Source organism: Glycine max, chromosome 2 (assembly GCF_000004515.6).
Source record: "Glycine max cultivar Williams 82 chromosome 2, Glycine_max_v4.0, whole genome shotgun sequence".
Taxonomy (NCBI): Eukaryota; Viridiplantae; Streptophyta; class Magnoliopsida; order Fabales; family Fabaceae; genus Glycine; species Glycine max.
Window position 1 is genome coordinate 31,096,025 of NC_016089.4, and position 72,089 is coordinate 31,168,113.

The 72,089-nt window shown below is 32.0% G+C and overlaps 4 protein-coding genes and 1 long non-coding RNA gene across 5 annotated transcripts; 2 read left to right on the forward strand and 3 right to left on the reverse strand.

Moving 5' to 3' along the window:
* The first annotated feature begins 17,934 nt into the window (after positions 1 to 17,934).
* Positions 17,935 to 23,403, forward strand: LOC100776843 (CDK5RAP3-like protein). The gene is made up of 10 exons (XM_003519006.5): positions 17,935 to 18,135; positions 18,232 to 18,366; positions 18,536 to 18,630; positions 19,135 to 19,229; positions 19,335 to 19,470; positions 19,693 to 19,842; positions 19,999 to 20,517; positions 20,765 to 20,973; positions 21,639 to 21,771; positions 23,079 to 23,403. Exons 1-10 carry the CDS (start codon positions 18,075 to 18,077, stop codon positions 23,208 to 23,210), a joined length of 1,665 nt encoding a protein of 554 aa, XP_003519054.1. The 5' UTR covers positions 17,935 to 18,074; the 3' UTR covers positions 23,211 to 23,403.
* Positions 23,404 to 26,299: 2,896 nt separating this feature from the next.
* LOC100816202 (protein STRUBBELIG-RECEPTOR FAMILY 2) lies at positions 26,300 to 35,617 on the reverse strand. The gene is made up of 15 exons (XM_014773124.2): positions 35,521 to 35,617; positions 34,789 to 34,915; positions 34,625 to 34,696; positions 34,470 to 34,535; positions 34,039 to 34,110; positions 33,447 to 33,518; positions 33,251 to 33,316; positions 33,105 to 33,170; positions 32,718 to 33,010; positions 32,150 to 32,466; positions 31,790 to 32,055; positions 31,548 to 31,695; positions 27,531 to 27,670; positions 27,286 to 27,442; positions 26,300 to 26,756 (listed from the first exon to the last, which is right to left on the reverse strand). The coding sequence occupies exons 1-15, from the start codon at positions 35,615 to 35,617 to the stop codon at positions 26,574 to 26,576; spliced, it is 2,142 nt and encodes a 713-aa protein (XP_014628610.1). The 3' UTR covers positions 26,300 to 26,573.
* A 2,934-nt stretch (positions 35,618 to 38,551) lies between these two features.
* Positions 38,552 to 41,449, forward strand: LOC100777380 (G patch domain-containing protein 11). The gene is made up of 4 exons (XM_003519007.5): positions 38,552 to 38,757; positions 39,846 to 40,376; positions 40,767 to 40,832; positions 40,961 to 41,449. The coding sequence occupies exons 1-4, from the start codon at positions 38,605 to 38,607 to the stop codon at positions 41,018 to 41,020; spliced, it is 810 nt and encodes a 269-aa protein (XP_003519055.1). The 5' UTR covers positions 38,552 to 38,604; the 3' UTR covers positions 41,021 to 41,449.
* A 7,803-nt stretch (positions 41,450 to 49,252) lies between these two features.
* On the reverse strand, positions 49,253 to 50,481 carry LOC102665185 (uncharacterized). The gene is made up of 4 exons (XR_001387170.3): positions 50,464 to 50,481; positions 49,860 to 49,936; positions 49,700 to 49,739; positions 49,253 to 49,389 (listed from the first exon to the last, which is right to left on the reverse strand). It is a non-coding gene; the product is annotated as an uncharacterized lncRNA (long non-coding RNA).
* Positions 50,482 to 51,891: 1,410 nt separating this feature from the next.
* Positions 51,892 to 52,599, reverse strand: LOC113000479 (WAT1-related protein At1g21890). Its single transcript, XM_026127216.2, has 3 exons — positions 52,424 to 52,599; positions 52,247 to 52,309; positions 51,892 to 52,121 (listed from the first exon to the last, which is right to left on the reverse strand). Exons 1-3 carry the CDS (start codon positions 52,597 to 52,599, stop codon positions 52,001 to 52,003), a joined length of 360 nt encoding a protein of 119 aa, XP_025983001.1. The 3' UTR covers positions 51,892 to 52,000.
* Positions 52,600 to 72,089: the final 19,490 nt, after the last annotated feature.

Consider the following 72,089-nt stretch of genomic DNA (forward strand, 5'->3'; position numbering starts at 1 on the left):
CACAAAAATGATTGCTTACATGGCTGTTGAATAGATTGGACCAAAATGTCAGTAAGTTACCATTAGATCAAAATGTCAGTAATTTTTTATTGAATCAAAATGTCAAGTACATTTTCCATTAAACTAATCTGTCAAACCCCAAATTCTGTTTCATTTAAGGACAAAATATAATTTAATTTTTATCTTCCCTTTTTTTTATCATTACAGTAAATACTTAAAAAATAGGGAAGCAAACATAAGTTGAAACAAACATAATAATAAGCACAATATTGATTAATAAACATAATTTGACTTTTGCTATGAAATTTTTAATGTGATAGTACTTTACCCAAAATATGAGACTTAAACAAAAATACACAACCATTAAGTTAATCCTTACAAAAAATAAAATCCAACTTGATTTTGTCACTACCTAATGCTGTCACAATAGAAAATTTCCAAAATAAACATTCTACCAATGTACAAAAATAAACATTGTAAAATTGTATCAATCATTACAAATTTATCCAAATTATAATAATTAGTCATAATCTACTATAAACAAAAGATAAACATATCTCATATTTCACTTCTTCGAATCTTGGCAGCAGGACAACCCTGGTGTGGATATGAAGCTCATGTAATTCAGTTAGTTCATCCTATGAGATGGTACATCTGGGAATATAATTTGAATTGGTGCTTAAGGCCTAACTAGAGTAAACACAGTTGACAGTAATAGAGATATGAAGCTTATTTCCTATAACGTTAGGAGTTGGAGCACCTCACTACATATTGACTAGTTATGAATAACATAATTTAACCATAACTAATTAGTTATAAGTAAAAGTCACTCATAGTACTAGGAGTTGGAGTACTTTGAGTGGTAGTTGGAGTTGGAGATGAAGTATTTCCAACATTAGGAGTTGAATTACTTTCAAAATTAGTTGGATGAGCAGATTAAGAGCAATTAATCTCATCCTACATATATGTAAGATGAAGGTGTCAGTGGCGACAGTGGCGACAACAGTCATGGTTGTGGAGATAAAGGTGGTCATCACAACAATTATAGTAGTGGTAGCAGCTGTGATGGTGGTGATTATGATAACGATCTTTACGTAAATTAAACCTTTAAGATATTTGATTTTATATTTGGTAAATCTTATAGAAATTTTATGGTTAAATGTGATATTAATTTGAATTTAAAATGTTTTAATCTTGACCTTTCATTTTAATCTAATGGTTGAGATTAATCGCTCATTCTAACATAAAGATCGTCATTTTCATATGATACGTCATATATAGGTGCATGCGTACGCACACACACGTGTGTGTGTATATATATATATATATATATATATATATATATATATATATATATATATATATATATATATATTAACTAGTTAAATATTTTGTACCTTGCGTGTGTATGAATTTTATAATTTATAACTTATAACTTTTTAACGTATTTAACTATTATATTTTGATTAATAAAAATGTATGTTAGTAGATATATATTTTAGTATGTGACACATGATAGTTATCGATAGTAACTAATATACAATACAATTATATATTTGTAAATGTATGTCTTGAAAAGTAATTACCTTTTAAATATATTTTCTATATACGTGTAAATTAACTATATACATAATTTGTATTAAAAAAATAGTAACAAAAAAATATTTTAAATTAATTTTGTTATTTTTAATTTCTTTAATATGCTATGAATTTGAAACAAATATCAATTTGAATGTTAAAATTATAAAAATCAAATAGTTACTCTAATTAATGAAACGGTGCATTTTAATGAATTCAAAATGGACAAAATCATTTGCATTTTGGGCTAGGTTTTTTTAATAAAAAAATATTGTTAAGTGAAATTGGTTTTAGTTTGATCACTTGTATCCTTCATTGATAATCATTTTGTTTGAGTTTTATAGGATTACTATACTCTTCCTCTTCCTCCATGTATTTAATAAATTAGTTCTAATCTAATATTATTTTTTGTATTGTTTATGTCAATTAAAATTTAAATTTGATTAAAATTAGCAAATATTGATTTTATTATTTTTCACAATTTTATTGTTATTTTTATTTTATTGATATGAACTTTATATTCAGTTAAATAAATATTTGAACTTTTTAATTTGAATATAATGTATTGACCTTTGAGTATTTTTTTGGATATTATGTTATTGGTATGAAGCACCAACCTTGCCAATAATTAATCTTTGTTAGGGAACCTAAATGACAACTTTTAGTAGAATTCTTTTTCTAACCACATTTTTTACATCCACAATGTTCAAACCCAAAAAATCTTACGTAAGGAGACTAAATCTCGTATAACTCAGATCAAGACTTGTTAGTGACTTTTGAATATAAATTAATTAGTATGCTTATTAATTAATTTGTATGATATGTTTTTATTACTATATTTGTGTTATTCATTAATTTGAATTTGAAAATATATATTTATCAGTTATTATATTCTAATCATGATTAATACTATAATTAGAATAAAAAATATATATTAGTGTTATTAATTAATTTTAATTATAAGATATAATTACATTATTCATTATAATCTTCTAATCATTAATGATTATGCAATTATAGTATAATGTGAATAAACATGGTAATGTCAAGTGGGTATATGTCAGTAACAAAACATTCTTTTATATAATATAGTAGATAGATAATAGATAATAGATTTTTCTTAGAAGGTGTTTGATAGGGATGAAATTTTTTGTTTACAAAGAATCATAGGTTAGTAAACTTAGGGAGCATTTGATAGGGAAGAAATTTTTTTATTCCCAAGAATCATGATTTCTGAGAATCATGAATCCTAAAAATCATGTTTCCTTGGAATGAACAAAATCTGTTTGTTTAGCCATTGGAAATATATAGACAAATTTCCTGGAAAGCAAAGAGTTAATTAATTATGTGATATTTTTACCAGTTACTTTAATTATCTATTACATTAAATGATTTAATAAAATAACATGATATTTTTACTATAGTTAACAAAATTAAACTCAAAAAATTATAAGATTCTCACATCCTTTATAGGAATGTTTTTGTGGAAAATATAACTTAAAAACATTCTTGGGAAATCTTCTTTTCCATGAATGTTATTCTTTAAGATGTATATCAGACATGGAAAACTAAGGGTGAGTTTGGTTTGTATTTTTGTTTTTTGTTTTCATTTCCTGTTTTCATTTTCTGAAAACCGTTTTCATTTTCAAAAGATTAGAATTCTGAAAACATGTTTGGTTTGACTTCTTGTTTTATGCTTTCAAATAAAAACACTGAAAATGTGTTTTCAAAAGGAAACGTATTTTTAAATTTGCTTAAAATTACATTCCTTGCCACCGCGTTTTCATTTTATCCAAAATGATATTTCTGGTTTCAACTGAAAACAATGAAAACGAGATTTTATTGTTTTCAGTTTTTGGTTCGTTTGAGAAAATATTTTCACTGAAAATGTTTTCAAAAATCCAACCAAACGCATTTCCATCACCATTTTCTATTTCTAGTGAAAATGAAAACAGAAAACAATCAAATCAAACACTCCCTAAGTTTCCCAACCTATGATTCCCCGTCAACAAAAAAAATTCTCTCCTATCAAAGTCCCCTTAGTTTCTCATAATATATACATGGAAAAAGAAGGTTTTAGATGAATGTTTTTTGGTTATGTTTCCCATGAAAACTTTCTCATGAGGGGAGGAGAGAATCTTACTTTTTCGAGTTTAATTTTTCTTTTACTATAATAAAAATATCATGTCACTCTTATTAAATTATTTAATATGGTAAAATATCAAGTAATTCTTTGATTCCCAAGAAATTTGTCTAAATATTTTGAATGACCAACCAAATAAATTTTATTCATTCCCAGAAAATATGATTATCAGGATTCATGCTTCACAAAAATCATGATTCTTGAATATGAAAAAGTTTATTCCTTATTACATTCTTATTGTAATAAATTTTATATTGTCAACTTAAATATGAATTTAGTTCATGTATCGTTGCATTTTTTTATTTTTATCTCCAGAAATTCATTTTTAGTCTCAATAAGTTTACATTTTTCAAATTTTAATCCCTAAAATACGACTTGCAAGAACTAAAATGAGAAAAAAAAATTGAAATCTTAAAATGACTTAAATTAAAAAGGCACAAATTTACTGAGGCTAAAAATGCAAAAATATAAATATAGGGACCAAAATTGAGAAAGAGTAAATTTATATGAATTTGGTTTTTCTTTTATCTAAATTCTTTTAAACTTTTTCCACTAGCTAAGCCAATTTAGTTGCACCCCTTCTCTCAAAGTTAAGTTGCAGAGTGTCCTTAAATTGAGATTACCAAGTAAATTTGAATTAAATTAATTTTGACAATAATGAAATAAAAATATATTAAACACATTTTTAAAAACAATTATAAATAATGAAAAATCTTTTTAATCAAAGTTGTAAATTTGATTACCTTGAATAAATCAAACAACATTTTTTTTTATGTAAAGACAATTTCCTTGCCTCCTCCAAATTACTACGCATGATTGAAATAATTGTCTCAATTACAAACTTGTGTTGGTCAAACCTATGTAAAACAACATATATTGATGAGTTAAACCATAATGAAAATAAAAAATTCATATCATATACTAAAAAAATTACTCTCTCTTCCATTTTTAGAAGTATATAGTTTTTTCATCCATCATTATATCCACTAACATGACTGGATGTAGAATATGGAGCTTCAATACATTGGATAATCATGCATATTAACGACTTGAATATGGATAGATTGAGATTGGATGGACTAAGGTAGAGGTAGAGTTTGAGATTGAGTGGACTGAATTTGAAGTTGACATTGAGTGACTTGATTAACATAAGCTTTAAGGATAGGTAATGATATTATAAATGGTATATAAGCTTGTGCACTTCTTGTTCCTCTCCATTTATTTGTTAGTTGCATTGAAGTTTTAGAATCTGACATTTATTTATCAAGTATCATAATATTATCATAAAAAATAAGAAAAAAAAATATCATTATTATAATTCAAGTCATTTAAACACATGCATAATAATTAATCTAGACACACACAAAGTTAGACAAAGTACATAAATTCTCTGTAAACATACAATATTTGACAATTTAAAATGTAATATTAGAATAACATTATCCAAAGTAAGCAATTTTTAAAAAAATTATCATGTCTTTTTAATCTCCACTAACTTTAATAGTAACTTTAATAGATGAAATGTAGCTTTATTAGCAAATGGATAATCATGCATATTAATGACTTGAATAGGGATAGGCTAAGATTAGGTGGACAGAGGTGGAGGTGAAGGCTGAGTTTAAGATTGAATAGGTTAAAGTTAAGTGGATTTGGATTGGGGTTGAGTGACTTAATTAACATATATGAGCTTGTGTACATTTTTTTCCTCTTCCTTTTTTAGTTGCATTGCTTTTTTAGAATATGATATTTATTTATCAAGTATCACAATATTATCACAAGAAATAAGAACAAAAATATCTCTACTATAATTCAAATAATCTAGACATATACACATCAAATAGTAATATAAATATTTTCTCTACATCAAATAGTAATTTAGACACATGCATAACAATTAATCTGGACACACAAAGTTAAGGTAATGTACCAAAACCTTTTACAAATATACAGATAATTATTGACAATTCAAAATATAATATTAAAATAACATTATCATGTGTTCTTAATCTTCATCTCCCTCTTCTTTTTCCTTTTTCTTCCTATGCATGAAATGTTCTCATCCTCATTGTCAATGAAATCATTTGCTTGTATTATACCCAAGTCAACTTCTTCATCATCAATCTCATCATCTTATAGGAGATTGATAGGAATCATCCTCAATTGTTGCATTAATTTATTACTTGGGAACTTGATAAGCAACTTTCAAAGTATGTCTATCATTAACTTCCCTTGGATTTGTCTTGATAACTACTAACCAATCAACATTGACATTTTTTGGCCAATTTAAGGTTAATAGTAAACTTGACCTACAATTTTTAGAAAAATAAAATAATAAAAATCTCATATTCACTCATTTTTTTCTACAATCTTCCATATTCTCTTTTTTGTCCTACAATCTTACATTATTTGTGTTTTTGTCCCATGGTTTGAAGGATTAAACCAATCACAATAATTTTTTTTTTTGTATTTGACTTGTTCATTCCTATTCTAGAATATCTCTTAGAATACCATGGTAAACATTTGAGATTTTATCTCGTCCAATTTCATTAACATATATCTCACTGTTATATGGTGTCTTGCTTTTCACCCCATGGTTATTTTTGCAAAATTTCTATCCATTTACAAAATAACTTGGTATCAACTTTGTTAATCTCAAAGTTTTTCTTACCAAACCATAAAAGTTTGGATTTTCTAACCTAAGTTGATGATTTATTTTACATACTCATATAATAAAAATAGTAAATGAATAATAACACAATGAAAAAGATAATGTTCAATTTATTTGTGTAAAAATAATAATGCTTACATATTCTAAAACCCATCATGGAAAATCAACTTCTAATTGTTTATTAATGACAATGCCATTGAAATTTTAATACATATTTTACAAACTTTAAACATATATACTATAAAAAAATATTATTTAAATTAGATATGACTATCAATGGATGAATTAAAAATGTCATATACATAGTGTTTGATATTTATTCAATAAATTATTTAACCTTATTACAATTCAAGAAAAAATGCAATTGAGCAACCAACTATTTTTCATCATTAAGCCACCTTTTATTGTATTCACTAGCTATTTGGCCAAAAGGTTTAAAGATTGACAAAATTGTCTGTATATGATCTTGATATGCTTTCTCATACAAGACAAAATAATAATAACTAAAGTAAGATGTCTCTTCCAATTAGTGTTATCAAAATCAATCTGGTCAAAATATTAGGTCACTGATCCAACCAATGGATCACTAGTTAAATCGCATGAATTAGAAGATGGAAGTTAATATAGTCTCTTTGAACAATGTTTATGCCACTACAGTAATGCTTTCAGCCTCCACAACCTCCTTGTCTGTCTCTTTGACAGCTCTAATCAAACCCCTTGTGATGCTCTTGAGACGCAAACCACTCTCTTTCATTTCCTCCTGTAGTTTTTCTGCCATTTCCCAATCCAAAGCCTCCAACCACAGAGACTGTATTAACTTGTCATACTCATCAACGCTTGGACAGACACCATAATCTTCCATCTCCCCACCATTTGAATAAGCGCTAGCAAGAACAGTGTAAGTGTATGTGGAAGCAAAGCTACCATGATGATTCACCAAGATGTTTTGATGATGCCAAAGTTGAGTTGTTTCAAGATTAAAGAATCAAGCATTCAAGATTCCACTCAAAGATTCAAGAATCAAATGAAGAAATCAAGAAGCATCAAGCCAAGTCAAAGTAGGTAGTAAAAAGTATTTTTCAAAAAAAACATCAAATAGCACACTTTTTGTTTTAAAAAAGGATTTTCTGAAATCTTCTAAGTTACTAGAGTTTTTACTCTCTGATAATCGATTACCTTTTGGTAGTAATCGATTACCAGTGACCAAAATGGTTTTCAAACTGGTTTCAGTGCTTTGCAACGTTTCAAAATGATTTTCAAATAGTGTAATCGATTACACTATATTAGTAATTGATTACAAGTGAATCTGAACATTGGAATTCAAATCCAATTGTGAAGAGTCACAACTTTTCATAAAATACATTGTGTAATCGATTACACCATTATGGTAATCGATTACCAGTGAATGCTTTTGAAGAAAATGTTAAGAGTTATAACTCTTAACATGGTTTTCTCAAAAGACATCAAGGTTCTATAAATATAAGACCTTGGCACGCATTTTAAATATACAATAACACAGTAAAACATATTTTATTACACTGAACTTTCCACTGCTTTTCTCTTGCAAAACCTTTGTCAAATTCATTCTAAGTTTTTGTTCAATCTTTCCTTGAAGAAAGGAAAATTCTGCAAAAATAAAAATTGTGCTATCCTTCTATTTTTCTCTTTTTCTTCATTCCTTCTCCCTCGTGTCAAAAGAATTCAAAGAACTAACCGTCTGATAATTCTTTTGATTCCCCAAACAAAGAATTCAAAGAACTAACCGTCTGAGAATTCTTTGCCCAAACACTAAATTCAAAGAACTAACCGTCTGAGAATTCTGTGTAAGAAGCGAGTAGCTTCTTGGTTGTAATAGTGAACACAAGGGAGGGTACATCCTTTGTGGTTCGCTTCAAATAGAGTGTACATCTACTTGGTTGTTCAAAGAGAACAAGGGAGGGTACATCCTTTGTGGCTCTTTGCTTGTAAGTGATTTTTACAAGGAAAGGAAATCTCAAGAGGTTGCTTGAGGACTGGATGTAGGCACGGGTCGTTGACGAACCAGTATAATACTTTTGTTTGTTTTCTTCTTTCCCACGCTCTTTACTTTTCTGCTGTGTACTTTTTATTTCCACTTTACTTTTGTTTAAGTTATTGATTGTGTTCTTTAATTTCTAACAACTTAGTAGTAAAGCCTAATTGAATCTAGTAACATTAAGAATGATAAATTTTTAATTAGTCAAGACACGTTCATAATTAATTCAACCCCCGCTTCTTAATTATTCCGAGGCCACTTGTTCCAACAGTGTACACATATGGTCTCATGGCATACATTGCTTATACCTTACCAACATAAGCAAATGAAGGGCATCGATGTTGTATAACTTGTTTTTGAAGATTAGATGGCACTAACTGCATGATTGAGTCATTGTTTTGCCTTTACCTGAAACTCCATAAATTTTACATGATCGAAGTACTTATAATTACCACCATCATAGTATTATAGTTTTTGGTGGTGGTTATATTGTATTTTGAATTAACTTTTTTTTTATACTCTAATCAGGAGTTTGAAGACACACTTGGTTACATAGCTAAGATTTTCTCCCAAGCTGAACCTTATGGCATATGTAGGATTTTCCCTCCACCTTGTTGGGTACCACCTCGCCCTCTTCAGGAGAAAGATTTATGGGAAAATGCAAAATTTCCCACTCGTATTCAGCAAATTTACATGCTTCAGAACAGGAAACCCACGAGAAAGAAAATTAGGGGAAGGAAACAAAAACGTAGAAAGCAGTCAAAGATGGGCATGGGTACGAGAACTCCCAAATCAGGTTCTTAAGCTAATGTTGCTTCTGAGCCTGAAGAGAAGTTTGGATTCCAATTAGGGTCAGACTTCACACTTAAAGACTTTTGGCAATATGCTAATGTTTTTAAAGATTGCTACTTTGGATTGAATGATGCCAATGAATATGAAAAGTTAGTGATAGTAGTCACCAACAGAGATGGAAACCCTATGTGGAGGAAATTGAAGGTGAATATTGGTGAATAATAGAGCAACCAATTGATGAGGTTGAGGTACTAATTGCAGTTCATTGATAATATCGTTAGTCTTACTGTCACATAATTATGCAAAAAAAATTATATATTATTCTTTTATTTTTGAAGGTGTATTATGGAGCTGACTTGGAAACTGGATCACTTGGAAGTGGTTTTCCTAAGACATCATCCTTAACTAAGAATGAGTCAGATAGATATGCCCTGTCTAGTTGGAATTTGAATAACTTCTCGCGACTGCCAGGTTCTACCTTATGTTTTGAAGGAAGTCATATCTCAGGAGTTGTAGCAAGAAAAAAAGTTTAAGGCATAACAGACGATATTACTAATTTTCTTTTTAATATCTTTCTATATCTGTCTGTGGAGTTATAAACTTTAAGTTATTTTTCATGAAAGCTGAGTTGAAAATTTTAAAATCTATCTGTTTTATAAAAAAATGTAATTTAATTAAAGGTTCAGTGGAGAAAATAAAGGACTAGAACTAGTGTTAGACATACACTAGAATTTAGATAGGGGTCGCTACAAACTGCAAAATTATTGCATCCTAAACATATACAATATCAAACATTATACAATACAAACCAAAAAGCCTCAAAACTAATATCAACTTCAATTCAAACCAAAAAGCCTCAAAACCAAACCAAAAAGCCTCAACATGTTCAAACATTATACAATACAAACCAAAAGGCCTCAAAACCAAATTTCAAACCAATATCAACTTCATCAAAGAATTAACGTATAATTTGAAACTTATTTCATTACTCAATCGTACTCTACTTCAGCCTAAAAGCCTCAAAACTAACCCCCAAACCCTAATAAAAATCATTTTTCATAAATTATAACCTATTTGGCCTTTTTTTAAATTAAAATAGACATTTACGGATCAAGTTGATCCATATGAAGCACTATAGATCAACTTGATCCGTAAGAAGCACTATGGATCAAGTTTTTCTCACGGATCAACTTCATCCATAGGATGCTTATGGATCAACTTGATCCATATGCGTCCTATGAATCAACTTGATCCGTGAGAAGCATACAGATCAACTTGATCCATATGTTTCTCACGGATCAAGTTGATTCGCATGCTTGTTACGAATCAAAACACATTATGGATCATCTAAATCCTAACCTATGTCTATTGCGGATGGCCTAAATCCCAATGGGGATCAACTAAATCCCTACAAACTACACTACACCAGCAAAAATGGAAGTAGAAACGCAAACAACACAACAAAAGGGAGAAGAGGCTTACCTCGACGTCAATGGAGCAGTGCAATGCACATCCTCAATGTCGGAAGAGAAGAACCTCCAAAGCACCACAAACACGCTGGTAATAATGTTGAAGAAGAACGCGCAGAAGAAGAACAGGCTCAAGAAGAAGACTCGCAGTCGCGGAAGGAAGAAGAAGAGGCTGGGTGTACAAATGTTTTTTAAAAAAAGGACAGGGGTATTTTAGACTTTTACCATTAAGTGACGGGTGCACTAGCAATAATTCTGGGTGCACCTAGCATTACCCATAATATGGTGGGTGACTCACTAATGGATCTAGGATACGTTTTGATATCATCTTAGGATGTGAGTTTGAGCTTAACTCAACCTCAAAAGCTAACTCATAAAATGAAAGTTACCCTTCATTTATATACTCTATTTTTACTATCTCTAGCTAACTGATGCAGGACTTGGACTTTTTTTTTTCCAATATTAGTATATTTTTATTTGAGTTTATATTTTAGAGAGTATTTTTTAGATAATTTTGGTTGGAGCTCACAAAATTTATTTATTTAGAACTATTCATGCACATTTACACTTGTGGAATATTTAAATAACTTTACCTGGAACAATTAAAATTATTTTTTACAAAAAATATTAGAATAGATAAAAATTAAAATAAAGGTGTCTATTAAAAAAAATTAAACTATTTTTTTTATTTTTGTAAAAGTATCCATGGTACCCACAAATATGCGTGGATATTATAAAAATCCATAGGTATTAGCTAAATGGATACCACATGGGTAATATATATATACACACACCCATGTACACACACGGGGGAAGAATCAAGTTAAGAGAGTTACTATCTATTTGAAACGGAATGAAATAAACAGATTTACATTAATGAGTCATAAATAATTTAACTCATGTTTATGTCTCTTCTCCTCACTTATATGGTATTCAACTTTTTCATTTTTATGTGTAACTTCACCTCATATCATTTTCTCTAAATTCAATAGTTATAACAAGTAGTTAATCTTGATCGTTAAATTTCAAAAAAATAAATGATAATAAAAAACCACTATGAGAGTAACTTCATCCCTCCTTTTATATATATATAGAGAGAGAGCAAAATACACCATTTTAATAATCCTTTATAATCATCAAAATACATATAAGAGATTTGGACGCGTAATACGTCTTTAATTCCAACATAATTTTTTTCTTCAAATTCTGACATAGCAATAATAGAATGCCCTGTCTTTCAATTGCAATAAAATATATCTTCATTGATTCAAACCAATGATCTTAATCTTCAAATACTATATTTGCTTAATTTTCAGTCATTATAAAGTCCTTGAAGATGCTCTGATAGGATTTGGTTCCATGGGCAAAAGGGGTGTTGGCCGACCGAAGAAACTGGCAGAGACACGCTGAAATGGGGTGGAAAGGATGATAATAACAAAAACGAATGTTGAATTGGAAGAATCAGTTTCGGAAATTGAAGGAGTGACTGTTGAATTTGAGGAATCTATTTCGGAAATTGGAGGAGCTTCTATATTGTCGGAGGAAAAGTGCAATAGTGAGGTATTGGAGGCTCCGGTGATGAAAATTGTTGAAGAACTGAAGTTGACGGTGAGGGAAGGGGAATCCCAACCTAAACCGTGGGTAGAGGTAATTCAGGGTAATAGAAGCTTGAATCGTGGAATGACGGTTGATTTTGTAGCTCCAACATTTGTGAATGGTAAAGCTAAAATTACGATTGATGAATCTGATGTATCTGGGGAACTTGAATTTTGGGAAAATTCTATTATTCTCTTTGCACTAGGTGAGTCTCTTTCTATGAATGCTGTGAAGAAGTTTATGGAGAAGACCTGGAATTTCATTTCAGAACCAGAATTATCTTACAATGATGATGGTTACTTTATTGTGAAATGCAAGAATAGGGAAGACATGGAGCTGGTTATGGAACAAGGTCCCTATTTCATTTACGGTAAATCATTATTCCTCCGCAAGTGGACATCTGATTTTGAGATGAAGGAAGATCTATTGCGAGTTCTCCCAATCTGGATAACTTTACCTCAATTTCCTCTGCATCTGTGGGGAGAAAGGAGTATTTCGAAAATTGCTAGTATGGTTGGTAAACCTATAACAACAGATGAATGTACTGCGAAGAAACTACGAATCTCGTATGCGAGGGTTCTGGTTGAAGTGGATGTTACTCAAAAACCTATTGAAAATGTTGACATCATGGATCACAAAGGGAAACTCGTGTAGCAGAAAATAGAATATGAATGGAGACCAATGTATTGTCAATCATGCTTGAAGATTGGACATGATTGTGCCATTAAGAAAGGTCCTGGGAAAAAACTTATACAAGAAAAGGTGTGGAAACCTACCAAGCAAAATGAGGCGACACAGAATGAAGAGAAGCCTATGAATGTTGTCATTAAGAGTGCAAAACAGCAAGAAGAACCACAAAAGAAGCAAGAAGAACCACAAAAGAAACAGGAAGAACCACAAAGAGAGCAAGATGAGCCACATAAAGAGACACAGATTGAATGGACAGTTGTTACATTAGGAAAAGTGGATAGAGGTAAAAGAGCTATGATCCATACTTCTAAAAGTTCATTTGGGCCTTATCAGAACTCAAACATTTTCACCCCACTTAGGATTGGAGATTGTCCTAAGGGGAACAACACAACTTGACAAATGATGGTGAGTTGGAATGTGAGGGGCATTAACAAGGTAGCTAGGAATAAAGAGGTTAGCTCCTACCTCCATTCTTTTAATGTTCCTATAGTGGCTTTACTAGAGACTAGAGTTAAAATGCATAATGCTAAGAAAGTAAGGAATAAAATAGGTGGCAGTTGGAATTATATGGACAATTATGATAGACATGAGAATGGGAGAATCTGGTTGTTATGGGACCACAGGGAAGTGAATCTGAAACTTATTCAAATTGATGAGCAATTCATTCATGTGGAAATATACTCCTTGGATCAATCTCTTAAGTTTGTAGCTTTGGTGATTTATGCTTTTAATCAATTGGATAGAAGGAAGGAGCTGTGGAACAAAATTGAGGACATTGGTAGAAATCTGAATGGGCCTTGGATTGTGATTGGTGATTTTAATAATGTTCTGAATAGTCAGGACATAATTGGTGGTAATAATGTTGTTGAGACTGAAGTTAGGGACCTTAAAACCATGATGTCAAATATGGGATTGTTTGAAGCTGATATGAAAGGGAACCATTACACTTGGTCGAATAAGCATGTTATTGATGTGATTTACTCTCGGATTGACAGAGTTATTGGTAATGTTGATTGGTTTCAGAAGTATCAAGATGCCTCTTATGAAGTTCTGGATCCTAATATTTCAGACCACTCTCCTATCAAAATTGGCCTGCAGATACAAAAGCCTAGAAAAGTTTACTTGTTTAGATTTATCAACTGTATCAGTAAGGATCCATCTTTTATGCAGTTGGTTGCTAGTAGCTGGCATGTGGAATCTAGAGGGACTTCTATGGAAAAACTTTGGTACAAGATTAAAAGGCTCCAAAGTGTTTTAAGACCTCTGTCTAAACAGTTCACCAATATGCAAAATCAAATCGAGCAAGTTAGGCAAGAGTTACATCAGGTCCAAAATTTACTGCAACATAATCCTTTTGATAATTTGCTGTTGAAGGAAGTGAAGCAGAAGAATGAGAAAATTATTCAGCTGGCCCAAATGGAAGAAGACATTCTGATGCAAAAATCTAAAGTCAATTGGCTTAAGCTTGGTGACAGCAATAATGCTTATTTCCATGCAACTGTGAAGGAAAAAAATAAGAATAAAGGCATCTATACTTTGACAGATTTAGATGGAAATTTGTTGTGCACACAAGAGAGTATTGAAAAAGAGATTGTGAGCTTTTACAAAAAGTTGGTAGGTACTAAAGAAACTGATTAGAAAGGAATTGATATCCCTGTTTTGAGAGATGGTAAAACTTTGTCTAGAGATCTTGCTCAGCAGCTCATTAGACCTATTGACCTAAAAGAAATTTGGAATGCTTTAGTGAATATTGGTGAGACCAAAGCTCCTGGTTTAGATGGATTCACTTCACATTTTTTCAAAGCAACCTGGCCCATTGTTAAATATGATGTGCAGAATGCTATTCTGGAATTTTTTAATACTAGTAAGTTGTACAAAGCTATAAATTGCTCTATTGTTTCTCTGATCCCTAAGTCCCCGAAGGCAAAAACCATCAAAGACGTGAGACCAATATCCTGTTGTAGTACAATATATAAGGTGATCTCGAAGATATTGACTAGTAGACTGAGTGCAGTGATAAACAGTGTGGTGGAAGACACTCAATCAGCATTTATTCCTGGTAGGAATATCCAGGACAATATTCTTCTCGCTCAGGAGCTGGTGAGAGGATATGGTAGGAAAAATGTGTCTCCTAGATGCTTGGTGCAAATGGATATTCAAAAGGCTTATGATATGGTTGAGTGGCAAGCATTGCAACATATTATGGTGGAGTTGGGATTTCCTCAGAAGTTTATAGGCTGGGTGATGGCTTGTGTTAATTCTGTTTCCTACAGATTCTCCCTTAATGGTGCTCCAACGGGTATTTTAAAAGCTCAAAGAGGGTTGAGGCAAGGTGATCCAATTTCTCCTCTCCTCTTTGTTCTTGTTATGGAATACCTCCATAGAGTGCTTCATGGCCTTGGTTCAAACCATAACTTCAATTACCACCCTAAGTGTGAGAAGTTGAAAATTATTAATTTGTGTTTTACAGACGATATTCTGATTTTCTTAAGAGGGGATCGTGGATCAATGAAGCTGATGATGAACAAAATGAAAGAGTTTTCAGAAGCAATAGGTCTTCAGATAAGTCATTCCAAGAGTAAAATCTATTTTGGAGGAGTGGATGAGGATACTCAAGTTAGATTGCAGCAGGAATCTGGTTTTTTGGTTGGTAAAATGCCTTTTAAGTACCTTGGTGTTCCTCTTGACAACAAAAAGCTCACTATTAGTAATGGTCAACCTTTGATCGATAAGATGTTGAAAAGAGTTCAACATTGGAGCTCCAAACTGCTATCATATGCTGGCAGAGTGCAATTAATTAACAGCGTGTTATTTGCCATCGCAAATTATTGGCTCCAAATCTTTCCTTTTCCTAAGAAAGTGGTGAAGCATATTGAAGGGATTTGTAGAAGTTTTCTTTGGACAGGTAAGAGCAGTAACAATAGGAAAGCCCCTATTTCTTGGGATCATATTTATGATCCAAAAAATGCAGGTGGACTGAATCTGATTGGTCTTGAGGATTGGAATAAAGCTACAATTGGTAAACTTCTTTGGAATATTTGGGAGAAAAAGGATAAGTTGTGGATTCATTGGATACACATTTATTATATGAAAAATAATAATGCAGATAACTTCTAGTCGGGGCAAAATTGTTCTTGGACGTTGAAAGCTATTTTCAAGTATAAAAATTTACTTACGCAATCTGCGGTTTGGAAGGAGATGTGTGATGCTGGAAAGTATAATACGAGGAAAATGTACCAAGTGATTAGAGGTATTAAACCGCAGGTGGAATGGAGAAAAATTATTATAGGTAACCATGCTAGACCTCATGCAATTTTCACTCTGTGGTTGGCTTGTAATAAGCGGTTGTTAACAAAAGAGAGAATGATCAGGTTTGGCATGCCCACTGATGGTTTGTGTGTTTTCTGTAAGATGGCTGAAACTTGCCAACATTTGTTTTTTAGTTGCTGTGAAATCAAACTAGTTTGGGAGAAGATTCTGCGTTGGATTGGGTATGTTCACACTCCTACTATGTGGGATGATGAGCTTGGTTGGATTGTGGAAAATACTAAAGGCAAAGGTTGTAAAAGAAGTTTGATGAAGCTGGCTGTGGCTAAAACTGTTTATAGGGTTTGGTTTGTGAGAAATCGGATCATATTTCAAGGTGGTAGGAAAGAAGAGCTTCATTGGGAGACCATAAAAAATGTGATTCTTAGAAGAGTTGAAAACAATAGGAAACTTATGATGTATTGCAATAGGAATCTCTAGTCTTTTTGGGTTTTCTTGTCAGTTTGGGCCTGGATCTTTGATCAACGGGTTTTGTATTGATCAGTTTTTGGCAATAAAATATTCTTTATTCCAAAAAAAAATCTTCAAATACTTGTAATAGGAAATGGTTTAAATAGCCTAATAGTTGATATTTGGTTGAATAATGTTTTTTAAAGGAATACTTTCATTCTTTTTATATTTTCGGAGAGCTTAAATAAGTAAGGGCTATATAAGTTTTAAATCTCTCAATTATTTTTAATTTCGATTTTAGTTTCTCTTATTTTTTTTTCATTTTTAGTTATCAATTTTTAGATGATTAATTTTAGTCTTTTTAAGATTTTTTTGTCTATTTTTAATTTCTTATTTAGTTTTATTATTCAAAGTTATTTTATGTGGTGTTGAATTTTTGTGTTTTTTTTGTTCATTTTTAAATTCTTCAAGGGACTAATTTGTCAAGTCACAAGTTAAAATAATGTGAAATTCAATTTTAACAAATCAAAATTTGAAGTTTTGTATTTTTTGAAGAAATACTATTATTAACTTAGCAAAAATAGAACTTACAAGTTACAACACATAATTAAATTTTCACGATGTGATATGTTAAAATTAAATCACTACAAAACATCTCAATGTTTTTTATCCATTTCTAAGAAACAAAAATCAAATTTACATTCACAATTAGGTCTACAAAAAAAATTAATCTTCCACAATGTGTAGTTGACTCAAGGTTTGAATATCGGGTACATATTCATATTTAATGTCTGACTAGGTCTCAAATATAATTGCTTGGGTTGAAAAAAATTACCTTTACAATACACTACATTAGACTACTAAATTAAAAAGGAAGGAATTAAATTAAATCGCTGTAACTTGAATAATTATTACACAATTCTATAACTTTTAATTGAATAATATTTTCTTAAAACTTACAATTGGACTGAAAGTTTCTTTCACATTCATCACATATACAAAAGATCATGTTAATTTAAAATCATCTGTTATCTAGTTCATATAAATTAAAATCGACATAATATAAATTTATTAAAATATAAATAATTTGATTATTTTATTATTGTTCAATTTTGACACAAATAATCTTACTAATATATAAATATAATTCAACCATTAAATTAATAAAAATTATATTTTATATGAAATTATAAAAATAATATAATAATTATCAAATTACATTATTATAATTCGATCTTCCTCTAATTAAAATTAAAATTTTATTACCAAGCCAGTTGAAGCTGCGAGTCGCGTGCTGTGTGTGATATCGTAGCGGAGCGTTTCTGCAAAATCGAAAAACTCGAATTCTCAACAACGAAGTTCCCTATCGAATTGCCATCTATTCATTCTTCATTCAATTCTTTCGCAATGCAAACTCCCGATGACGTTCGCAACCTTCCCATCGACATCACTTTCTCTCGTCTGGGAGGTCCCAATTTCCTTTCTTTCTCTTTCTCACCAATTTCTTTCGTCTTTTTTTTTTTCTCGGTTTTTGAATTTTAATTCGAATTTGCGACCTTTGCAGAATGGTTGGTGGATCGCAAGCGAGTGCCCGCTGATTGGCGCAAGCGCGTGGCGGCGATCAGGGCCCGAATTTCCAAGGAGTTCCCCTCTCTCCCTAAGGACTCTGACCCCTTTTTCCAAACCCTAGACCCCGAAGGTTTAAAATTTATGTGTATTTTAAATTTAAGTAAATGTTTGTTATTTGTTCTGTGTTGACCAAAATGTGATAATGTTATTTGTTTACTGATTATGAATTGTGAATATATATTTTGGTTTGTTAAATTAGATAATTTTAATGATCAATAAAGTGGCAATGCTATTTTCAGGGATTGGTTATTTGGAGGCTAAACAGATATATGATGATCTCTTAAAGTCTACCTCGGAGAGCAGGAACATATTTGGTCGCTTATCAGGTGCTGCGGTAAGATATGCTCTTCAAAATCAGTAAAGCAAAATGTGCACTATAGTCATTCATACTATGCATACTATTATTACTGAATGCATGGATCAACTGGTACAGGGTTGTTCTAGTTTAACAAGTGATCTCAAGTTTGAGACCTGAGTATGCATATCTTTTGGAAGGAGAATTTTGCACCTATATTAGTTTTAAAGGATACTCTTGAAAATATGTAAAACAAAGGAAAAAGTTATACACAATTTGATAGGTACTTTTGGTGTTGTTCACCAAGTAGAATTGGAGTTTTGCCTCGTTAATATTTGTTGACTTTTAATGTAAACCTTTGTTTTGCAGATTACCCAGGTAAAACTTTGATTCTGATTTGAGAACAATACTAAAACTGCATAAGGAACTGTATATAAGCTTTTTTCTTGAAACAAAATGTGCACTATAATCATTCATAGTCATCTTATAGTATATATACCATTGACCTTTTACTGTTAACTGTGGCTATTATTATTTGGGTAGGGTGCGTGGGAAGCAATTGTGCGGTCCTTTGAGAAGGATCATGTTTTCCTTGGTGAGGCTGCGCAGATTCTGATTCAAAATGTGAGCTATGAAATGTGAGCATTGTGATCTTATGGTTTTCATCAAGAGAAACATGTGGTGTTCTATTTGTTTAAAGGCTTTTGTTATTTTGTTGCTGAGTATTTGTTTCCATTGTGAAGCCCTTATCAGAGGAAACAGGTGCAGAAGATTCAGCAGCATCTGTTAGAGCTAGATCGCAAGGAGGCTGATATAAAAAGAAGTGCTGCGCTTTCGGCCACCAAATATGCTGAAGCTTGTCAGGAGCTTGGCTTACAGGTTGGCATTTTTGGGGTGTTTTTGTTGAGTAGGAAACAATTTTTGTAGCTGTGTTATAACTTATAAGGGATCTTGTGATGAATAATATCCTTGAGAAAGCAAGTTAGCGTTGTCTGCTCTATGTAGCTGACCTACCTAATGGGATATGACTTTGTTGTTGTGTCATGTAGAAAACAATTTATTTTTCTGTTACAAGTGGGTTGTGATTTTATTGTTTTGCAGGGGAAAAATGTCAGAGTAGAACTCTTGGAGACAGCACTATTACTTCCGAGCACGTTTAGCAAAATTCTGGATGTTGTAAACAGTGACAACTTGTCAAGGGCAATTGAGTATTATTCCAATTTTGTCAGGGATGCTCACATTGAAAAGGATGTAAGGCAAAACTAGAATTCTTATTCATTGTGTAATTCTCATTAATGCTTGATGCATTGTTCTTGCAACTCTTTTGCATGACCTTCCTGCAAGGAAGGGATTAAGATTGACATGGTTCAGTATATATTTTATTTAAGATGAAAATCATTACTACAGAGATCTTTGGGAGACGTACTACAAAACTTGAAGAATATGCGCGAAAATCCCCCATCTTTAAATGTTGCTGTTGACTCTGAGATTATTAATGATGTTAATGTTCATTCAAGCAAAAATGGATTGGATCCTGCAATAGCCAATACTGAAATTGCTGTGCCTGACATTGACTGGGATATTTCTGTGGATAGTTCACAACTTGATTGGGACATTGGAACTGTAGAAGAAACAGAGGATAATGGTAATGGATTGGGTCCATATGAAATCATTAATGCCTCTGACATCGGATCTGATCTAACAATATCAAACCAAGAAATAGGATCACCTGCAGATATATCTTGGGATATTAGTGTGGATACTCCTCAGGTTGATGTCATTGATGATGATAATGCCCCAACTGTAGTGCTGGAGAATCAGACTTCTCTTCCTGATTCCCTATCTCAATTGACAGGAAACAAGGAAGAAAGGAGCCAGCTTTTAGATACGGAGTACAGAAATAAAATTCTTGATGATCTGTATGAGGTATATAATATTTATGCCAATTTACTGTCTTTACTCATTAAGTTTTTGATTTTGATAATGCAATTCCAAATTTCATATTACATCCCTAGATAGGGAAAGAAACATAGCTCTAGCAAATTTTGTTTACATCTTATGTTGTATTACTTACTAGTAAACAGTTATCTCCCCTGTATGAATTTATTATTTTGATGTCATTATTATTTTCAGATTAAACCTTAAATTTTGTAATGATTTTATATGCCATCAGATGAAATCCTTTTTAAATCAACGGTTGGCTGAATTGAGGAATGAGGAAACTTTGTCCCTGCAACATCAAGTCCAGGCAGTTGCACCCTTTGTACTACAGCAGTATGCTGCTGATGCCATTGAAACAATGCAAAGTGATATTTCTTTGGCAATTTCATTGCTGACAAATAGGAAGACAAGGGATCTGATTATGATTCTCAACTCCAAAAGGTACTGCTTGATATTTTATACCTAAAATTTCATGCTTAGGAGATGCACATTCACTGTGTATCCCGTTGTGTCAGATATTTTCTCAGTTTTGGATTTCTATGATGACTAAATGTAGTTGAAATTTACTTTTGAAAATGGCAACTAATATTCACAATTGCAAGTTTATGCACTGAATTACATATTATTAACAGGAAATGATAGTTGGAACCTTGAAGAACAAGTGATTTATGTTTCAAACAAAATCCAGACAAAATGATTTAGGTTGAGCCATAGACCCACTGTTGGATTTGATATAGTTTATTTTGATGTTTGTAATTTTTGTCTTGCATAACAAAAGAGTTGAAGACTTTAGTAATTGGTTTATCATGTAATATAGTAAGATGATGATTTTTTGGTGAATTTCAACTTGTCTATTTCTGTATTACTGTGTAACTTCAAATGCTCACGTTTAGGATGGCATGTTGAAGCATGCTTTTCTCTTTTCTTCATCTTTTAAAATGCTAAAATATTTGGACTTGCAGTTTTACTCACCCAATCCACATTAAGTATACTAACATTAACAGCCTTTATCATGTCAAATGCTTTATTTGGCTCTTTTTTCTTTAGCAGTATTCCTGTTGTATCTGATCTGTGTTAATTGATTGTGGTGTTGGGCCAAATTTCAGATTTCTAGATAGACTAGTCAATTCATTAGAAGAAAAGAAACATCATGAAGTCAAGTTGAAAGAGGGGTTGAAGGACTTGGCTGCTAAACGTATGGAACTGCAAAATTCTTTATCTTCGTCATGGTCAAAGCAAGTAAGTTCTACCTTTATGTGCTTCCTATTCTTGAGGGGAGAGAAGTTGTAGTGTTTAACTGATTTTCAAATTTGTAGGATCTTCCCTTCTCTCTCTTTCTCTCTCTCTCTCTCTCTCTCTCTCTCTCTCTCTATCTCCTTCCCCTTTGTCCCTGTAGTTTGTGTTGCCAAAAGTGACATTTGATTCCTACACTAGTTTTAACTATTACTAGATGCACTTTATTCTGGTAAATAGTAACAAGTTCATAATTCTATTTTGACAACCTGGTTGTGTTAAGGGTAATCAAATTACTGTTCTAATGAGTTTTTTTGTCTCTTAATTTTTATCTAAAATGTGTATAGAGGAAAATTTAAGTTTATAATATATGGAAAATGTGATGTCAAAGCATGGCAACATGCAGGTCCTGAAAAAGAAAATAATAAAAAAAAAGAGAATGGAAAAATCTGATAATGGTTTCTGTCTTCAGTCAGGAGTCTCAGGATCTACCATTTGTTCATATTGTGTGTTAAGTTTATTTTAAAGAAATCACAACAACAACAACAACAACAACGCCTTATCCCACTAGATGGGGTCGGCTACATGGATCAACTTCCGCCATAATGTTCTATCAAGTACCATACTTTTATCCAAACCATTAATTTCGAGATCCTTTTTTATAACCTCTCTTATAGTCTTTTTGGGTCTTCCTCTGCCTCGAATTGTTTGTCTTCTCTCCATCTGGTCTACTCTCCTCACTACAGAATCTACCGGTCTTCTCTCCACATAATAATCACTTTATTTTATCAACTTCCTGAGATAATTTTTGTAAAGAAAATCTGTTTCTCCCGAAAAAAGCACCATCAAACATGCAAGTTCTCTATTGGGATTTTCTTTTTGGAGTACTTAAATCTTGCTTGGCAGATAGCAGTTAGCTGACGTATTGCGGTGAGAGTGGGCATAATTATCCACATGCAAAATAGTCTTGTAGCATCATTGATTTACCCTTATTTCTTTATTAAGACAATTATGAGTCAGGATGAGATGTGTTTTTTTTTACAAGAACAGAACAATGTCACTTCATTTTCATTTTCACTGTTAGTTTTGCCTACACTAGGAGATAGAGATCAGTTTATGTATATTGCTTTAGTCCTTCCATCTTTCTCTCCATTCCCCTTATTCTCAATTGTTTGCTACCCAGTACCCATGCGGGCAAAAGTCTATGTTCTATATGTATATCTGTGACAACTCAACTTTACATGTTACCCCCTCTCCCTAATCTGCCCCCTGTTCTTGTAGAAGAGACAAATTAACTCTTGAGTGAATTGCAGGATGCGGCTGTGGCAAAAACAAAAGAGCTGAAAAAACTATGTGAGAGTACACTTTCATCCATGTTTGATGGGAGACCAGTTAATATAATTGGAGAGATCAATGCTATTTTGACTAGTGGACTTGGAGCATGAGGAAGAGAAATTTCCTCCGATGATGATCAAGCCTTTAGGTGGATAGTGGCTGCCAAAATAGCTTAAGATAAATTTCTTTTAGTTCTTATTTTTTATATTACCTGTTCATTTCTGACAAACAGTGCTTTGACAATGCCAAGGGTACATGCGCTGATAATTCTCACTGAATGAAGTAACTTTTGGTACTTGGTCATTCTGCTGTTGTGTCCTTGTTGGTTTTACAAGCCGAGGATACCACTGGATACAATTTTTTTGGCTTATTATTTGTATTATTTTTTAATTCCAAGTAAGGATGTAGAGCCTAGGCAATAAGTGCATGTTTCCCACGGCACGAGAGCCAAGTCATCTGACCGAGTTGCTATAAGTCTAGGTGTCCACTAAAAAGTTTGAATAATATTACGAAACATCAGATTCACTATTATCAAAAAATGAATATCAGTTCATGTTGGGCCATGTCATTGAATGTGGCATATACATCTCATCGAATAATTTGATTGCAAGGAATATGAATGAAGCTAAGAAATTAAAGCAACTAGCACAGGGCAACAGATAAAGGGTATCTATCTGCTTGATTTATGCAATCATCCATTCATAGTGTATTTGGGTTAGATTTATGGTGAGAAGTAATCAATTATTTTTTTGTGGCAAAGGCAAAGTAATAACCAATTGCTTTTATTTTTTCATGGTATCACCATAAATTTATGGGAAGGAATTGATTCTTTGATGTTATTCCAACACTATCAAATTGTCCATTTTAACTCGCATCATTTTTGGATTTTTGGACCATGCCTGAGTTGATTGAGCAGGATGCACTGCGTGCATCTCTTTAGCCAGCAAGGCTTCTATATTTTGCATGGTTGGGCATCCCTCAATATTGGGTAAACTAGACAAGATAAACTTAAGAACGAAAAGAAAAAAATAAGTTAAGGTTACATCTCTTGTTGAAAAAAAAAATACATAAAAAAGATACATAGACAGAATCTCTTGTAGAAAAGATGGTGGAAATTTGTTTTAGAGGGTTTAGGCACGTATGAAGTCCTGTAGAAGTCTATTAGGAGAGTAGATCATATGGAAGTTACTGGGTACTAGAGAGGCGGAGTAAGATTGAGGAGGCAATAACTAAGGATTTATAGGTCAATAGCTATGGGTTATGTTTGATAAAATTAGCCTATAAAATAGTTGAAAACTTATAAACTAATTGAAAGCTTATCATTTATAAGTTAAATGATAAATGTCAAATGAAGTGAGGAAATTTTTAATATTTTTAATATTTGAATTTTATTTCTAATAACTTATCATCTTTAAAAGTAGGATAATATTTTTAATTTTTTTATTATAAACAATAGTAAAATTAAATAAAATAAAATTTATTATAATTATATTGTTTAAAATCATTTTCTTAACATTTAAATACTTTATTAATAATATTATTTTAAGACAAAAATAATTTTTTTTCTTAAAATATTCATTTTGTTAATCTGTATAAGAAGAACTTGGATATGTATGTCTCTCATTTGGATGATTATGAAACATGATACAAAAAATAGATAAGGGAATCTTTAAATTGAATAAAAAGAATAAAATAAAATTTCAAATAAAATAGTTAGGATAAAATTGAGAAGAAGAAAAAAACTAATAACTTATAAGTTAACTTATTTTTCATAAGTTATTTGAAATAACTTATAAAAAATAAACTAGTTGAAGTAACTTATGGAAAATAAGTTATTCAAATAAGTAGCTTATAAGTTCCTCAAAAGTCGTAGCACATATAGTGCGACATAAAATATTATAATATCACTAGATCAAACTAGTAGGTTTCTAGGGAGAAAAAAACTTATGTTTTGAAAATTTAGGAGGGTAAATTTATTCTTAATTTACTTTGAAGATTAAATTGATATTAATTATTAAAATGTAGTATAAATTTACTTTCAGATCTTAAAGGTAAGCTGACGCTAGGAGTGATAATAGACCGAAACAAATAAGACTTTGTTTAAATATGTTTGATTTATTTAGTGTGTTTTGGATTAAACTTTCAATTCTACCAACATCAATTTCAAAATCAAGTTGAATCTAAAGTAACAAATATTTGCTTCAACTTTTTCAAATTTTGGGGCTCAAAATTGATTTTTTAGTATTTAAGTATACTATTTATCTTATTTTATGTTATTATATCTAAAATATCTTTAATTTAATTGGAATTTTAGTTCTCATTATTCATTTTTATTCCTTATATTAAATTCTAATAAAGGATAAATTAAGAAAAAAAATAATTTTTAATTGAGATTGGTGCAATGTAATTTTTTTTTTAATTTTTAGCGTGAATTAGTTTTTATTTTCTTTATATTTAATACCAAACGGAGTATGAATTAAAAGCTAACATGTGCCGTGCACTTATGGACATCTTGTAATTGCTATTTAGAGTTAGAGCAAATAACTTAGTTGAGTATTTATTAAATAAGTACATGCAAATATATATTTATGAATGCATTACTTAATAAAAAATGAAATTGTTTTTATGAATTACTCTGGAGAGCTTATTAAAATAAGATGAAAAAAACTTATACATAAGCTATTTTAATTAATTTTCTAAATATTTATACAAATATTTATAGACTTAAATATATTTTTGATCTTTAATAAATACTCAATATTTTGTATTTGTTTCATAATAAATTTTTACATTGAGTTCTTAATAAAATAATATTTTATTTTTGTCTTTGATAAATTATCAAATTTTATGTTTAATTATTGATAAATTAATAAATTTTATTTTAATTCAAACTAATAACAAATGAAAAAAATTATCAGAAAATAAATATAAAATTCATTAATTTATCAGAAATTAAAAAAATGTTAAAAATAAAAAACAAAGTTATTTTTTAGGGATTCAATGTAAATTTTTTTTTATTAGAAAATAAATATAAAAATCAGATATTTATTAAGGATGAAAAATATATTTAAATCATATTTATATAATCAAATAATTCGAATAAGCTATCATTAAGTTCCGTAGTCTCCGACCAAGACCTCCATCTAAGGAATCAATTCGCTGTATTATTATTAAGTGAAAGAATCCAAGCTGTGTCAATACTCAATAGTAACTGAGTAATTAAACATTAAACATTCATGTCATTAAGCAAACAGTTTCAACGGTCCAAAAAAGCTTGATCCTCTCCAGAGGTGAAATTCAATCTAATCCTTTTTACATGAGAAATTCCAGCTAATTCAAGCACGTGTTTTGTGCCTAATAAGAAGAGGAACAACAAAAGAAGCGAGCAGAAATCAAGTTAAATTTCTAGCCCGTTAATGTCAACCAGTTTACACTGTTAAAGTGTAGCTTCTGTATCACCGAGTGAGTACACATCAGGCAGATACATAGCTCAATGCGGGTGAACCGATAAAGCGCGAGGTGGTAGTGCGAAAAGACCTCTCAAGTGGATCAAGTTCAGTGCCATCTGCTGCACCACTCTTTGAAACGAGCTTTTGAGAAAACGATACAAGAGAGTCCACGATTTCAGACATTGGAGGTCGAAATTCCTTTACAGGCTGCACGAGAGACATGTTCAGTTTCATTGCAACACCCCCAGAAAAAAAGATTGAGCGAACGAACATATAACTGAGAAATGAATGATGTGCTATCCTACACACCTAGAGAAAGAAAGAAAAAAAAAAGAAGAGAAAAGTGATAGATGTAATGAAAATTTTTGTTGGACATCCAATATTATATCCAACACTTAGAGAGAATAAAGAAAGAGAAAAAAAAATATAAATATGATAAGATTAATAATGTGATAGGAAGAGAGAGATTGAAAATAATGAGAGATGTTAGTAGGCTGTATAAAATTATAAATAATTAAATGTATTTCTACTATGGATGTAATAGGTATCTGATATAACAGGAGGAAGAGAGAAATAGACACAAAAGAAAGAGTGCCAATGGGCCGTCTAGAATATTGGAGTGTCTAAGTATCACTACTCATTTGAAGAACCAGAATGGCCCATGCACACAATCATGAGTAAATTCGAGTTTATAACTTACTGACTCGATATTTAAAATCTAATATGGTTATTATACCTGAATGCAGAGGGAGATGATATCAGCATACCGAGAGAGAGCCTTGGAGGAAAACGTCCTTTTGATTGCTGGATCCACCATCTGTTCCAAACTGTCGCCATCATGAAGCCTTGATGAGGCCCACTTTGCCAGATATTGCTCTTCCCTTGGCCTGGAACTGTGTTTGAAGAGAAATAAAGGGTCATCATTCATCAAGAGAGGAAACAAATGAAATAGGACAGGATTGAAGAGAAATTAGCACGTACCCGTCGAATGGTTTTCTTCCTGTTAATAGTTCGAGAAGCAACACTCCAAAGGAAAAGGTATCACTCTTCGTGCTGCCAATTGCCGGTTGGCCATGGTCAGGTGAACTGTATCCTGTATCCCTAATTTCAATCTCAGAAGCCTGTTTTCGACAATCAACAAATTATAATCAGTGAATCTATTGTCCATGGCATACTTAAATTAATATCAAGGTTCCAGTTCATCTTGCAGCTGCTACTTTATAAATTTAAGCAGCTTTAAGCTATACCTACAAAGTGGGGTTATCCCAGTTTTCAATAAAATAAATTTTTAAAAAATTAATAGAATTTTAAAAATATGATGAGATTTTTTAATTAAATAAATAAGAAAAAATATTTTTATTAATTAAAATAATAATTTTAAGTTAAATATAATAAATATGTGTTTTTAGAAAATAAGAAGTGATGTTTTATTTATTTATTTAATAGGGAGTAAAATAAAATTTTCTTTTCATGAAATAATAAAATAAAGAAAAAATAGAATAAATAGTAGATTTGGAACCCTAACTATAAATAGACATATTAGGTCAAAAACTCTTTCTTCCGTCCAAATTGTTTGTCCTTTTTTCCTCTCCCAAAATCCTATCTTTTTTTTTTCTTCTGCATACACCCAAATTTGTTCCAGTAAAACTACAATTTTAGACTCGTTAACCGTTGGATCATCCTGAAATTTGGACATCACCTTCGATACTCATTTTCACATATTTCCACCACTGGAACTTATGAAATACTGTCTGTAGTAAGAGATATGTCCCTCTCACAAAGACAGTGAATTTGAGGCTCAAATCTTTTTTCCTTCTCTCTAACGCTTAGAAGCACTAATAGAACAACCAGAGGAAAAACTTGAGGAGTCTTAGGGAACCGCTAGAGACGCCACTATCGTAGTCGAACTACACACATGAGTCTGCTTAGAGATAAGGGATGAGCTACACATGCTTGGAGATTAGAATGAACATGTGTAGAGATCCTTAGAGGATCAATTTTGAGTTATTTTGGTATGTTTTGTGAAATTCAACTCTGTTCGCATGCTTTTAATCGCGAATTGATTGTGTTTGACAGACTAATTGATGTCATGATGTGAAATTGTTGTGAAATTGATATGTTCTATTCCCTTGTTTCATGCTTTAAAAAAATTATCTATAATTATAATGTGTCTTTCTCTTATTTCTCGTACCTATAGATTGTACATTTGATTGCTTTATTATTGTGAATTGAGTGCACTTTCAGTATATTTGTGTCACAAGATATTTATTTGATTTTAATATATCATTGTTCAATTAACTACCAACAACCTCCATATTTTGATTATTAATGATGATCATAAAGATCTTCATATAATACTCCATGATACCATGGGAATGTGCAGGGTTGTGCTTTACTCTTGAATCAATTGGATAATCATAAAGCTTTATAAAGAATAGGACAAGATTTACTATATTAGCATAAAAATTAGATGGTTAGAAACATTCTTTGTCATGTTTTTGTCTGATAAGCTTATTACATGTTGATGATTATAACACATATATATGTATATGAATCTTAAAATAAATTAGGAATTAATAGTTCAAATAATAAAATTAAATTGAAGGAAATTATTATATTAAGATTCAATGATAAATACTTTTAATTTATTTTTTAGTTTAATTATTTATTAACTCTTTTTAATTAAAAATAATATAGTTCGATTTAATATATACATGTTGTGTGCCATGTAAATATTAATACTATGTCATGTGTATATAATTCATGAGATGTGATAACATGTTGCTTTGGGATTATAACATTATGACTAAGATTGGGTGTATGTGATAAATTGAGTATGTGTTGAATGGTAAGATACGTGTATTGAGATGTTATACGCATTAAGCTATGAACTGTACAATCACATAACTGTAAGATCCTTTAACATGTTGCTATGGAATTATAACATTGTGATTAAGATTGAATGTGTAATAAATTGAGTATGTGTTGAATTGTAAGATACGTGAGTATTGAGATATTGTACGCATTGAATTGTGAGCTATGTACTGTACAATCACACAATTGTAAGACCCTTTAAGAGCGATGAATATTGTGATGAGATCCATTCTGGGAATCCAACGAGTTGAATCACTTTGAGGTACAACAAGTTAAAATTATTTTGAGAACAATTGAGGAGTCGTGTGTTTTGTATAGTTCATAAATAGAGTCTACGTGTTAAAATATTTTATGGCTTGTACTTGAATAAGGAGGAAGAGGTCCTGATAGACTCTTCAGAGTCTAGGCCTTGGGGGTAAACGCACCCGGTTTGAGTGCTCCTTTAAGCATGTGTCGATCCCATATGGTTGGAGCATTCTTGCAAAATAGCGTGACCATAATTGGTCTCCCTATGATTTAACCTAGTGAGAGTGACTTAACTTACTAATGTATGGTCTGTCTTGTCATGTACTTTTGGGCGCTTGACGAGGTTTTTTACTAACATGGTATCACATTGCATCTAGGATTGAGTCTTAATATATTTGTTACATAATGCTTGTGTATTGATCATTATTGATTGGTTGAGTGATATTGTGTTTTGATCCTTGAGTACATGAATGATGTGAAAATGTGTGAGGTGTGTTGTGTTGAGACGTGATGTTATACGATAAGTGATGGAATGACATGAGTTGTGTTTAAGTAAGTTGTATTTCATTTATATGATATGTATATTTACATGTTGTCTCATTTCTCTCTATTAGTTAGGAATATGATAACTCACTCCATGTGTGCTGTTTGTGTTTGAATTTTATGATGATCTCGAACCTTGTGTTTGTGGGAGCATGGTTAGGTGGATGACTATGGAGAACCTTATGCTAGAGGATGCTGAGACACCGTGCTCTGATAGGATGTGACATCGGGGCTTAGGGTTTTATGTTATTTTTATGATATGCTAGTTTGCAATATGTAGTTGAACATGATTTACTTCTATGTTTCTTATTGGAATTTCAGTTGTAATACTGATACAGTTTTTGTTTGGAGCTGAAACATGTATTTATATTCTTACCGATAAGTTTTAACTTAGTTAGTTGGTGAATGTGAACATTTTACTCAGCTGAAAAGTTTCATATTAAGTTGTGAATAAATCTTTTTAAATCACTCCCGCTATTCTATGTTTCCTTTCGCTAAATTTATGTCAAGATAAAGAGTGTCACAAAGTGCAAAACACTATTGTACCAAATGAACAAGAGCAAGGGACACAAGACCTTATCTTCATAATTGGACGTCCGTTTTTTTAGAATAAATCATCCAAAAGCTAAAAGAAGTTGTGAGCTTTGGCAAATGCGACGGTATCTCTATTCCCAAATAAAATATAAATGATGTTTTCCTCGTGTTTGGCTATAGTGGAAACCCCTAAATCTAAAGCTATTTGGTGTTCCAATCCAGTTCCAACAATGCATTTTCAAACTGAGAAAGCGGAATTTCTTGACAGTCTTCCAGAATGACAATTGCTTAAATATGTTTGTATTGCTGGAAAAGCTAAAGGATCAACTAGTCAGGTTTTATTACAACTAGTTGAAATACACTTGAATAACATATTTTTCAGTTGGGTATGGCTGCGACTATTCCTCAAGCCCACCAATTAATTAACCATAGACATGTTTTACTTAATGGTCAAAGTATAATTTTCTTTATTTCAATTTTACACAAATATTTTCATACTAGAAATTCGAATTTAGATAATTCCTATCACATCTCCTTTTTGTCAAATGAGCTATCTTTTAGCTACTTTAGGTATAGTTTTTGCTAGGCATAATTAAGGTTTTAAATTGCGTTTGTGGCCACAATCATGATTTCACGTGGATGTGGCCGCAGTTGCTGCATTGAGGTTGCAGACACTCCAAAAACCTTAATATTGGGGCCGAAATGATGCAAAACCATTGCATAATATAAATTCAGTCACTAGAACCTTAACAGCAATAAGTAACCTATTTAAACATGATGCTGATTCTTGCAGAAACTTACCCGATTTTTGACTTTGTCATTTGTCAGCGGTCTCAAAATAGCCAAGCCACAGTCAGTAAGACGAGGCATGAGATTTTCGTCCAGTAGAACATTGGTAGCCTTTAAGTTTCCATGGGAGACAGGAGGAGAGAATGTCGAGTGCAAATAGCTGTAATTGTAAACATTTGTTTATGTCAAGGTTGAGAGTTAAAACAGAATTCTACTTTCTAACAAAAAAAATTGAGTGGCAACATGGAACTTACTCCAGGGCCTGACCAACACCTAAAGCAATTTTGAGACGTGTGCTCCACGATAAAGGTTTGTACGCGGCACAATGAAGAGCATCATCTAGAGTTAAATTTCTGACATAGTCATAGACAAGAAGATGCTGCCCATGCTCCAAGCAGTAGCCTTTAAGTGAAACAATGTTAGGGTGCTTCAGACGGGAAGCGGTACAAACGACGTCTAAGAACTTTTCCTCTTCACTGAAAGACATGCCAGCCATGTTGATATTCTTCACTGCTAAAACCTTTCAAAAAGAAGAAAAATAAATTGTTATATATTGAAAGCAACAGTTTTGAAATCTGAACGTGTTTTACTGTTTAGAACATAGAAGGTAGTACCTTGTTATCTGGAAATTCAGCTCTGTAAAGAGGGCCTAGTGACCCCTCTCCCAGAAGGTTGTCTTCATGGAAACTGTTTGTAACCAACTGAACCTCAGCTATTGTATAAACCTTTGTCCTTCCAGTGAATCTGTCTCTTCCGGAAAAGCTTTTTCTTGATGTTTCACCTGCTGCTCTTTTATGGATCTGGGAAGTTAATCGCCTTGGACCCAAAAGGGATGCAGCATTGTAAGGTGGGATCTGCAGACTCTCATCTACTGCCGTTGTAGAGACGTCTACCACCATTAAAAATGGATAGAAAAAAAGAAAAGCACGATCTAAGATGGAAATGAATTTACAGAACTAATAAATGGAATGGTATCAAACATATGAAACATAAAGATAAAGTAGTAGAGTGAAATTTGACAAGTATTGTATATTCGGTCATTTTAATGTTAAATCTGCGTGTTGAATGAACAAGACAATTTTGAGATCATGTTAATGTTATTAGCATGTGATTCAGTCATGCGGTTTTTGGATTTGACTAGGAGTGCCTCACCATCTATATGCCTCTTTGTAGGCAATGAACTATGGTTGCTTTCATAGTCCTCCATTCTCTGTCTATGGAGCTTATTCAAACGGATCGCAATGAAGAGCGCAAAACCTGTCACCAATAATGTTCCTGCACCAACAATGAAAGCTATTCCTCCTGGACCCATACGTTTCTTCTTTTGCTTCCTTACTTTAGGAGGATCGTAGTTCTCGACGGCATTCGTCTGAGTTATCGGTGGGCGACTAGTGTTTTGCTCAATGGGTACATTGTCCAAAGGAAATGCCCAGGCAGGAGAGTCGTCTAATGCATGGAACTTGTTCCCTCCAATCCTAATTGAGGCTAGAATGTGACTTTTCGATGATGTGTCCATAACTTCATATCCGATAAAGAAATAGAAGGTGATGATAGAAACTTATCACTAACCATAAGTTTGGTATGGACTGAAAAGGCTGTGGAAGAATGCCACTGAACAGATTATCTTGAATGTTCCTGAAAAAACAAACAAATTAGCAAATAATAGAACTGTAGTCACACTCAGACAATGTTAAAAATGTTTAGAGATAACCTACAAATCAATGAGTGGAAGCTCAGCCAGGTAGGTGACTGATCCGGTGAATCTGTTATTCTGCAGGAACCTGCAAATAAGCAACATGCTACAGATCAAACCAACACGACCATATATAACAAAAGTCCTGTTTGAGTATAAGATGAAATACAAATCAAGTTTAGGAAACAGGGTAGGTGTGTCATAAAGATGAAACTTACAATCTATTAAGGCCTGTCAAGGTGCCAAATGAACTGGGCAGATCACCGGTGAAATTATTGTACGAAAGGTCCCTGATGGTATGAAATCATCCTTGGTTAGTTGACAGATTGGGATCTAAACAAAATAGCCAAAGCATCTACATTTTTTGGTCTCACTTTCTCATGACTCGATCTAATTTTCAATTATATAGTCTAATCTTTTAGAGCTTTACTTGCTCTTGTGCTTCTCAAATCCTAGCTATCATGATATTCATGTGCATTTCCAACAAAAGAGGAATAATTATGTGGCCTATGTTATCAGTCTTTTGGCTTATTTATGTAGTTTATATTTTTGGTACTGATTTATGTAGTTTATATTTTATATGATTTCACATTCTACTCTTTCCCTTGTGAATTATTAAAAAATGAGGTTTTGATTGGCTTCATCGTTTGTTCTTACAGATCCTGAATATTCAAGATTAGTAACATACAGAAAAACCTACCTATGGAAATGGTTTAGGTTTTAGGAACCTAAAATTTCTAAATGATTGAATCACTTGTCCTTTCATTTCAATTAAAATGCAATAGCAGAAGACTCCGGAAGAAAACATACATTTCTTTGAGATCATCTAAGCCAGTAAATACATTGCCAATGGGTCCATCCAAGAAATTATGGCTTAAATTCCTGGAAGACAAGAAGTGATGATTTGCAGCCATTTGTAAAGATCAAAATAGAGATAAGGGAGCATAAGGAACAAGTCAATGGACGTTTTGGTTAAGAGCATTCTATAGAAATATGTCCTCTATCAAGCTTGGGCTAAAATCAATATTAATGTTACTCACAGATGTCTTAGTTTTTTCATGGTTGACAATGTATGGGGGATATTTTGGTCCAAAAAGTTGCAAGCCATATTTCTGCACGAGAGAAAAATTGTCAGAAAAACACAGTGCTGAAAGATACTGGCATACTTACCACTAAGCATAGCACATAGTCACACAGGAAATGAAGAAGAAGAAAAAAAAACGAACAAACAGTAGGCTTACATATGTGTGGCATTTGGGGGTAAAGCCAGTGGTATTTCACCCATTATGTTGTTAGAACTGACATCTCTAAAGAAACCAGAATATGGAATTAAGTAAATAACAGATCTTGACAACAAACCATCCCCATAAGAACTTAAAGCTATACAATTACTTACAGTTGCTTCAAGTTTTGTAGATTATTGAGCAAGCCTCCAAGATACCCGGTAAGGTTTAATCCACGAATTTTGCTGCATGAAGAAGAGAGCAGGTATATTAGGTTTACTTTATTAGTGGCATTATAATAAGAATGTGAGTGTCATCAACAGAATCGGTGCATTACAGGTGTATAATTGATGAGCCAGAACATGCTACTCCAGTCCAAGATTCCTCACAAGGATCGTTACCGTTCCATCCATTCAGCACTGGTGGGCTGTTTAAGGCCCTGTATAGATCCTGCAGAGCTGTGACTGTTCATAAAGAAATTACGAAATATATTTAGTTTAGTAGCAGAAACCCATGTAAATTGTGAGCTATACCAAAACGAGTTCAATATCAATAATTCGAGATTTTTAATCATGCAAATACTTATTTTTTTATTCTCATTTACAAATACAACCCTCACAAGTCACAAGTACATGCATTTTCTATTTTCTATCTAAATCCGTCATCTTTAAATTATATGAATTCAACAATAACAAGTAATCTTCTACTGTTTTGGTTATTATGTCAAAGTAAGTTAAATGGAACCTAGTTTTGGAAACACTAACAAAATCATATAATTTAGCGAAAGGCCAAAACTATTACACACAAAATGCATGAAACAAGCTATTAAGCGTCGCATAAAATCACAAAATATGCATTCAGCATTCAGAGACAACGGAAAAACTGTACAAAACGTAACTACACACAATCTCTCGAATCCCAAATCGCATAATTTTCTTCAATGTTATCTTGAAATTGATTAGATTCGAAGACAATGCCAAATGCACATCGCGAAGTTACTTAATCAATTTACAGTGAAAGATTAATAGTTGAAGAATCAAGAACGAATATAAACAGTTATTTAAATTACCGTCAGGAGGATCCGTAAACGCGAAACACCGAGAAACCAAAGTTGCCGAGAAGACAAGGACGAGGACAAGATTCACGAACACATAGTTGCGAACCATTATTCTTTCTCGGTTCCCAAACACGGAATCTAAATTGGAACTGAAACGAAGTGAAGAGAAAAAATAGAATTCAAGCGTCAAGAAAACTAAAACAAAAATAGAGAGAGGTTAAGGTTTTTGGAATGATCGACGAACGAGTTTACCTGACTCTGATTCTTCGTTTTCGCAGAGTGAGAGAGTTTGCAGAGTTCAGTGACACTGTGACACTTACAGTTGCGAGAGAGAGATTCTGGTTGAGTGGGGTCCACGAATAAGAGTTAGTTGTAGTTAGTTTGTTTTGGCGCGCAATGCTGAAGTGTAAGTGTGCTCCTAGTCATTTTAAAAAGAAAAATATTGTAAATAAATTTTGAACACACTTATCGGACATAATTATCACGAAGCTTAATTTGCGTTTGCGTTGTTTAAAAACCATTGTAGGAGAGTTAAAGAAATATGATTCTATTACATTGCTTCCAAATCAAGGCATAATAATACACGGGTTAAGTGATGGAATAGGATAAAATAAATTTTCTTATATTTTATTTCAGTTCAGTCTATTTTTTCTTTCTTTCTTCTAAGCAATCCAAATAACGATATCTAGTACCATTTCTTTTCATTCTCTTTTAGATAATCTTATTTCACCATTTCAAGCGCAACTTTGATTTTTAGTTGTCTATTAATTTCTCTGATTTGGTACTGACTACGTACCTGCTTAGGCTTTAACTAAATAAAAAACGGAACCTTATTTTTTAAATTGAAGTTGGTTCACTAAATTGTTAATAAGGTCATATTTGTGACCAAACAAAATTCTTTCTATATATATATATATTTAAGGGTTAATTAAGTTTTTAATTCTTAAATTTTTTTAAAATTTGATTTTCAGTCCCTAAATAAAAGTTTGACTGATCAAAATTTTTAAAATTTAGTTTTTAGTTCCTAAATTTTTTTAAAATTTAATTTTTAATTTTTTAAGGGTTAAAAATTAAAATTTGAAAAAGTTTAGTCAAGCATCATTAGTTCACAACGCAATAACTAAAACAGATAACAATTTAAGCTCGTTTAACCCATCAATTTAAATATTGAGTTCAAACTTAAACCTATTAACAGGTGAACTAAATTGTTAGTTGTCAAAATTACATTTAATATTTAATAGTTCAAGTTTAATGGTAATTTACTTATAATATAAAATAATTATAATATAAAATAATTTTATATTGTAATTTAATCATAAATTTATGATTGATATAAATTTTAAGATAATTATTATAAAAATTAATAATCTTATTATACATGATTAGTGGGTAGGCATACAGATTCATATCCGTAGACCAACTCATTAAACCTTCAACCATGCCGTTAACGAGCATCTTTTCTTAAAATCTACTGGCTATATTGAGTTTTTGAGTCGATCCATTAAGTCTGTGGGTCTCGTGGGTTTTATCTACGGACTATCCATATAACCCACCTAAGTCCAATGTGTAATGTGTAAGTATTATTAATTTGTTATATTATGATTTTGATATTTAATTTAGGTTATTATTAATTTGTTGTGTTTAAAATGTTGGTATATTTTAGTGTGATACATTTTAGTTTAAAAATGAAGTCTATTTTTTATTCTAATTTTATATATTTTTCACTTTTTTAAAATATATTTTTTTAAATTACTATTTGGGCTCTTAGACCAACTTGTTTATCTATAAATTTTTGTGGGATAAATACTAACTTTGAACAAATGTTCATTTATTCTAGAGCTTATTTGGTTTGCCTAAAATGTGGGCTTCAAAGGCTAAACCTTAAATGGACCGGATCAATCCATATACTCACCTCTACACATGATGGTATATGATTAGAAGATATAAAATATTTATATTGTCATTATTAAACCATTTCCCCCCTCAGTTTATATTTGTTTATCACAATAATTTTTTTTTATAAAAAAACCAAGATAGATAGTACTTGTACACAAGATGCAAAGTTAAGTAGGTTACCAACAAGTTATTGATTAGAGTAATATTGAACTCAATTTTCTTAAACAAGATTTAGATTTGAGTTTTATGGATGAAAAAAATGTGCTTGAGATACTCTACCCAAGATGACTAATCCTACACATATTAAACATATGATAGATATTTCATATTAATAACATGATAATAAAAAAAGTTAAGTATGTTTGCTTTTTTTATTTTATTTTAAATATCAACTTCTGAATTGCATAGTGGCTAAAATTTAAGGTTCAACTTTCTTTTAGTTCTTTAAGTTCTAAGCTTTAATTATTTTGAAAAGGTGTTTACTATTTCCACTATCCCTTATTACTTATACACTCCTCTTCCAATTGTTTTTTATTTTTTCCCCTAAATTATCCCAGTAAGTACACTCCCCTAATCTTTCCATGAAATTCATAACTTACCTACTGGTGTGTTTGCTGTATAATTAAACAAACACTAGTAGTACTCCATCACTTCTTAAGCATTCCTTCACCCGAGCCAATAAATAGAGTTTATTAACAGAGATTTTGTTCTAATTCAAATTTGACCCTTTTATGCAGATTTTATGGTTGAAAATTTTAATTTTGTGGTTGATTGCTTCGATAAAAAATTTTCTGAGATGTGTGACTTCTCAATGCATTCGCAACTGTCCCCTTTTAAATTGGTTCATCAATTTTCATTATTGACACCGAATTTTGAAAGCTGATTCGGAGAGGGGAAGTGTTTTTTTTTTCTTTTCAGAACAGAGTTATATAATATATAAGGGAGAAAGAGAGGAGGGGAGTGTATTTGTGAGGATAGTTTAGGGAAATATTCAATCTATAACAGGAAAGGGGAGTGTATTAGTAATATGGGGGAGTGAAAATAAAAACTGCCTTTTGAAAATTAATATAGACTGGGCTTTTTTCATGATGAAAATCCTGCTGGGCCTGCCCAGATTGAAATACCATCCATGGGCTTCACGGGACCCATGGCAGCTTACATTCATGACCAGAGCGCGTCATCGAAAGCCCATCGTCGCTTATGTTCGCCATGGATGAATCACCGGCGAACAGGGAGGGCAAAAACAGAGCACAGGGAAACGAGGAACAAGAAGATGATGACTACATGGGTGACCTTTCTCAGTTTCTTCCTTCCGATGCTCTCTTCCCTCCCAAGTTGTTTTCATCCAAAAAGGTGACTTCTTCCTTCCCCGTTTTACCCTTGAAGGATTTTTACTCGCTTAAAGAGAGTAAGAGATACACGACCTTCAACGAATCTCACGTACTTGAATAAAATTTGGTGTTAAAGTTTTCCCCTTTTCATTCCCCTCTAGTCATACCACATGATTTTACAATTTGGGCTTGAAATTTAAGTCTAAGTTCTGAAGAAAAAGATGTTGCTTGATCTAATTATTAATCAATTTGGTTCTCATTTGCTGTTATTCTAATACAGCTACATTTCCTTGGGAGAATTTTTTTTTTTAAATTTCTGGAAATCTGTGTTGCATGTAATTAGTCTGTTTTGCTTACCAATCACTTTAGTTCCTTATTATATATATATATATATATATATATATATATATATATATATATATATATATATATATATATATATATATATATATATATATAGGTTTTAAATTGTTGTGAACGTTGCACTTTTGTTGCAATCCATGATATTGCAGACAAAATGTTGCTGATGTAGCTACAATTGCGGTTACAGAGACATGAAAAACCTTGATGTTGCGGTCACAATTGTGTTTGCAGACCGCATTTTAAAACTGTGTGTGTGTGTGTGTGTGTCTATATATATATATATATGTGTGTGTGTGTGTGTGTGTGTGTGTGTTGTTTTTTCTCCCACTTTATATAATCCTGCACTAGTCCATGGACAGAAGTTTTGTTTTTGGAAAAGTAAGAGTAAATATTCAAAATTAGACCTCGAAAGGTACACTCGACTTCATAAGTTAGTCTTTGAAGAATTTGAATAAAACAATTGATCTAAATGCACATCTATAGGGGTCAAATTGGTGTTCAAAGACAAAGATACGGCAATGAGATAATTGGATGCCAATTTTAAGCTTTTGGGTTATTGTTGATGTCTCATGTATCTTAGGAAGACCAAATTTGAATATTTAGTCAAAAAATGAAGCATGAATACTGGGTGTTATTTTGTTTGCTTGTTCAAAGAATTATTGCAAGATGCTTAATTTTCCTTAGCCTTTTAGTTTGCAATTTACAGGTACTATACACAGTGATGATAACTCCCTTTATACCGTGCAGATTTCCAGCAAGAAAGATCCTTCAGTCAATTCTTCCAAGAACCGGTTGAAAACTCATAGCTGGCAAGAACGGAGAAAACTTGAAAGAGAAAGGAAGCAACAAGAAGAGGATGAGCAAACATTAGCGAAAGTTGAAGCTCCAATAGCACAATCCAACATTGGGTTTAAGCTTCTCAAACAGATGGGTTACACTCCAGGTTCTGCGCTTGGCAAGCAGGGCTCGGGCAGGGCCGAACCAGTGGGGATTGAAATTCGACGGTCACGAGCTGGTGTAGGCTTAGAAGATCCCCACAAGGAGAAGAGGAAAAATGAGGGAATCATGATGGACAGGAAAAGGAGGAAAGAGGAGGACCTAATGAAAGAATTTGGGTCCAGGCAAAAGTCACAGTGGCAGAGTAGGAGAGTTATAATTAATTACAATAAGGCAAAGGCTGCCCTTGATCAATTGGAGAATAGGGAAATTGTGGAGCCACAAAAGAATGACGATGACGCAGAGGGTGAAGAAGAAGAAGAGGAAGAAATAACTGAAGAGGTGTGTGTGTAACTTAACCATATCTTTTTCACTTATATTTCTTTTAACCTAGTTTTTGGTATTCATTTAAGTTGCATGCCAAAAAATAGTCTGGAAACTGAATAGTTGCATTTTCTTCTCATGATCATTATTTCTAGATTTTTTACTACTAAAAAACCATAACTAATGGGGTCAGTTACATGAGTCAAACGATGCCAGAATGTTCTGCCATAAATTATTTCTGTAGACAAATTGTAGATTCTTCTTAATTGTTTCTCCTATAGTTTTTTTAACTGCATTCTGAAATTCTTGTAATTCATTTATTATTTTAAGCTCATTATTGTTGAACTTAGTTATATTTGGATTGGTTTTAACTTTGATGGTGTTGGTGATGGAATGTAATGGATGCAGGACTTGCACGATGTTTTGATGAAACTGAGGGATGAATTTAATTATTGCCTCTTTTGTGGATGCCAAGTGAGTAAACACCAATGAAGCTCATTTTAATACATTTTATAAGATGAAATAGCAAATCCAGTATGGTTGACAAATAAGAAGCCTCTAATTTGATTGCAATATTTTTTTCTTCCTCCTTATTTGTTCAGTACGAATCGAGTGATGTCCTCTTGGGCAACTGCCCTGGAACCAACGAAGATGACCACTAAATTGAAGATTTCTGATGTGAACAGTTTCCATTATCAGATTTTTTGTGGTTGTCAAGCAAGTTCTGGAAGCTTTTAATGCTTATTATTCCAATGGAGCTGTATAAGCTTACATCTAGTGGATGATTGGACTTATGGCATTTCTTGTGCCAATATACAAATGAATTGTGTCTATGCTCTCGTTACAATTCAGATAGGAGGTTGCCTCATCTTCATCCATGCCGAATTGCCGAGGGACATGGCAGCCTGTCCTCTTTCATGAAATGGATTGGCTCATATACAGTTTGTGAAACTTTCAATTCATATTGGAAAATTTCACAGTAGTTTACTCGGTCAATGTTTTAATTTTAGACTGCATTTAGAAAGTTTGTGACCTGACATTCTTACCTGAACTTGACATGGATATTACATCAAAATTTTAGCAAATATCAATCAGATGTATTGATTGTTATTAAAAGTAGAAATTAACCATCTCTTGAAGAATTAATTATATAATTCATTCAGTCAAAACTTATGGTGAACTTTTTTTGTTTTTTTTTGGTTACGTAGAATTCTCCTATAAAATTAAACTAAAATTTAAGTCCCTATAAATGTATGAGCCAATGGGATGGAAAGTTTTAGCTTTTGAGGTTGGAGGAGTGGGTGAGATATCTCTTTTACAATATGCCGAAGATACTTATTGGGGATACTTCTATGAATAATTTGTGATTATTAAAGGATGCTCTCAGAAGTTTTGAGCTTGTTTCAATTGAAGGTAAAATATTCATTAAGAGTAATATTATTGGTATTAATGTGAATGATCAGTTTTGGTGGAAGCTTCTTTTCTTTATTGCAATATTAATGAGATTCCTTTTGAATTCTTGGGTTTTCCAATTGGTGCAAATCCAAGGAAAGTGGCTAGATGGAAGCCTGTCATGGTTTCATTAAGAGTAGGCTTGCTTCTTTGAAGGGTACGTATCTGTCTTTGAGAGATTATGTTACGCTCAATTCAGTACTATCTACTTAGCAACTTTTTTTTTTTGTCTTCCTTTAAGATGCCGAAAAAAGTATCAATTTTGCTTATTGGAATTCGAAGTTTTTTCTATTGGAGGTGGAAGTGATGATGTTAAAAAAAGTGCATGATAAATTGGGATAAGGTTTGTCAGCATGAATGCATTGGTGGACTTCGCTTTAAACATCTTGACCTCTTTAATTTTTTTATTTTTTTTATCAGTGAACTTTTAATTTAATTAAGCCTTCTCAACAAGTGGAAATGGCAATGTTTAACCGAGAAAAATTCTGTATGGTATAACCTTCTGGTATATAATATGGTTTGTTGGACATAGTGATTCTAAATGATAGATGGAACACTAAATCTGCATTTGTGTGGTGGAGAGAGACTTGTGTAATAATATGGAATGTGAGTAGTGTTGCTCCCTTATGGTTCTCAATGGGAGTGTGATATGAGGGGCATGCTAAGTTTAGGCATGATTCTTGGATTGGTGTCTCTACTCTTAAATACACCAGTAGATTATATTAGATTTCAGAGGGTAAACATGATGGGATATAAAATAAGAGTAAAATCATCTTTAATTTATCAAATATTTGGTATACATCTAATAATAAGATAAAAATGATGTTCAGATGACAAAATTATGTTTCATTAAAGTTACTTATAATTTTTTAAAAAAATCATGTTTATTTTATTTTACATTAATTATAAAAATGATATATATTTTTTGTTTTTATTAACAACAATGGTAATCATTTGGTTCAAGGTTTAGTCACACCTAAGATTTTTTTTTTTTATTAATAACCACTGTAATTACTTGATTCAAGGTTTAGAACTTAAGGTTTCTCACTCCTCCCCAAAAATGTATTTTACAAGAATCAAACCCGTGTTTTTTCGGACAAACTAGTACCCATTGGGTTTATAATGTTTTTTTTTATGTAAATATAAAAAATATATAAATTATGTATAAAATATACAACTTTATGCAATTACTCTTCTTAAAATTATAAGAAAACAATATAATATTTTAAAAATAATAGTTATTCAATTTTTTTCTTTAAAAATATTTGAATAATTATTGTTTAATTTTATATTCTAATAATATAATTTAAATTTATGTTTCAAAATTTCTCTTATGCAAAAACATATAAGATATAAATAATAATATTATATATATTTTTTGCATAAGAGAGATGGGGAGGGATATATATATATATATATATATATATATATTATTGGAAACAATTTCATTCGAATCGTGTAAGATATAGGTGATAAAGTTTTTTCTTCTTATAAGTATACACACATGCATATTTAAAATTTGAACTTGACACCACCGATAAGTGAGAAGAATGTCTTGTTAGTTAATCGATGAATTTGTGGTCATCCATTTTAAATTTGCAATAAGTTAAAAAAGAAAACTATCATATGGCATGCAATTTAATGTTTAAAATATACTATCGGAGCATGGTACTAACTACTTACGTTTGAGGGAAGGCAGTGTTCATAGGGAACACGTTTCTCGACGAATTGATTAGTCTCGTTGGCCATCAGGTTTTTTAATTTTCACAGTACAAGCTCCCAAATCTCCTAGTGGCATGGCTGGACCATGGCAACTGCGATGCTATTTTAAGCAGTTGGCTTAGATCCCCAGATTGCCTTTTTTTTTTTCATTATTTTACAAAAAAAATTATTATTAATTTGTATTATTAGGTGATAAATTTTACTATGATATATGATATAGATCATATCTTTAATAGTAAGATTGTAGTTTTAAGATTACATTATTTGAACAATTAAGATTTTTGATGAAGATAGATTGAGAAAGATATGGTATTAAATCTTAAAAGGATTTTAAGTTCTACTAAGTCTATACAATTGAAGATCTTGATTTCTTAAAAAAAAAATTGTAAGATTAAGTACGAACAAAAGAAATTTATATTTCGCTAAAAATATTAAATATTTCAAAAGATTGTATATTTATTTCAAATTGTTTCCAAAAATAGTGTTAATAATACTTGTAATTATAATTATTGTTAAAAGTAGTTTTTAAAAATTAAAATTGCTCAAATCATATTTTTTTGTTACACCCTCTAATCTTATTTGACATCAATTAATGTAAAAGATAAATTGAATGACTTTATCATTTTATATATTGATAGTGAAATGTTAAAAACACTTAATTATATAACTTTGATTAATGGATTAATAATTTTGTAGTCAAAAAATAATTGATCAATTATATTAAACTAAACTTTAATTATAAATATTGCCTAACACCTTAAAATTTGTAGAAAGGATTTTGAGCTAGGGTTCTTGCAATCAAATACAAGAATGCTGTATGAGTTTGGTTTTCTTTCTTTAACTTTTTGCACAAACCGGATACTGTTACCGTTGCGAGGGTTAGTTTATGGTTGCTTTGTTTTGGCGCACAACTGCTCCGAGCAATGAATGTGTTCTGAAACACACTTTTATGGGATGTTTGGATAATGAGAAGAGGGAAGTTGTGAAGACAGAAGTGAACATATAAGGGATACGATCAAAAGGGTTTGTTTTTTTTCAAATCTATCAAATGGAGTAAAATTTAAATTAATATTCTTGAATAAGTGGTAGGGTAACCTGCTTTTCTGAATAAAAAATTGTAAACTGTGTTACAATTTTTTTTTCATTAAAGTAGTAAAATTTTTTACTACTTTATTTTTTTTATATTTTTTTAAACACGACTCTAAGGTTGTAAGAGTTTTTTTTTTCTTTTGTATTTCTTTTATTCCTACGACTTTAAAGTTGTAAGAGTTTTCATATCACTTGATAGTTGTAATAGTTTTTTTTAATTAAAGTCGTAAATTATTTTACTAAATCCTAAATCCTAAATTATTTTACGATTTCAATGTTTTTTGCATATTTTTTTAAAATCGTAAATATTTTTTTATATTGTTTTATTAAATATTTTTTATTTAATATATTTCTATATTTAACATTTTCTATATTTTTTTATTAATTTTAAGGATTATTATTATTATTATTTATTTTAAAAAAAGTAATACAAAAGACTTAAATTTGAAATAGAAATTAATATTACTTGATAAATTATAATTTAATATTATTTGTTGATATTGGTAACAAAATGTTTTAATATTTTTGTTAAAAAAATATGTAATACATTTTAATATTTTTATTTAAATTTATCTCTTTTTAATTATTTTTTTAATTTACAAAACAAATAAAAATTCTTAAAAAACAGAAAATATTAAATAAAATAATATAAAAATATATAAAATATTAAATAAAACTAAAAAAATACATTAATTCATTATATAATTGAAATAAAAGAATATTTAGATTTTTAAAAAATACATTACAACTTTAAAGTCGTGCAAAAAAAATGAAGTAAAAAATAATTTATGATTTCAATGAAAAAAAGGAAAAAATCCTTTACGACTTTAAAGTCATGTGAAAATCTTTTTTTATGACTTTAAAGCTGTGTTTAATTTTTTTTACAATTTCAATAGAAAAAAATATTTAATACAATTTATGACTTTTAATTTAGAAGTCGTAAGTTACCTTACGACTTAGCTCGTTCGGGGTATTAATTTAAATTTTACCCCAAATACTAAATTTGAAAAAAAAAATTCCCCAAATATTTATTTGTCCTACATTGTTTTTATTGGTTTTTAACATTACTATACTATACAATAAAATGAATAATAGAAATATAAAATGTGTTCCACAAAGACATATAAACACTTGATAAAAAAATATTTTTGTAGCATAATAATTTCTTTTGTCTTTCCAAAAAAATATTATATATTATTTTTAAAAAATGTTATATAATATATATGTAAAGGGTAAATATGTCTTTTTTTCAAAAATCATTACTTTTTTCCACTTGTCTATTTAACCAAATGAGGGAAGAGAAAATTTAACTTTTCTATCTCTTTTACTTCTCTCCTACTTTTTTCAATTTAAACACTTTAAAAATCTATGTATTTTTTTTACTCATTTTCACTTCTATTCTACTTCTTTCTTCCCTACTTCTCTGATAATCTAAACAAAGGGTTAAAACTAAACTAGATATTAGAATAAATTATTGTAAATGAATTTTTAAACAGTTACATTTTGTATAATGAAATAATTATTAGATTAAACAAATTATTACCAATGGGATTGGTCTAATGAAAGTGATTAATCTTCCACAACATGGTGAACTAAATTTGAATCTCAATCATACGTTAAATAAGTATTAACATTTAATACTCAATTATATCAAAAACACATTATTTTTGAAAGAAGAAACCTGTAAAAATAAAAAAGATTAAACAAATTATTAACCACCGATTTATCAGACACTCTTATTACTCCATCTTGCTTGTAATAGTCAAGACTTAAAGCCTTCCTTGGACAGTTAAAGGGGAGGTTTGATGTTTGCATAGAAGTTGCTGAGTAGAAATTGCAGTATACAATTGCTTTTATTTTCATTATTTTTTTTTCTATAGAGTTCGTTCACCACATATTCCTTTATAAACTTCACTCTGGAGCTAGTTCCTATGTTAATTGTTCAAATTATAGTCATTTAACCATTGGGGCTATGCTTTTAGTTTTAGTTGGTTTCGTTATTTGATATGGCAAATTAAATCAGTGGTAAATGTGGTTTTTCCTCCTATATTAGTATCGACTTATCATGAATCTAACACTCTGTTTGGTTAAAAGATGAAAATAATACAAGGAGGATGAAAATAATTTTTAATTTTTGATGAAAAAGAAATAAAGGAGAAAATAAGTTTAAAATTAAATAGTGAAATTGGTTTGTATTATTTCTTACTTATTTTTACTTATCTCTTTATTCCTGTCCTCATTTCTTTTCTATTTTTTTAATCAAACAATTTTACTTATCACTTTATTTATCATTTATTTTCACTCTTCCTTTTTATTTTCATATACTTTATTTTTCTCTTCTCTATCAAACGCAACCTAAGGTTGAGGCTAAACCGAATGAAAAAATTAAAATAAAATAACTGATATTATTTCTAGTTAATAATGAGGGATGACTTCAGCGTTAACAGATGTTAATTAGTGTCAACCTTTTTGGCATGTAATTGTGTTAAAATTGAGATGGAAACTTGATCGCAATCTTTGACGTTGACTGAAGAGTTCAAAGTGAGTCACAAGAAACTCAATCTAATGATTGTTACAACTATCACTAGTTTCTCTAATCAATTGGGTCAAATCGGTCAAGTAGATGTAGTACTGATCATTATGGCTATCATCAATTCTTCCAATCAAGTTGGCCAACCAAATCTGAGTTAATATTTAGAAGAATTCTAAGAAACCGAAGCTTTGGATATTTTAAATCGGTGGAGATTAAATTCTAGATGATTTTTTTTTTTTTTTTATCTTTGCAAAGATTGCGTGAGGTGAGTTGGATATACCTATCACCATTATGGCTTTTCAGTTGGCATTTAAAACCAAAGAAACAATGCTTGATCCTTACCATAGTTTCCTTACACCAAAAATGGTAGAAGCACTTAGTTTCACTCAAGATTTGTTAAAAGGGGAACCCTCACCAGTGTTTACAAATGAGGATTTTGAGGAAATTGAGAAATTTGAGGAAATTGAGAAATTTGAGGAAGGTAAAAATAAATTGCTTAGTATAGTATATTATTACCTAATAAATTATTTCTTGCTAAGAAGTTGGATGTCTTTCTTTACTTTTTAGAAATGTTTTCCTCACAAGATATTTCTCATGCTACCTCACTTGCTCTGAATGAAGACAGAAGATTGTTGCTTTCATTTAACAATCCTTAATTTCTATAGGTTTGTTAATATAAACTCGACTCACGTGACTTGTATCTTAGTCTTAATTGTAATTTTATGGTTTATGTAAACTATTAGGTGTCGTTTTAAGTATGTTTGCTTCCTCTCACTACAAGAAAAATGACCTATACCTACAGACAAAAACTGTCACTATAAGTAAAAAATCCGTAGGTAAATGTATAATAAACTTTGTCCTACAGACGTTTCTTCCGTCAACTTTGAGGGGGCGTATAATGACAGTTAATTGTCTGTCACTATAGGTTTTACCTACTATGTATAGTGTGTAGGTAAAAGTCATTAACTTCTACTTACATCTCCTAACTGTAGGTAAAAGTCTTTAACATGTACCTATCATCTTCAACTGTAGGTAAATGTTTAGATCTTAGAGAGAGCTTAGAACATACATAATTAAATGTGGGCAGTGCAGCAATCCAACGATCCTTCCAGCTCCAACTAGCTTTGCCAAGTTCATAATTACCTAGGCCTTGGCTAGAGCTGACCCTCCACTATTAGAGTGATAAGACATCAAGGCCATAATCTAGTACAAGGACCATAAAGATGTCTACAATATCTTTTGCATATATACACAGAGTTAAAGTGACAAGACATCAGAATAACTTCCACATATATTTCAGTTAAACATAATTTTATAGTTGTGCTCTTAATTTTATTGATTTATATTTATAAGAAATAAATTTAAATCTAGAAGTATTAGCTAATCGCCATTTCCCTAATCAAATTAATCAAGAACAATTTTAGACCCATATAATTAGCATTCAAAATTCAAAATTAGACTACATAAACATAAAAGGAGATTCTACTGTGTGCGCATGTTCATACATAAACATAATTACAGTTCAAATCTGTCTTTCTTTTTGAGTTTTGAAAATAATAATAAACATAAAAGGAGATTTTCCTGTCTTTCTTTAATGTCTTCTTCAAGAAGCCCCCAGAAGAAATCTTTTGTGTTAAACCTGTGTATCAGATAGGGGTTGAGAGTCAATGCATTTTTTTCCCAATTGGGAAGGGGAAGGAAGAAAAATGAAAAAGAAAAGTAAGAAAAATGCTACTCCAATGATCAAGAAATAATTTGCGGAGTAGCTTTGTCCTATTGAAATAATAATTTTACCATCAAGATTATATGATTATGGAAAGATCATCAAACTGTCAACAATCATGAGAATTTTCAAGAGTTTACCTGAGTACACTCTATCAAGCACACGGGGAACAACACAAAAAATAGTTGATTTTAGTTCCCCAACATCATCAATTAACAATTTGACATCCTACAGCCATTGAGTAAATGATGGTCATATTCCATATTCCAAATCTGAAGTTCAACTTTGGGGGGGGCGGGGGGAAATCAAACAAATCCAAAGTTTAATTGTTACATCAAATGTTCATTTCGTAATGATAGATATACATATACTTACCCCACGCCAGAAACCAATTGAAGCACCATGCCATATGAATATCTCCTCAATGATCCTAAAAAAAGTATGTGCGAGTGGAAGGTATGATATGTATACATCCTTTTCTTAATAGGAAGTTCAAAGCTCTGAGTTTGATCCTGTGGCAGTATTAAAAATTGAATTAGGAATGGGAAACACAAAATATTCAAAGCAAAAGACATAATTAATTCCTAGAGGTCATGACTGAAATTAACCTCAGAAAAATAAATTCCAATGTATATGATTCTGTATAAATTGGTCAAACCAAACAATCCCCAAGTTTCCATTTACAAGATATCCTTATATTTTCATTTCCATTGCACAAAAAAGTTATATTCATTAATTGCTGTAACAAAGACATAAAAATGAATGCTTCTTTCTAAAGCACAAGCATTTTAGGAAAGAAAGGAGAGAATCAACAAAACTTACTCTTGAGATACTTTGTTGCATTTGGAAATGTCTTGAATAGCTGAAAAGTTTCAAAACAAATATTTGGGTGAGACTAACTGTTTACAAAAGATTGTACACAACTCTCAAATCCTTCCTAACAATTAAACTGCTATAAAACAGAGGGTTTAGATAGGAGAACCTCAGGTATCTTCTTCTCTTCTGCAAGTGCAATTGAGACCTCTGAATGGCATATAATAAACTCTATAGCCCCAACACCTGTGTCATATGAATGAGAGTGTCAAAGCAACTGAAAATTATAATTTTAATTTGAAAAATGAATATTTGTACAATGAGATATTCTCCCAGTACCATGCACCATTTGAATTTACTGCATGCAGTAAACTTCAAAAAACATATCATTGTTAGAAAAGTTATCACAATTTTAGGTACGGGACAAGTTTCAGTGTAAGTTCTTTACTTGCATTATTTTAAAAGGACTTTGTTCGTAAATAAGTGGAACTCTCTGCAAAGAGTAGATATTCAATATAAGAAACAAAACTTCAATCTAGAAATACCTTATTCTCCATTAAGCTCAATAAGGAGTACAAAAATCCAACTACCAAAGAAACAATACAGTAGAAATAGAAATAACAATAGATACTCAACACAAAAAAGAAACAAAAATCAACATATCAACATCTAAATAATACAATAGAAACCTCCAACTATAAAGTGAGCAGAAAAATTAAGATGGAAAAAACTCACAAGAAAACAAGGGAAGCAAATTCAAAAATAAAATGTACCTGCATGCTCATAATCCATTATGCAGAATTGGCTCCACAAATACCACATTTTATACCCTGCAAACCAGCAATATATGAATTAAGCTGAAATGAACAAATTGCTAGAAACTATAAATATAATCATATGCAAATATGAAATATCAAAATCATATAAAATAAGGATATCCATGTCAAAGAACCAAGCACTTGAACTCACATGACCATGGTTCTAATTCACTCTTGAGCTATTCATGCACATGCAGATAGCCACATTACCAAGAACATATGGTCATATGTCTCACATTACCATGGCTCTATTTTGAACGAAATAGCTATCTGCCTCCTATCCTATTGAAACAGAATTGTTTAAAATATGTCATATGTCTCATTTAACTAGTCCTCCTCCGGTTAAACTACTTCCACTGCATTCCAACCCCATCCCTTTATCATGTACCGGGTAATAAGTCTCAACTCTTAAGTCAAACTAATGAAACTATGGACATTTAAATGGCAATATTTAAATTTGAGGAAACGATTTACATTTATAGTTGTAAATGAGTTTTCATTCAATATAACCTTTTTAATTAAATATTAAATGAGTGGGTAAAATTATTTTATATTATCAATACAAATATATTATACTAACATGAACTGAATATTATTCAACATAAGTAAAACAACTGAGTCTGTTGTAAGTATACTAAAAGTTTTAACTTCTAATTAAGTGTTTCATTTTAATTTTTCATAAATGAAAAATAAAAAATCATATACAAGTTTTAAAATAATTATTAAAAATCAATAATCATTAGATAATACTCCAATAATTAAGTTCTTTACTATTACTATGCTAAAGCATGGTTACGTTCTTTACTTGCTTTGTGTCACCGCACAAACAAGAAAATTTTCTTGCTTTTTAAATTTCGTATTTTCAGTTCCACTTAAATTGCATGTCTCTCCTTTTCCTTAGCTTTCATGGAGCGTTTCTCGTTCTTCATTAACTCTCTTGTTCAATTCTTCTTCTTTTTTTATGAAAATTTCTTAGATTTTTTTATTTAAATAATTAGAGGCTTGTGACAAATTCGGAATGCAAAATGATTTTAAAGGTTCAAAGGTAGCAAACAAATCTGCAAATGTGAGTAAATGTGAAAGATTTTATGGCAAGTGAGATTAAAGTTTCATAGATCGATGATTTTTTTAAAATAAATTTGTAATTTTGTGTGAAATATGATATTTTAATTGATAGTTTTATGTATAAAAGGTGAATTACACCTTTTCGTTTTGAAAATTTTCCTGCGCATTACTAACATATCCCCTGATGGACCATTATTTAGAGTCTTTTTTATTTTTATATTAGATAAGCATGTAGGTAATTAAATACTATGAGTTAAAAAACTTTTACGTTATGAGAAATTGTAAAAAAAAATATGACTGATGCGATCATATCAATTATGGTCGTAATGCTGATTGTGATGAATCAAAACACGTAGTCGCATCAACCATTACTATGATTGTGGAATTAGTGATACAAAAATATAACTCTTATTTGATTTATTATTACTTACCTTAGAATGACAGCCATCACAAAAGTAACAGAGTGAGCGGAGTTCATAACAGCAGATAGGAAAGATGCCGACGTGAATTTCATGCCCAAGAGGGCGATGCACTGGTCCAACATTATTCTGCAAGTAGTAACACCATATAAATAATTTATTTAACTATGTGCACTAAATACATAATAATTAATTAAAAATATCAGGAAGTATAATATAATTTCATATATATGTAAGTGTAGGATAATGATTACTCGAAGAAAGCCAGTGCCATAATCTCTAAAAATACCCGGAAAGTCATCTTGGGCCTAACTTTCCTGCAAATTAAAACAACATTTATTTTATTTTAATAGAGCTGAGTACTTTGATGTATATGCATGCATGCAAGGATCATGTTTATTACGAATGAATGATAGGTGAAGGGAAGAGACCTTTCAAGAACAAATGCGAAGGGAGCAAGAGATACAGAGGCGATGGCATTACGATAGACGATGAACACGTAATGGCTCATACCCTTCTTTATAGAATCCATCGCAAATATGAACATGCCAGCAGACCCAAATTGAACTGCCACTAACAGCAGATATGGCCTTGCATTTGTGAACATGCCAGCAGACCCAAAGTTTTTATGTCATTCTATCTTTAAATTTTCCTAATAATAATAACAGCAATTGCTCCCTCTGCCTCATTTGGAGAAGAGGTAAACCTGTAATCATATGTAAGCTCTTCCCACTGTTTAATGTCCCTCTTCGAAAATATTATAATATGTTCATCGACATTAACACTTATAACTCTGGAATAGCAATTTGGCTGCACTCAAACAAAAATTATAAGCAATTATTTTTTTCTTTAGCAACCAAAATAAGGCTGAATGAATTCTTCCGTAAATAAACAAGTTGAATTGCAATATTTACAAACTAATGTCAAAAGCATAGGAGTCAATTCCATATAGTGGCACAGAGCAGCCATATAGAAGGTAGCAAGATGACATGTATTTTGAAGTCAAGGTACGCATTACATAAATTCTGACGAGAGAGAAGCTCTGATCCAGAATTGAATCCCACATAGCTTTTTCCCTTTTTTCTTTTTATCTAATGTTTTCCTCTGAAAGCCAGTGAAAATAATAATAATAATTTACCTGGATCTATTCCATCAGTGTTTGGAGAGTCAACTGGAGCAAGAATGGTCAGCCCTTGAATTATAATGTCACTGCAGAGATAGGAGATAATAAGAATAAAAGAAAATATTGTAAATTAAGATTAATCCACCAACTATCTAATCAACGTTGTTTAGTTATGACAAAAAACACATACTTCCTAACCCTAACTCTTTCAATCAGCATTTCTCTCTCTAAAATTTGTCTCCAAATCACAAACACGCCCATTCCACACACACAATACAAATATTAATTGACCTTTCAATAAATGAGTGGTCCCTACAACTCCTTTTGAATCTAACTGACTCAATTTAAAACTCATAGCTAATTGTATCTAGTTGTGTAGCAATCACTACTCAAAACAAAACAAAAAAGAAAAAAATAAAAGAGAATGAACTAGAAAGTAGGGGTTCAGTTAAACCATTCACAATCAACATTCTTATTTCAATTCAAATTTCAAAATAAAACTCAGCAAGTAACAGCAACATGCCATTTAACCTGCGCATCAATCTCAAACCCTATGTTAATTGCCGCGTGTCCAGAACGAAGAAGAAGAAGATGATGATATATCATATGGCTACACACTCTCTTTACCCAAACACGAACAGATAAACACGCAAACCAAGGGCATGGAAATCGAACTATTACATTATATATGCAACAAGTCAGGCAAAGTATAAATAAAAACAAATAATAATATAATAATATACAAAAGCTGAAGCATATAGAAAACTGAATCAAGTTCAGATAAGTTTGCAATGTAACTGAAATTTCTCCTGATGCGTTAATCAATCAATCAAATTATTCTTCGCAGTGTAAAACACGTAAGAAGAAGAAAAAAAGAGGGGAAAATGAAAAAGAAAAGGGAAAATTGCGAAGGAATTTCAAAAAAAAAGAAAAAAAAAGGAAAAGCGTGATTGAGGAATTGCCTGAGAGAAGAAGGGAAACAAAAGGGGAAAGGAAGAAAAGAGAGAAGGGATCAACCTTGTAATGTTGGGGCAGACGGATGTGTTTTGAACGTTTGCGTCTGCGGGTTATTTTGGTGAAACTAAACTAGTACCTTCTCTGCATCAATTCAAAGGCCCGGTCCATAATCCAAAGGCTTGTGGCCATTTTGGAGTTTGATTTCAAGATAAAATGAATATCATTGCTGAAACTAACAAGAAATTGCCATAAAAAATAATGTTAATCTAAATTAAAATTTAATATTACTAATTAATATATTTTATCTTTAAAATTTTGAACAATTATTAACTAAAAATTAATTTAAATTAAATGGTTATTTTTTGAGATTGAGTATTTACTAAAAAAACAAGAGATTAATATTCAAATTTAAACAGTCTTAACGAGTTTTACCTACACCAACAATCGTAGGTACAAGACTTTTGAGGTTATACCTACATTAACCAATTATAGGCACATGTTTTATGAACTTTTATCTACATCACGTAGTTGTAGGTATAAGTTTTTTAGAATTTTGCCTACACTGTGGTTTTTGTAGGTGGAAATCCTTTTGAGTTTTACCTACACTAATCAACCATAGGCACAAGTTTTTTGGAGTTTTACCTACACAATGTAATTGTAGGTAGAAGTCTTTTTTCAGTTTTAATGAATTTACTTACACCAAATAATGATTGGTACAAATGGTTGAGTTTTACCTACATTAGTCATTTGTAGGTAGAAGTATTTTTATGATTTACCTACACTAATTAATGTCTGTAGGAAAAAAGCGTCTGTAGGTATATGTCATTTTTCTTGTAGTGTCTATTGTCTTTACTAATTTGTTGTCTTTGCTGGGTCTTGTTTTGTCTGTTTTCAAATAGCATGTGTGTTTTGTCTGAAAATCTCACTCTTACATATGAACTCTCTTTAAGTCTTTCCCTATTTTATAATCTCATTATATTATATTTTTCAGGAAAAAGACTATAGGATACACTTTCAACTTGGTAATGAAGCCTTACCAAGAGCAAGTTACATTCAGTTATGGGATTTGCATGCATTTTGATTTTTTTTTCTTTTAGCAAATACATTGTGCAGTGTAATTCTTTTTTTCTTTTTACTGAGTAAATACACCATGCAATAGTTTTTTTTATTCCTCTTGTTTAAATGCTTATGTAGATTCAGGCATGGGAATATTTAGTTACCAGCCGAGGAGGATAGAATTTCAAGATTTTGGTACTAATCTCATGATTGTTTTTTATGCATTCTATTTTGTCCCATCCAAAGTGAAGCACAAAGTTTATCATTTGAACTATCTTTTGTGAATTTTATTGTCTTGTGTTGCCAAAATTCTGATTAATTTAAGGTATATATTAGAGTAGAGTTTAACTCTATAATTTGACTGTGTAACCACTTACTTTAAAGAATTAGTGCTAGATGTTTAATTTTTCTTAGCTTTTCACTTTACAATATACAGGTAGCATACAAAGTGATGATAAATCCTTATCTTCCATGCATGTTTCTAGCAATAAAGATCCTTCAGTTAACTCTTCGAAGAACTGGTTGAAAATAACTTAGCTGGCAAGAGCAATGAAAACTTGAAAGAGAAAGGAAGCCACAAGAAGAGAATGAGCAAACATTAGCAAAGGGGGTCGCTCCAATACCATAATCCAACATTAAGTTTAAGCTTGTCAAACAGATGTGTTACACTCCACGTTTTATGCTTGGCGAGCAAGGCTCGAGTAGGGCTGAACTGGTAGGGATTGAAATTTCGATGGTCACAAGTTAATGTTGGCTTAAAAGATCCCCACAAGGAGAAAATGAAATTGGACAGGTAAAGTGTTGAAAGATTTATTAAAAAATATAATTTGGGATAATGTATTGTTTAGCCGTTGAATGATAATTATTTTTATTTAATGTTTTCTAGTTGTTGGAAGTTATTTATACGTTTTAAAGTTTTTAGCAGTTGTGAAGTTAATCAATGTTTTATAGCCGTTGGTAATGAATGATAAAAAAATTTATGTTTAAAAAGATATTTAAGTTTAAAAAAAATAAAGGAAATAATTTGAAATACTAAGAAAGTTGTTTTGCAAAAAATTGAGTATTCATATTTTTTTTTTGTTTTCGAGCATTTTTTAGTATTATTTTGGGTGTTGGTTCTTAGGTTCTCTTTTGTGCAGAGAGTTCCTTTACTCAATTATAGAAGATTGTTTTATCCTTGGGACAACAAGGTATATTACTATACAATTTATTCAGAGTTGTGAAACCTCTTAACGAGAATGACCCAATCTATGACCAAACCTCATTTTTTTTTATTATCATGTTCGGATTTTGCAGCAACAATTTTAAGACATCCATTTTCTGCCATATATATCTACCAAGCACAACATCACTCTAGAAGATTGCTCATGATATCACCTTTGAAGGTATGACTTTATATGAATAATTTCAAATAGTTATAGTAATTGATAAATTTCCTCATAGTTGGAAAGTTTATTTTATTTTATTTATAAAGCCTTAAGTATAAAACCACTATTAGAAAATATGGCTTTAACATCTCATGTTTACATTTGTTTTTGAAAAACCGATGTTGTTTGATGTTATTAACATCGGTTTTTGAAAAAATAATGTTGTTTGCTGGTTGTTAACAACGGTTTTTCAGAAACTGATGTTGTTTGATGGTTGTTAAAATTGATTTTTCAAAAATTGATGTTGTGTTTTTGCCCAAATTAAATTTGTTTCAGTGTTTTGCTCTTGTGCTCACTGTGACTCAACCAAAACCTCTGCGACTTTAGGGATCCTCTCAAGGCAAATCATCTGTGACTTTAATCCTCCAAGACAGTGCTTTTGAATCCCTCCGTGGTGGCGCTTCAAGTCCACTTTTTGCTAGCATGGTGTGAACCTACTACTCTTCTCTCTCTCTCTCTCTATTGGTAAGTTTGTGTTTTGAAGTTTTTATTTGTAAACATTATAAGATATCAAAGTTGAACATTATAAGGTTACTTTGAAAGTAACTCTGCTTCTTGGATTGTGTGGAAAAAATTTGCAGGTTTCCTTTGCCAGATGATCTCAAAAACTTGAGATTCCTAGAAAGTCCAATAGTATACTAATATTTTGCAGCTGGCTAAGTACAATCAAAGTTATCAATAAGTTAATAAAGGAATTAGCCAATGGTGATTTTGATTCTTGCCTTGACAAACAATCTTTATGTTGCTTTATTTAAGATACTTTCTTAGTTAGGTATTTAGGGGATATTAATCATTAGGAAAGTTGTATAAAATACTAGTTATGATTATCATCAATATACAAAAAATCATATCATAATATGGAAAATACATATGCTGCTTTAATTTAATAATATGTTGTGTATCACTTTCTGATGACTGAGCTTTGTCTGATACAAAAAGGGGACTTGACTAAGATTGTAGTAATTTTGTTATGCAAAGTACATGTGTTTGCAATTACAGTTCCATCCACCTTGATGTTTTGTATCACTCAACTCTTGAAATGTATGCCACACAAGGCAAGGTGCTTTATTCGTGCTAATGCAATGCAACTAGCTACAAATTCTCCATTTTGGTTACTTGTCTGTCATACCAATTCTATCAAAGCTGGCTGGCTCCATGGCCCAGATGGAGGGCTACCATCATTCTTAATTTTGACAATAATGGCTCATACCAATCCCATTCATAAAAAAACCACTTACTTCAAATAAAAGGAAACAATAAAAATAAATTCTAATTTATTATATCACTAGCAAGCTACATAGTACTATTGATATATTAATTAATAACGCATTAAACCAATTTTGAATTTTTTAAGGAAAGAAAAGTTGTTTCTTTATTCACAACATGAATTTGTTTCTTTGATCTATTATGTAAAAATGAAAAAACTTCAAGTATAATCTCTAGTAGTGATAATATCCATGTATTAAAAATTCATTGATATTACATCTATTAAATGTGCTAATAAAATGTGGCCGTAGTTATTTAGGCTACCTTTATCGTTCAGGATTGAGCCACCAAACAAGATTGAACATTTTAGAGAAATTGTAGTCAAACTCTAGATGGACAGGTTGGAAGTGAACACTGGTACTGAACATTGAACAAGCCTTTTTGACCATTTTGGTCTTTACCGTTGTTCCATTTTATTGCATGCAAAAATTATGTCTGCCTTGAGAATCATAGAAACATAGAAGTAAGATTACAGTTAGGTAAACTTGATGATCATGTTGGAGATTTACAGTTAGGTAAAGTTGAGATTCTGAAAGCTCCCCAAAGTCACTGACCGCAGATACCCCAGTTATTGAGGTAACAATTGTCTTACAAATACTATATTCAATGCAAATATTTAACAAGTCTTGGAACCATTATTATTTATTGGATAACCATTCTTGTTGCAACTATGGCATGATTATGTTAATGTATCTCTTCGTTCTATTAATGATTGTTGTTTTATATACAAGTTATGTTCATTATGAGTGAACCTTAGTTTCCCGTTTGATATTCAATACAATGACTAACATGGACAATTTGTATTAATCATTGTATTGATTCTTGAATTGTTTGTTTGGACAGTTTGGGAAAAGTCATTTTTTTATACTAGATTCATATGTATATGTTAAGTCTCTTTTCTAAGATTTGATTAAATTTTGGTATAATGCATTTTACTTTGTTCTCCGAGTACATACTTGATTGTGGTGGAATTCATGTCACTACTTTCATGTCGTGTTCCTGGAGATCAAAGCAAAATGCTGCCAAAATTTCATCAAATCTAAGAAAAGAGACTTAACCTACCAGTATGAATCTAGTATAAAAAAATGTCTTCCTGAATGCGATAGGATCGCACCTTTAATGAAAAAAGTGAGGTTTTCATGCATGAAATAACTTTGTGAGTATCACAGAGTTAGCAGATGGATCGAAGTTAGATGAATGCAGGTCGCATGAGCCCTACGTATGAGGAAGGGGTTGAACAGTTCTTGGAATTTGCCTTGGAAAGAAGTCGACTGGATGAAGATGGAAAATATTATGTCCTTGTATTAATTGCTTGAATGGGAGACGACAACTAGTAGACGACATATGGGAACATCTTCTTTGTGATGTAGAAATGGGAGATCGATTAGAAGATATGATTTGTGATCTTGGACACGAGTCTTTTCATCAAGCACATGTCCCTTTGTGTGATACATTGTAAAGTGATTTGAAGAAGCCTTTGTATTCGGGGTGCAAAAAGTCATTGACATTATTGTCAGTGGTGTTAGGTCTAATTAATGTGAAGGTCAAATATGGGTGGAGTGACAAAAACTTCAATTTGTTGCTTAAGGTAGTGTAGGGTATGCTTCCAGAGGAAAACACATTGCCAAAGAGTTACTATGAGGCAAAAAAGATATTGTGTCCGATGGGTATGGAGTATCAAAAAATTCATGTATGCCCTAATGATTGCATACTGTACAAACATGAGTTTGAAGAAATGCATAAATGCCTCAGGTGTGGAGTATCAGGTACAAAGTGAAGGATGATGACGAGTGTGGCAGTGATGAAAACGCAAAGAAAGGTCCCCTAGTGAAGGTCTTATGGTATCCTCCTATCATTCTAAGGTTTAAGCATTTGTTTGCTAATGGAGATGATGCAAAAGACCTTACTTGGCATACAGATGGGAGAAATTGCGATGGAATGTTCCACCATCTGGAAGATTCTTTTGAATGGAAGAAAATTAATCATTTTTATCCATATTTTGTGAAAGAGACAAGAAATCTTAGGCTTGAACTTGCCATTGATGGAATGAATCCCTTTGGCAGTTTAAGCACTAAGTATAGTTCATAGCTTGTTTTGCTAGTAATTTACAACTAGCCTCCTTGGTTATGCATGAAGCGAAAATACATGATGTTGTCTATGATGATATCAAGGCCAAGACAACTAAGAAATGACATCAATGTTTATCGAAGTCCCTTGATTGAAGACTTGAGAAAGTGGTGGGATGAGGGGGTTGACATGTTTGATGGGAATCAAAATAAGACATTCAAGTTGTGTGCAATGATATTTTGTACCATTAATGACTTTCTAGCATGTGAGAATTTGAGTGGATACAATGTTAAGGGCCATTGTGCATGCCCTATTTGTGAAGAAGACACAAGCTGTGTACAACTGAAACATGGAAGAAAAAAAGTGTACACTCGACATCGACATTTTTTGGAACATTATCACCCTTACTAGTGATTAAAAAAGCTTTTAATGGAAGTCAAGAACATGAAATTGCCCTGATACCCTTAACTGGTTAGCAGGTTCTTGAGCAGGTTGAAGACATCAATACTATATTTGGAAAGACCAAAAAGAAGCTGACAAGTAAAACTTGCATGTGGAAGAAGAGGTCAATAATAATTTGAATATAATATATACTGCATGGATTGATTTGGTTTTGGCCTGGATTGGTTTTGTTTTTAATTTGCAGGTTTGGGTTCATTTAATAAATAAACAAAATATTAAAAAATACAAAATTAACATCAGTTCTCCCCAAAACCAATGTTGTAATGTACCATACAATATCAGTTCTCCCCAAATCGATGTTGTATAGAACAATACAACATCGGTTTTTATGCTTTTTTTTTCTATTTGCTACTACTGTACCACATCGATTTTAGGGAGAATCGATGTTGTATAGTGGATTTTAACATCAATTTTTATAGTCGATGTTAAAAATGACCTATAAAAACATTGTTTCTAAAAGTGAACAAGAATGTTTTCTCTGAAAAGTTTGATTACTCAATTGTGTATTGAGGGAGAAGCCCAAAATAAGATAAAAAAGGAAGTTCTTACTATCATCAAATCAACTTTTGTTGTCCTAAAACCAAAAGTTATAAATATGAGTAATAAAAAAGGGCAGAAACCCCCACTCAGGACAATTCAACTATTATAAGTGTGGTACATAATTTTGGTCATTACGCTAGAAACTGCTGCCTTAAGAACTGTCCTACTCCATACGCATATCTTACCGAGAATCAAATTATTAAAATGATTTTTAGAACCAATGTAGTTGATGGATATGAGGGGTGTTGAATACACACTGATGCAACTTGTCATGTTTGCTATGATAGATCTTTGTTTAAGACCTATGTTGTTGCTAAGAACCAAAATGTGTTATTGTGTGATTCTTACACCATTGTTGTTGTTGGGACAAGAGAAGTGAAATTGAATTTTACCTCTAGGAAGAAATCTTAAAGATGTTATGCATACTCTAGAGGTGAGGAAGAACTTAGTTTCATGCTATCTTCTCAATAGAGTTGGATTTACTCACACCATAAAGGCTGATTTGTATACCCCTACCCAGATTAATGTTTTTTGGGGGAAAGGGTTATGCTACGAATAAAATGTTTAAATTGAATAAAGTTGTTTCTTCTTAAAATGATTTGTTTTTGTGGGGAAGGACGATGCTTTTGATATTTTAAATGATTTATTTCTCAAGAAGAAAATTAATTAAATAAGAAAATAAAGAGATTGCATAGTGACAAAGCAACAAAATTAGATTATGAAATTGTTAATGAATTTTTACATTTTCCATGGAATAATTTATGAGAAAACCACATCATATTCTCTTGAAATGAATTGCAAAGTTGAAAGAAAAAAAATAAAACTTTTGTGGAATCTGTTGTTGCTATTTTGCTTCATTCTGGTGCTGCATCTTTTTGGTGGAGTGAAATTTTACTAAATATATGTTATGTACTTAATAAAGTGCCTAAATAATATAATAACTTTTTATGTATGAATTGTTTAAAAAAAGAAACTCCCATTTAAGGCTTTAACTTTCTCAGGAAGATTTTGAGTCTTGATTATTAAGTGTGTCTTTTTTCTTTCTTTTTTTTTGTGTGTGTGTACAAGATCGTTTTGAATCGAACACAAATATAATAAAAAATTATAATAACTAACACAAGTACTCATAGACTAAGCATCACAACCATTATAGTAACAGTTGTGTTAAAAAAGTTAAAGAAAGAACACCCAACTCATACCATTCTTGAATGTGATTGCAAGTACACTTGGATAAGGCGTGTCTAAAAATTTTAAGATATTAGGTTGTTTTTTTACAGGAAGATTTTTGGTATTTAAAGTTTAATTTTAATATAATTTCTCAAATTTCATTTTTTTCAACTATAAAATTAGTACTAATCAAATAGTTGTATAATTAAGTATTTTTAATATTTTATAAATAATTAATATTTTCAGTGAAATGTGATCTTCTTTTGTTTATACGTCTGAAAATATCTTTATCTTCAATATTATAGTATTTAGTAGAACTTAAAATCATTTTAAGATGAATACCAAATCTTTTTCATTCCATCTTCATCCGAAGTTTTCAATTGTTGAATCAATTCAATCTTAAAACTACATTCTTACTAATAAAAATATAATCTATATCATATATCATAATAAAATATCACATTATAATTCAAATTAATTATAAATATATTTTTTTAAAAGTATACAGGCCATTTGGGACCTAATTAAACTGCTTAATTAAATAATCTTGCAGTTGCCATGCATGGTCCTGCCACTGGGAGATTTGGCAGAAACCGATACTGATAAATTCTTCAGCTTGGAGAAACGTGTTCCCTCTGAATACTGCCTTCGCTTCGTAAGTACCATGCTCCAATATATATATATATATATGATATGATATTTTTATTTTTTTTTTATCTACTGAACTTGAGGATTAACCGGCGAGAGGAGATTATTCTCACCTATATAATAGTTTTAAATTTGAGTTTTGAATATGTAATTATATTAAATATTTAAAAAATAAGTTTTGTCACTCTAATAATCTTACCTAATTTGAACCCGATTGAATTAACTAGTAAATATATGTGATCTAAGTGAAAAAATTAAAATCGATGATTATAGTTTTCCTGCTTTCTGCATGGCCTATAGTTATGTTCCATGCAAATTTACATAGAATCGGAGGGATAAAGTTGGGGAAGAAATGTGATCCTAAAACGCCGTTTATTTTTTTTTTAGAGATTGCTTAATAAATCATACATTGTGTTGATTTTTATGTTGTTGATAAATACATTATGTTGTTATGAGTTATATGTTCTGATCTGCAGCACATTTATGTTGTTTTTTAGAGATTGCTTAATAAATCATACATTGTGTTGTTTTTTATGTTGTTGATAAATACATTATGTTGTTATGAGTTATATGTTCTGATCTGCAGCACATTTATCTTATATTGCTTCAAATTTATCTGTTATAAATTCCGTTATCAATAATTTGTAAAAGTGAGATAACCTTTCTAATTTATATTTTCATTAGTGAATATCTTACATATTCTTCTCTCTTGCCTTCTCGTTCCGTAGGACAAAGAAAATGTTAAATTAGGGGAAGATATTCACCAAGAACCAAGAAACCAACCACACGGTGGAGATTATCGGACCAAATTAAAGGGGTTGACTGCTCAACGAAAGAGGAAGAGATTCTATTGATTCCCAATCCTTTTCACAAGGAGTTACTGTTGGAATATTGATATTAAGTATTTTGGTACTAGTATTAAGCAGTTCTTATCCTTTACATATGTTAGTTAAATAAACTAGTTTCACCCTCTTTTTTCAATGTTGTTCTCGTTGTGGCTGTATTTTTTTCTTTTCGATCACCTCCTTTTGGGCATAAATGGAATCATGTGGTTTTTAGTCTTGTGACAAAAGGAAAAATCAAAAAAGACAATGAATGAAATTATTAAGAAAAATCTTATGATATGAATAATACCTATGAAGATTTAGTCTTTAACCAAACTAAATGGTGTTATAGGATATTATTGCAGAGGCAAATGTGTAGAAGCAAGTTTCATGATGATGATTCAAGTATGAATCAAGTAGTTTTGATGATGACAAAAAGCCCAAAAGAATGATTTCAAGATTGAGTCAACAAGTTCAAGATCAAAATTAATTTCAAGATTCATGAGAAGAAATCAAGAAGATTCAAGAATTCAAGAGAAGTTGATTTCAAGATTCAAGAGAAGATGAATTCAAGATTCAAGAGAAGAAATCAAGAAGACTTCACAAGGAAAGTATTGAAAAGGATTTTTCAAAAACCAAACATAGCACAATTTTGTTTTTCAAAAGAGTTTTTTCAAAATTTTCTAAGTTACCAGAGAATTTACTCTCTGGTAATCGATTACCAGTTTCTTGTAATCGATTACCAGTGATAAAGTTTGATTTCAAAAGCTTTTAAATGAATTTACAACGTTCCAAATGATTTTTAAATGGTGTAATCGATTACAATATATTGGTAATCGATTACCAATGTATCTGAACGTTGAAATTCAAATTCAAGTGTGAAGAGTCACATCTTTTCATAAAAGACATTGTGTAATCGATTACCAGTGACAAATTTTGAATAAAAAGTCGAGAGATGTAACTCTTGACATGATTTTCTCAAGGTTATAACTCTTCCAATAGTTTTCTTGACCAGACATGAAGAGTCTATAAAAGCAAGACCTTGACTTGCATTCTAATAACTTTTTGAACTTCTTTGAACAACTTTTGAGAAATCTTGAAACCTTTCCTACTCATCTTTCTTCTTCTTCTTCCTTTGCCAAAAAGCTTTCTAAGTTTTCTGTTTTCCAAACCAAGTTCTTCTACAGAAAACAAAAGTGTGATATATCTTTTCATTCTCTTCTCTCTTTGCCAAAAAGAATTCAACAAGGACTAATCGCCTGAACTCTTTTTGTGTCTCTCTTCTCCCATTTCCAAAAGAACGAATGATTAACCGCCTGAATTCTTTTGTGTCTCCCTTCTCCCTTTTCAAGAGAATTCAAAAGGACACAGTCTGAGAATTCTTTTGATTCTTCCCTTTCCCTTAAACAAAAGATTTCAAAGGACTAACCACCTGAGATATCCTTTGTTTCCCCTTACAAAGATTCAAAGGACTAACCACCTAAGAATTCTTTGTCTTAACACATTGGAGGATACATCCTTTGTGGTACAAGTCGAGGGTACATCTACTTGGGTTGTTGTAACTGAGAACAAGAGGGGGTACATCTCTTGTGGATCAGTGCAAGTGGAGGGTACATCCACTTGGTTGTTCAAAGAGAACAAGGGAGGGTACATCCCTTGTGGGTCTTTGCTTGTAAAGGATTTTACAAGGTTGAAAGAAATTTCAAGAACCGGTGGTTGCTTGGGACTGGATGTAGGCACGGGTTGTTGCCGAACCAGTATAAAATTCTTGTGTTTGTCTTCTTCTTCCCTACACTCTTTAATTTCCGCTGTGCACTTTAATTTTCGCTTTTACTTTTATTAAGTTTCAATTCCTGTTCTTTACTTTCTTAACTTAGTAGTAAAAGCGTAATTAAATCTAATAACATTGAGAAGGATAAGTTTTAATTAGTATTGGTTCATTAATAATTAATTCAACCCCCCCCTTCTTAATTATTCCGAGGCCACTTGATCCAACAAGTGGTATCAGAGTAGGTATCTTGAGAAAAGTTTTACAACTTCAAGATTCATGGCCTCTTTAAATTCTCTGTTTTTCAAAAGTAATTTCAGGAATAGGTCATTCCAAGATCATGATGAAGACCAGGTCAACTTGTGTCTCATGACAAAATCTCATGAAAACAATAAAGAAGAATCTGTAAGGAAGAAGTGGTGTCGCAACCAAAGGAGGAAAATGCACGGAGTCGCCACCAATGTTTATTTGTGGAAAACGTCGGAAAAATCGAAGGAAACCGATCATGAAGAATATTCCAGATTCGGGAGTTGTATTTACGTTTGGGGAAGGTATTAGCACCTCTCACGTTTGTCCCAAAGGACAACAGCCTTAGATTAGAATTGTGTGAAATTATGTATCTAAATTTTTATTTCTTTTTATTTTTTGAGGTCGACAAAAGCGGGGCTCTTGCTCCTACGTACCCTCCATCGAAAAGGAAATTAGACCTACGTAGTTCTTTCTAAAGGGGAAATCAAGCGATTCTTTTTACTTGGAAGGAGGTCCTTTTAAGGCGTTGGACCTTAAAATGACCCATTTTTACTTGGTGAGAAAAACTGAGGTATCGAACCTTAAAATCCATTTTAGTGATTTTTTGCGGACGAGCTTGACTTTGCGAGTTGATTTTAGCCTTAGTTTCACTTTAATTATTAGTCAATTCAATCAAGAAAGAGAAATCCCAAAGAGAAACGTCTGATTGCTTTTTTTGGTTTATTTTACTAAAAGATATTTTTTTATTATTATATTATTATTTTACCCCTTTTTGGTTTCCAACGTGGTTACGGCATGACCGAACAGTCGGATTTCATTTTAACAGAAATTAACGGATATTACAAATCAAATGATCGGTGAAAATTTATTTTATTTTTTGATTAGGCGAGAAAATGACTTAAGTAAATGACTGAAGCACGTCAAAAGGGGGTACGTAAAGTTCGATTTCAGGAACTTACCGGTTGAAGACCGAAGAACGACGAAGAACGAACGACGAACGATGAACGACGAACGACGAACGACGAAGAACGGTTGAAAATCTTCACGAAATCACCCACGGAAACGTTACAGAAGCGCCTCGGCTTGGATTTTCTTCACGTAAACAATTTTCCTCACTAATTTTAAGTGATTACGAAGTACCAGAAGGGCTGAACCCTTTCTCCTTCACTCCTCCCCCTATTTATAGGAAAATAGGGGAGGAGCTTGCTACCCAGCTCGCCCAGGCGAGCCAGGTTGCTTCCTCCAGAAGCAACCGCCTTCTGGAGGAACATCCTGGAAGGCCCAAGTGGGCCGGGTTGCTAGTTGCACCCCTTTTTTACTAAATACACTCTCTTTGCTTTTTTGGTGATTCTTTTTCCGTAACATTATGAAACTTCACGAATTTCATAACGATACTTGTTTTCTTTCCGTAAGGTTACGGGACCTTACGGGTCACGCAATTACTCATTTTTTGGCTTTCGGAATGTTACAAAATCTCACGGATTGCGTAACAATGCTTCCTTTTGATTTCCGGCATGTTACGAAAACTCACGGACTGTGTAACAATGCTTCCTTTTGATCTCCGGCATGTCACGAAACTTCACGTATTGTGCAACACAGGGTGCCCAGTACCTCGAAGCGGTCAAACAAAGGTTGCATGCCATCAAACAATGGTACCCGGATGAAATTAGGGTATGACTGTTGCCCCTCTTTACTTACCTTTTATCGGAGATAAGAGGAAAGCAAAGATAAAACACTGATTTCGTCCGTCTTTGCCCTCTCCGTGATTAGTCTATGACGACTCCCGTCTCTCTTTCTTCTTTCTCTGCACAACACAAAACAAACACAAACAAAAGACACCAATAACATAATATATACATATACACATGTTTGGCGAAGGAACCGATCGGGAAAATAACAAAAAAACCACATTTCCCAGTCACCGGAGGCTCCGCACTTGATAATGGAGGACACATGAACAGCGCTAGGCAATCAATTCATAGGGCTCCGAATAGGATGGTGGAGGATACACGAACAACGCTAGGCAATCAATTCGTGGGGCTCCGAACTCGATGGTGGAGGACGCATGAACAACGCTAGACAATCAATTCATCGGACTCCAAATAAGATTTGAGGGTGGAGGATAGACGAACAGTGCTAGGCAATCAATTCGTGGGGCTCCAGACTCGATGGTGGAGGATTCATGAATGACAATCAATTTATGGGGCTCCGGATAAGATTTGAGGGTGGAGGATAGACGAACAGCGCTAGGCAATCAATTCATGGGTCTCCGAATAAGATTTGAGGGTGGAGGATAGACGAACAGCGCTAGGCAATCAATTCGTGGGGCTCCAGACTCGATGGTGGAGGATGCATGAATGACAATCAATTCATGGGGCTCCGGATAAGATTTGAGGGTGGAGGATAGACAAACAACGCTAGGCAATCAATTCGTGGGGCTCCAGACTCGATGGTGGAGGATGCATGAATGACAATCAATTCATGGGGCTCCGGATAAGATTTGTTGGCAGGACCGAATGGTCCACTGGTTTTTTCCACCTAAAAGGCGAACATGCTTTAGCAGGGAAAAATAAATCATTCACGAGAGCACCATATTTTAGAGAAACAATATACTCATGCCAAAAGTAATTTTCCTTGTAACCGAAAATGAAGGGCAGGATGTCAACATTTAGCTTTTAAATGAACATTCAGGGGAAACGTCGGGTCAAACTGAAACTGGGAATAAAATCACTCATAGTGTATAAAAACTCACACAGGTAAGTGTTTTACCCTAATCCCAAACCATAGTTGCACCATGACTTTATTTTGCACATGATTTCCTATCGAACCAAAAGATCACATGCACGATCACGGACCAATAGGATCTTCTCGAAGGTAGTGTTTTTTGGAGAGGAAGCTGGGTGTTTCGGTCTTTTCCTCTTTGTTTATGTGGGGCGGGATATCGCCAGTCGAGAGCGACTTTGAACGGCAATCCCAAAGAAAGAACTACTCCAAAAATGGGTTTTCCTTTGCCGGCAGTCATTTACCCTGCCGAAAATTTATTTGGTCAGAAGATCTTCTGTTTTCTTTCCTGATTTCCTGTATTGATCGGGAATTATTCTGTTTTTCCTTCGATCTTTTTTCTTTTTACTTTCTTCCGATCTTCGATCGGGAATACTTCTTTTCCTTTTCTTTTCTTTCTTTTCATTTCTTCCTTTCCGATCCTTGATTGGGAATTCGGGTTTTAGCATTCGTTATTCGCTCTCCTTTGAGGAGATTCTGCTGTCCTTTTCTTTGAAGGAAAGGATGAGGATTCTTTTCATGGGCCAAGGTTCAAGGTAGCTTAAGGTTGTGTCTCAACATGGTCTTTTCATCACGCGAGCCCGATTTTGATATCTGGGGCAAAACAAATTCATGTGTCAAGGTGTCGGTCTCGAGTTGAATTTCCATATTATTTCCACGAGGCACGCGTAACAATGATGATTTGGAAACAACGTGCAAAATTAGTCATGGCTACAGCTAGGTGGGTACTCAAGCATCCAGTTTATGGCATTGTGATACTAAGGCTTGGGATTTACACAAGTAGACCCAATATTTCCAAATTATGTTCTTTCATCGGTTCAATGAATCCATCCATTCTCATCTCGGTTATTCTGGAAAATAAACTCTTAGCATCAGTCTCTTGTTTCCAAAAGATATGTTTGCTCTCTACGAATGATTTATGCTTCCTATGACCATAGCATGCCGACCTTCGAGGTCTTTCTTTCTTTTTCTTTGTACACCTACATTCCTATACACGACAAACTTTCTCTGTATACACACGTATCAAAAACTCTTTCTCTTTATATCAACACGGTCTATATAACAACTCTATTCCTGTTCAAAGATTTCTTTTTCGTTTTTCAACATACACTCGTGGTTTATACAAGAATTTATTTATATACACTCATTGCTCACACACAAGAATTTCTTTTCACACATTATTTACACACACACAAAATCTTTCCATACACTTTTTACATAAAAAAATTCTTTTCTTTTCTTTATATATAGACATGACATTTGTTCACAACGCCTCTTTTTTTTCAATTCTTGGTGTTATCATGATTTTTGTTCGTTTTATTTTTAGGACGACGTTCCTAAAGGAAAACTCTACAAGGTTCCGGAATTTCAACAAACATTATCGACAATAACGAAGTAAGCACTAACGCAACAGTCCAAACAAAATGTATGCACAAAACAAAAGACAATCGAAAAACAACAAAAACAAACGTTAGTCCTCAAGTCATAGAAACACGATAACATACAAATGATAAATGATGGAACATACGAATTTGGGGATCCCACGGTCATGTGGCTCCGCACGCCATTGGACTCTTGGGTCACGGTAACAAAAGTTGGGGTGGTCGACAAAAGCAGGACTTTTGCTCCTACGTATCCTCAATTTGTGATGAGGAACTCAAACCTACATAGTTCTTGGTAACTGTGAGACTAAAAATAGCCTCGGTGCTTTCTTCACTAAAATGCGAACATGCTTTAGTAAAGAGACAAAACTTCCAACTGATCAGAGCAACATATGCTTTTTGGATGAAAAACAATGTGTCTATCGGGGAAGGAGAGTATGCTGATGAAATTTTCTCATAACCGTAAATGAGATTTTGGATGTTAACATTTCGTTTCTAAATGACCATTTAGAGGAAGCACTGAGTTCAATAGAAAAAAATCACTCAAAGTGTATCAATCTCACACAGGTAAGTGTTTTATCCTAATTCCGAACCATAGATATGTCATGACTTAATTTTGCAAATCATTTCCTATCAAATCAAAGATTACATGCTTGATCATGGATCAATAGGACTTCTTTTTTTTGGAATGGTTTTTAGGTGGGGAATTTGGCTTTGAGTGTTTTTGCCTTTCCTTTTTCTGTTTTTGTTTAGTGCGGGGCGAGAAAGTCGCTAGCGCATAGGATTTTGGTTGGCAATCAAAGGGAGAGGACCACTTTAGGTCGTGGTTTCCTTTCTTTTCTTGTTTACTTGGTGACAATTATGTATTGTTCAGATATTGTCTGGTCCAAAGGCCTTTCTGCATATTTCTTCTGTTTTCTTCCGATCTTTGATCAGGAACTTTCTTTTTTCTTTTTTTTTGCTTTCTCCCACTCTTTGATTGGAATTTTCCTTTTCTTTCTTCTTCTTTTTTTGTTTTCTTCCGAGGGAAAGGATTGACATTCTCACCCTGGGTCAAGGTTTATGATAAGTTGGGATTTTGGCTCATGGCTTGTAGAACGGCTAGTCATGATATATGTCAGGGTTTTGGCCAGCGGTTCGGGGATAAAGGGGATGTCCTACATTATTTCCATGATACACATGCAACAATGATGATTAGGAAATTTTATGCAAAATTGGTCATGCATGCACCCATGTGGACACTCAAGCATCAAGTTTTTATGGTCATGTGACATTAGGGCTCAGGATTCATTTTCCCTATTTTAAGTCAACCCAGTGTTTCCAAAATATGCTCATTTATCAATTTATGCATTCATCCGAGTCCATTTTGGGCATTCGGGAAAATTTTCACAGCATTCACCCTTCAGGTGTATACACATTTTTTTCAAAAACTGGTTATGATCAGTGAATTTTTCAAAGAAAAGCTGGAAGTTATCTCTTTCCAAAAGCATGTTTGTTTTTTCAGCTAGACAATATTTTACTTTTCTGTTTTCAGTTGTTTTTTTTTTCATGAGGTATTTTGCTACCTTAACATATGTATATTTTTGCTATATAGATGCATATCCCAGGTATCTTGCTACCTAAACATACATACATATATATATATATATATATATATATATATATATATATATATATATATATATATATATATATATATATATATATATATATTTTGTGAGGTATTTTTGCTATATACATGCATATCTAAGGTATCTTGCTACCTAAACATACATATATATTTTGTGAGGTATTTTTGCTATATACATGCATATCTAAGGTATCTTGCTACCTAAACATACACATATATATTTTGTGAGGTATTTTTGCTATATACATGCATATCTAAGGTATCTTGCTACCTAAACATACACATATATATTTTGTGAGGTATTTTGCTATATACATGCATATCTAAGGTATCTTGCTACCTAAACATACACATATATATTTTGTGAGGTATGACTACCCTCCGAGCTTGTGCTTGTTTTATTTAAATTCCTAGGATCATGAGCAACTAGGTGTATCCTACTATGACTTGAGAAACAAAGGGTGATCAAATAATAAGCAGAAATTTAAAGGGTACTAGGTTGCCTCCTAGTAGCGCTTCTTTAACGTCTTGAGCTGGACGCTTGATGACTTGTCAATCATGGACCTAGTACTTTTGCTTACCTTTGGCTTTGGACTTGGTCGCCTGCTGGTCGGCCACGGGTCATAGGCAACGCTCTAACCTTTTCGTGGATGAGTTGAGGTGAACTCTAGAGGGGGTGGCAGTGCGTTTGTTGCCTGTTGCCGGCCATCCCTAGGCTGTTGTGGTGTCTCGCCCTGCGCCTGCCTGGGG

Bases quoted from the DNA above. Each gene is read 5' to 3' on its own strand.
- LOC113000479 (XM_026127216.2), bottom strand. From the start codon at position 52,599: ATGTTCACAAATGCAAGGCCATATCTGCTGTTAGTGGCAGTTCAATTT. The intron at 52,310-52,423 runs GTCTCTTCCCTT...TTTAATTTGCAG, and splicing joins TTCGCATTTGTTCTTGAAAG to GAAAGTTAGGCCCAAGATGA. The intron at 52,122-52,246 runs GTAATCATTATC...TACTACTTGCAG, and splicing joins ATGGCACTGGCTTTCTTCGA to AATAATGTTGGACCAGTGCA.
- LOC100816202 (XM_014773124.2), bottom strand. From the start codon at position 35,617: ATGGTTCGCAACTATGTGTTCGTGAATCTTGTCCTCGTCCTTGTCTTC. The intron at 34,697-34,788 runs GTAATGCACCGA...TTCTTCATGCAG, and splicing joins GGCTCATCAATTATACACCT to CAAAATTCGTGGATTAAACC. The intron at 34,111-34,469 runs GTAAGCCTACTG...CTTGTCTTCCAG, and splicing joins CCCCCAAATGCCACACATAT to GAATTTAAGCCATAATTTCT.
- LOC100777380 (XM_003519007.5), top strand. From the start codon at position 38,605: ATGTTCGCCATGGATGAATCACCGGCGAACAGGGAGGGCAAAAACAGA. The intron at 40,377-40,766 runs GTGTGTGTGTAA...TAATGGATGCAG, and splicing joins AGGAAGAAATAACTGAAGAG to GACTTGCACGATGTTTTGAT. The intron at 40,833-40,960 runs GTGAGTAAACAC...TTATTTGTTCAG, and splicing joins GCCTCTTTTGTGGATGCCAA to TACGAATCGAGTGATGTCCT.
- LOC100776843 (XM_003519006.5), top strand. From the start codon at position 18,075: ATGCAAACTCCCGATGACGTTCGCAACCTTCCCATCGACATCACTTTC. The intron at 18,367-18,535 runs GTTTAAAATTTA...TGCTATTTTCAG, and splicing joins CCAAACCCTAGACCCCGAAG to GGATTGGTTATTTGGAGGCT. The intron at 19,230-19,334 runs GTGAGCATTGTG...TCCATTGTGAAG, and splicing joins CAAAATGTGAGCTATGAAAT to CCCTTATCAGAGGAAACAGG.